This window comes from Pinus tabuliformis, chromosome 2_2 (genome assembly GCF_031772625.1).
Source record: "Pinus tabuliformis cultivar Carrire ecotype Pingquan chromosome 2_2, CPIR1, whole genome shotgun sequence".
Classification (NCBI taxonomy): domain Eukaryota; kingdom Viridiplantae; phylum Streptophyta; class Pinopsida; order Pinales; family Pinaceae; genus Pinus; species Pinus tabuliformis.
Window position 1 is genome coordinate 198,187,956 of NC_142300.1, and position 72,089 is coordinate 198,260,044.

Consider the following 72,089-nt stretch of genomic DNA (forward strand, 5'->3'; position numbering starts at 1 on the left):
TCAGTCACATTGGCTGATATATCTCTTGACATCTTGATGAAGCGTGGGCCAATAGTAGCTTGCCTGTAGAATTTTGAAGGCAGTCCTCTTGGCTGCAAAATTTCCTCCACAAGGCCCATCATGACAGGTTAGGAGGATGTCAAAGACCTCCTCCTCCCTTACACAATGCCTTAAGATCTGATCGGGGCCAAGTTTCAACAGGTTGCCCTCGATCCAAGTGAACGAGGCACTCTTCCTTACAATTCTACTTTTCTCTTTGGAAGATAGATGCGGAGGGAAATGTGCTGAGACCAGATAGTTTGCTATATCAGCAAACCATGGGGAGAGTACTGAGATAGAAAACAGATGTTCATCTGGCATCTGGTCATCCACTGTTCCATCTTCACCTGCAGGTAAATCCAATCTAGACAAGAAGTCAGCAACAACATTTTCTTTACTTGGTTTGTCAACGATAGTCAAATCAAACTGCTGCAACAGAAAAAACCATCTAATAATACGAGCATTCACATCTAGTTTATTCATTAAATATCTAATTGCAGCATGATCAGTATGTACAAATGTTTGATAGCTAGTGATGTAGTGTCGAAACTTGTTCAGGGCATGGACCACAGCCAGGAACTCTTTCTCAGTTACAGTATAGTTCAGTTCTGCCTTGGATAAGTTTTTGCTGACAAAGTATATGGCATATGGGAGTTTTTGTTCAACCTGTCCTAAGGCTGCCCCTATGGCTTTGTTCGAGGCATCAGTGTCGATGTGGAAAGGTAGGGCCCAGTTTGGACCTCTTAATATCGGGGCGGACACCAACTTATCCTTTAATTCATTCAGAGCCCTTTGACAGTCGTCTGTCCATTTGAACTCAACATCTTTTGCTAAGAGGCCAAATAGTGGTGAGGCTAGCTTATTGAAATCTTTAATAAACCTTCTATAATATCCTACTAAGCCTAGGAAACTCCGAACATCTCTTACTTTCTGAGGAGGTGGAACCTTTTTTATGAGATCAATTTTATTAGGATCCACCTGCAATCCTTGGCGAGAAATGGTATGTCCTAGCACGGTCCCTTCAGTCATCAAGAATTCAAATTTTTCCGAACTAAGGGACAGGTTCATCTTAATGCACTTGGTTAGAACTTTTCCCATATTGGACAATGCTTCTTGGAAGTTTGACCCATAGGGAGTGAAGTCATCCATATAGATTTCCACCAAATCATGGACCAGCTCAGAAAAGATGCTCAATACTGCTCTTTGGAAAGTGGCAGGAGCGTTGCATAGCCCAAAGGGAAGGACTCGTAAGAAAAGGTACCCCAAGGACAAGTGAAGGTGGTCTTATCTTGGTCTTCCGAGCTGATTTGGATCTGGTTATACCCGCTGAACCCATCTAGGAAAGAGAAAAACTTCTTCCCCGCTAGTCCATCCAACACTTTATCTATGAAAGGCAGAGGAAAGTGGTCTTTCTTGGTGGCTTTGTTCAGTTCTCAGGAGTCCACACAGATTCTCCACTTTCCATATTTCTTGGGTACCAACACCAGAGGGGACACCCACTCGCTATCCGAGATGGGGTAGATGAATCCTGCATCCAACAATTTTTGCAGTTCTTCTTCGACAATGTCCTTAAGGGCTGGATTCATTCTCCTCTGAGGTTGCCTGACTGGTTTACAATCTTCTTTGATGTAGATGTGATGGATACAGACCGAAGGGTGGACTCCTTTCATCTCCTTATAGCTCCAAGCGAAAGCATCTAGATGACTGGCCAACAAACTATACAACTCCTTTTCCTGGGAAGGAGATAGGGAGGAGCTGATCTTTAACGTTCTCTTGGGGCCAAACTCCACATTTTTGACCCTGGGAGAGAGTGGATCGGTCACAAAAAGGTCCACTAAGGTGCTGGCTTGAGTATATTCCACCAATTTCTCTAAGGACAATGCACTTGGAGGCGGATTCTGAATCAAGGTCTCAATCAAATCATCCTCAGTTTGAGGACCTCCCATGGTGGTCTCTAAGGTGCAAAAGGGTGCAAAGTACACCTCATCCTCTTCTCCTTCTTCCAACCAAAGTGGTAAGTCATGCTCTAATAGAGGTTGGGCAGGAGGGTATAGGACTAGCTACTTGGACATAGGACCATTTTTGATGGTCATGCTTCCTGCTCGACAGCTTATGTAAGCATCCACATTGGCTAGCCAAGGTCTTCCCAAAATAAGGGGGTATTCGGTAAGCTTTGCCTTTGGCTGAAGAACCAAGAAGTCCGCAGGATACTCCCAAGAGTCAACAGAGACCAAGACATCCTCCACAATCCCTTCGGGAGTCATGGTGGAGTGATCTTCCAACTGCAGGACTGTCGAGGTCTTCCTTAAGGAACCCTGAAGGTTGAGTTTGAGCATGGTATCCCTAGTCATCACATTAATGGCAGCCCCTAAATCAATCAAAGTGTGGGGCATGATGGTGCCATTGATGTGGACATCAACTACAGGACTCCCAGGATCCAAATACTTTGGACAGATTACTTGCCCCAACATAAGATCAGACAGTTGTCCTATGACATTGATGGTTGAGGCATCTCTTTTTCGCCTGCCTGGGTGCCTGAAACACTTTTCCTTAACCAGTTTGTTGTATATCGGTACATCTTTGATGGCTTGGAGAAGTGGTATTCTCACACACTACTGTTTGAGTTCCCCCAGAAGCTCATTCTTTTCTGGGTCGGGTTGTGTGGTTACTGTTAGTCTCTCAGGAAAGGGTGGAGTGGTCTTGGGTTCACTTTCTTGTTTATCTTCCTCGTCCTCTAGGGGAGGAGGTTGGCGATCTGGAAGAGTCTTCCCGGATCACAGGTTGATCTCCTAGATCTCCACAGCATAGGTAGGACAGGTTGTTTCCCCGGTATATACCTTTTGGGCCTGTCGGTTGTGGGGGTTCGGGTTCGGTTGAGTAGGCATTTGGGGTTGTCTCGGAGGCGCAAGAGGTAATGGTTGTGGTTGCACTGGTGGTGGAGGCAAAATGGTGGGATGAGTGTTGTACTGGGGCCTCCACCCTGGTTGAGGTGCATTCCACTGAGGCTATGGCTGGACATGTGAGTGAAATGAATGAGTAGTGGGCTGAGTATGGTATTGAGGTGGGTAAGGCCATGGAGGAGGCACAGACCAGGGAGGATGAGTAGGAGGCCCCCAAGAAGGCATAGGAGCAGATTGGTTGGGGCTATAATAGGCTTGGGATGTCCCTTGCATCCCCTGTTGGTAAGGTCTAGGTCCATGCGGCCTTCTTTGGTTGAGGAAGTAGAGAGGTTCAGTGGGTGCCTCAGTTCCTTGGTACATGGCCTTAAACCCAGGTAAGGTTGGGCATTGGTTCGTGGGGTGGTCCTCCTCACAAACGAAGCATACCTCCACCGAGTGTAAGGGACACTCGTTCTTAGGGTGCTTCCTTGTACACCTAGGATAGAAGATGGCCAAAGCCCTCTCAGCTTCCTCTTTCTTTTACTGGATTTGGAATGTATCAAGTTGCATGGAAATGGTCTGTCTCACCTCACTTTTGAGGTCCTCCAGCTGATTAACAAACCCATGCTTGGAGAAAGTAGCACTAGCTGAAAGGGGGTTTCCCCTACCTCTTTTCCGGGCTGCCCTAGAGTGGTTTCTAAACACAGTCTTTATATCCTCGTAAGGTAGTTGGTAGATGTCTCCTCCAGCTAGCATGTGAAGGGTATCTAGGAGGTCTTCAGGGACTCCTCGGAGCAAGACCAACTTGAGAGATTCAGGGTCAAGTGTGCACCTGGCCCGTTTATAGCTAAGTTGAAATATTTCCTCATAATCTTCTAAAGACTCCTCATTTCCCATGGTCATCCGAAAGATCTCTCCCTTGGCTTCCTTGGACATACAGTAGTCCTGGTATTTGGTATTGAAAGCTTGCTGCATCTGAGCCCAAGTGGTGATACTGTTTCCAGGTAATCCCATGAACCAGCGTAATGCTGCATCCTTGAGAGTAGAGGGAAAGAGTTTCAGTTTTTGCTCATCTTCTGTATAGTCATAGGTTCGACAAAGGACAACAAACTCAAACAAGAAGGTATCAGGGTCTTCAGTAGTCAATCCATGGAAGTGAGGTAAAGCGGAGGGGCTTATGTTTTTCATTTTCATGTCTCCATTGGTCTCTCGGATGGGAAAGGCACCTTCTATTCTCTCATCTTCTCTTCCATCTTTAGCCATGGCTTCAGGTGGGATGGTTTCTAACTCTTCTTCTAGTATAGGATCTTCGTATGTCTCAGGAGGCTCGCCTGTGGGTTCTTCTGGATCACTGTCACCAAAGAAGAGAGAAGAGTGACTCAGTGAAGTGATGGGGGTGTTGAGTAAGAATTTTCTAGTTTTATCTCTATTCGTAAGAGGCATGAAATGGAAAGGCTTTTGATTGCTTTTTGCTTTTTCTCCTTGTACCTGCAAAACTAAAATAGATTGAAACGCAACTAGCTATCTTGCTGAAATGAAGATGCGGAATTGAAATGAAAGCATGAAAGGACTAAGCTACGTTGCTCAAATGAAATTGCAGGAATGAAATGATAGTCTACGCTTGCAGAATTGAAATTGCTAGTCTACGCTTGCAGAATTGAAATTGCTAGTCTACGCTCGCAGAATTGAAATTGTTAATCTATCAAAGCAGGAAATATCTATTTTACTTTTGCGGAAATGAAATTGCAGAATGGAAATGAAATAAACTATTTTGCAGAAGGCGAGTGTAGAAAAATAGAAGAAAAGCAACAATCACCAATACTCTGACACTTCCCCGGAAACGATGCCAAAAAGATGGTGGGCTCCAGTATTGCAACAATAATGCTGCAACTCCTGGGACTCCCTTCTTTACTCTTATCAACCCGGTAGTTCGTAACAAACATGGAAGCGACGGTGTTGTATGCACAAGTACTAGCTCTTGCCGTAGCTATCACTTGGTCAGCTGGCACAAGTCCGCTAGGGGCTCAAGCCAACTTCTATGAGCTCTTAGAAGAAGCTTTGTACCTGATGGATGGAAGCTAACTCAAAGGAAGCTGATCTACTTGCAGAAAGAAACTGAAAGCCAAAGAGTAACATAAACCTTAACAAACCCTAATTCTACCAGCTAGTCCTACTGATGCAAAGGAGAGGATGCAAACTATTGAAAATGATGCCATTACTTCTACAAAGGTGAAATGCACATGCCTATGCTATCCCTATCTAAAGAACACATCTTTTTTGTATTTTTTATTACGTTATCAAAATTATCATACATGTACTTTTAACTGGCTTCTTACTGTGCAGGGGTGGATCAAGGAGGAGAAATGCTTGGAAAAGGTTGGGAAGGTTCAGAGAGGGTCTAAGGAGTCCCTAACACCCTTCCAGATAGTTTCACCAAGTTTGGCTATCCAGAAACCTCACTTGTGAGCTTCTACAGGAAGTCTGCAGGGGTTCTACAGGATGTTTCAGGGATTTCTACAGGATGTTCAGAAATTTCTACAGGATGTTCAGAAATTTCTACAGGATGTTCTGACATTTGATTTTGGAAGATGGGTGAGTGAAAGAGGATGCATGAATGGATAGGGAGGTAGGTTAGGGGTCTGAGATGACCCAGTGACTGATGGATGAAGTGATGAGAGGGTGTGGAGAGCTAACTTGTCTTAAGGAAGGCTAAGGCAATGGAAGAGCAAGAAGGTAGGGTTACATGGACAAACGAGTAGTTGTGAGATGAAGAAGCTAACTAGGAGATGGAGCAGCTGGCCTGGATGAAGCTTAGGTGGATGAGAGAAAGATGGATATGCCCTGCATGGTGTTCACTTAACTGAATCAACCAAACCCTGCATACAATCGAAATCTTAGCTAATCTATCCAAACTCTCAACGAAACAAATGAATAGCAGCTTTATTTCCAAAGAGAACCATGTACAACACTTAATCAAATGAACATCTAAAAAGGTCATAATGCATGACTAACTTCTACAAATGAAAAACATTACACCAATGATTGCATGGTCAAGAAAACTAGTGTTTTTGTTGAGCAGCACTGGTTCCAAAGTTCCAGCCCCTGATTCAATAAGGGAGAGGTGAAACTGAGAGTGCGGGCAACCCTTTTATGGAGCTTTTATCAACCTTTATCTTATCAATCTATTCTACACATCTGAATTAATTCTATTCCTCAACAATAACCTACTTAACCAAAACAACTAAATCTAGCTCAACAAACTTCGTTTCAGATGCATAAAAGGAAAATCACAGTGCTGAAAGGAAAGATAACAATACAAATAAGGAGGCCCTAGGCTCTCAGGTTGGGCCCAACCCCGAGAGCTATGGCTCCTATAAAAAACTAAGAGCTAATATCAAATCTGACTACTTCCCATTATCAAAAAAATAATCATAAGTCAAGAGTTATGCCAATAATGGCTACAAAAGAACAAAACAGAGCTAGCAGCCCGTAGTGCAGAATATGCAAGAATTTTTCAAAAGTAATTTTCGAAGGCTAAAGACTTAACATTTATACACTACGAGGCCCTAGCTGGCCTCCTAAATCTATGGGACTTGGCTGCCCAAACTGTGGGTGAACAGCTCCTCCCAAGAAATTTGCTTGGCCGCCTTCTAGATCTGGTTTTGGTGGCCTTTGGAGCTCGGAGTTGGGGGTGAAGATACCGAGGGAGGCTATTTAATGCCATAAACAACCCCCCTATGAATCCTCAACCCAAGCTTGGCTGTCTCCTACCCCATGTCTGCTCGGTTTTGCTTCAACATGTGTCAAAAAATCCTGAAATGAGCACGTGTTAGCCACCTAGGTAGTGACTACCCTTATTCGTACAAATGACATAAACATACTAAAAAATAATGCATAAGTTATGAAAAATGAAGGATTGAATAAGGGTAGTTAGGCCAAATGAGCCCAAAATGTTACCAAATTTGGGGCTCATCACCAGGTGTGCAGGATTAGATGAACCTCGAATGGTCCAGAAGCTAGGCAAGCATGTGTTGCGCATTTGACGGGAAATGGGATTGATTGCCCAGATTGGGGACTATGAGATGGATCAGATTGTTCTGGACTTGGGATCGGATGCAAATGTCCTACCTAAAAAGACATGGGAGCGCATGGTTAGGCTTGCACTACAATGGTCTCCTATCCAATTACGGATGGTGAATCAACATAATATCTTGTCAATGGGAGGACTGCAAGGAGTTACAATAGATATTGACAGTATAAGTACACAAACCGATTTTGAGGTCATAGAAATTGTGGATGACAGTAACCCATAGCATGCATTGTTAGGAATAGACTGGGCAACAGATATGAATGGAGTCATCAACCTAAAGAAGAAAAAAATGATCTTCTAGAAAAAATCTCTGCGCATAGTAGTTTCTCTGGACCCAACTAAATGGGCACGTTATACCAAACCAATGCATGATGAGGGCAGTGATGATGAATGGCGTAGTCTAACAAGGCGGAGGAATTGTCCAGTTTCCGTCGTCGCCCGAAAAAACCTCCGGCTCCGGTCGCCGGCAATTCCTCCGCCACCCTCTACGAACTCCGCCTAGCTCCACCACCTTCCGCATTAACTATGTCTAATAGGAGCCCCGACTTCCATCACTGTCTTGCCGCTGGGAGTTAATTCACCTTTCAATTCCAATTCAGTTTTTCCACAAGCTGCTCCTGACCAATTTGACCCAGCACTCTGCAGCTCCCTCCCCTGTAGTTCACCAAGTCACCAGAATAGGCGGAAAACTCATGGAACGGGTTCGACTTGCACCTGCAACTCACCAGAACAATGAGAAACTCACTCCAACACTATGCAGCTCACCACCTACACCACCCAGGTGACAAACAGGTAGGTTCAACACGTCGAACCCACTCCCTAGTTATATGTATTAATAGATATATACATAAATTCTATGTGCTCCCAAACATCGTGTAGCCTACAAACCCACTTGTCCTCGAGGTCAGAGGATGTCCAATTGTCTCATTTATGAAATCTGTGAGCTGCACCCACCAATAATCTACAAAGGATACCTAAAGCAAGTAACTGCGTTTGTATCTGTGTTGAAATACTTTTTTCTTCTGCTGTGGCTTGTATACAAAAATGAATAAAATGTTTTCTTTATCATAGAATAGCATAGCGCTATTTGATGCCATTCAAATAAATCTCAGAGAATGTGTTGGAATTATAGATAGCACTGAATGCCTGGAACCTTCTGGGGAAATCAACTGGTTGTTGATTAGGCCCATAGTTGGTTGCCTGTGAAGCAATCACATAGTAATTAGGATGTAATTAGTTCAGTCTGTTTATAGGAATTTGGAACATAAAGCTGAAAGTTCAATGATGGTCTGAATTTTTTCAAATGATGGAATAGCACCCTACCTCAGAGCTTAACAAAGTGTTTCGTGGCAATCATAAAAACACAATTTAATGGTGGGTGTAACCATACGAGCTGGGGCATGAATATTTCTTTAATTCTAGTGAATATTTGAAAGTTCTACAACACACACTTGGTTCCTTTAATGGGTTTTATTAACCTGCTAAGAATGTTTTGGAGTTTTAGTTAACAGACAGAAATATGAGGGTTAAAATAAAAATAGAGTTACATATAAAACCATCGGATTAATCCAATAACCAGGTGAATTAATTCAACAAATCAGCAAGTTAAATGAATGAAAAGCTATAATAAAGTGAATTTATTAAATGAATGGAAGAGGAGTTTATTTTTATAAGCATTCTTCAATTAACAAAGGATATTTAATACTACGAGAATTAACACGCAGCAAGTGTTATGTAAAAAAAACCATGGATAAAACTAATGGGAGTAGTTTTACAAAGCTTAACAAAGTGTTTCATGGCAATCATAAAAACGCAATTTAATGGTGGGTGTAACCATATGAGCTGGGGCATGAATATTTCTTTAATTCTGGTGAATATTTGAAAGTTCTACAACACACACTGTTGAATACCCTGTTTACTCAAGAGAGATTTTGGCATTACAGAAAATGAATTTGTAGGCCCAATGAATGGAAAGCTCTAAACAAAAAAGATATCTGTGACAATTATAGAAAACAGGATTTAATGGTGGGTCACTAGCTGTAACCATACAAGGTGGGAGCATAAATATTTTTCACCTCCTGTTGCATGTATCAAAATTCTACACAAGAAACCATTGAGTACCATATTCATTTTCTCTGGATTACAGAAATAAATTTGTAGTCCCAATAAGTAAGGAAGGTTGAACTTTTAAGATTCAAATAATGGAACTCAGATTCTCTTCCTGAGTGAGTTTTACCAGTGTCATATTCTCTCATCCATGCCTGTACATAGACCAAAGTTGGGCTTGAATAGTTTTCCAAAGTTGGGCTTGAATAGCAATTTAGTTTTAGCCAATTTCCAGGCTTGTCTTAACAGTATATAGCCCTACCAAACTGGTAAGGAAGGGAAGCCAATGGTTACACTACTAGAGCTAAGAGGCATCACTGATATAAGAGTAGGAAGGAAGCCACTAGTGTATGTAGGTTTTCACAGTTAAACATCATGTTAAATTTTAAATTAGCTTCACATATTTGGAAGCAAGGAAACCATATCACTAGAGCAAAAGAATATTGTGATAAATTTGTATGGGAAATTGGGGATTATGAGAAGGAAATGGATTTTCTAGATCTTAAGATGAGTGGTCTCTTCTGAAAATCATATGATTCTGCAGGAAATGGATTCCTGGTATCAAATTAAATATTTTCTAGATCCATGATAATCTCTTCCGAAAGTCATATGGTTCTATACAGAGGATGAGAGCAGGGATTGTTATGTTCGATTTGTAGGATTTGGAACAGTGTTTAAAATCTTGTAAACATCTGGTTAAGCTTTAATAAAAAGGAGAATGTAATGAACAGTTCTCATTATTATTATATCTGTCTTTAGTATTTAACTTGAATTAGATGAAGGCATTAGGTAGAGTTATAACTATTTAGCTACTTGAGGGTATGTACCAAAATTTGAAATCTCCTCAACTCTTAAGGGTGTGTACCAAAATTTGAAATCTACTGAACTCTTAAGGGTATGTACCAAAATTTGAAATCTCCTGAACTCTTAAAGGTATGTACCAAAATTTGAAATCTTTGAAATCTTCTGAACTCTCATGGGTATGTACCAAAATTTGAAATCTCCTGAACTCTTAAGGGTATGTACCAAAATTTGAAATCTCCTGAACTCTTAAGGGTATGTACCAAAATTTTAAATCTCCTCAATTGTAACATCTAAAGCCTCTTTCTGGAGCTTTCAACCAACCACCAAAGCTTCCTGGAGAACACATCAGATATCATATTTAAATTATACATGGAGAATTTAAGTGACGCTTTTCAACCAATCACCAAAGCCTCCAACAACATATTACCAGACCATAAACTATATGGAAAAATTAAATCATGCTTTTCAACCAACCATCAAAGCTTCCAACAGCATATACCAGACCATATGACCATATTTAAACTATATGGAGAATTTAAATTATGAATAAACAGATTAGTAACTAGACTTACATTTAGATTATGCATAAACAGAGTCATAATTCATAACATGTATACATATGTTCCATTTCATATTTATTAAGTTTATTAAGGGTTTTTTTGAATTTTTTTCATTGGAACTGATGAGGTGATTCTTTGGTTTTTTTGTGCATTTGAACTAATTAGGAGATTTTGTGGGTTTTTTTTTAAATGATTTTTTTGGAACCTAGAAATATATGATGGTTGGTTTTTTAATTTGAACTCCATATATGATGGTTGGTGAGATTTTCCTATCAAGTAAGTTGCATTCTCCAATATAAAAATAAATTTGGCATTTTTTTTTTTTTTGGGATATTATATAAATTCAACTACTTAAATTTTCATTTTTCTTTGAATATTCCAATTTCTAATCAAATTTTAAACAAATGACCTTATTAAATAGCTACCATTACCTTATTGAAATTCTAAATAATTTATTCTAATTGTAAATAATTTATTCTAAATCTTTGAGGTCAACATAGATATAATTTATACGTCTCTTTTTGTTCATCTTTATTTTGACATTAAAATAAAAATATGAAATGAAAAATCAGTGTTGATATCAGCCCCATTCATATGTTTTCAGTGTTGACAATGGATATTCACTTTCATCACTAGTAATGATCAGGGCATGCCAACATTCAGAATGGGAGTAGTCTAACAAGGCGAAGGAATTTCCCGGTTTCCTTCGCCGCCCAGAAAAACGTTCGACTCTGGCTGTTAATAAAGAAGCAAAATTTGTTAATAAATTTGACCAAATATGCTCTAGAACATTGAATGTTTATACTTTGAATCTATGACTCGATATCATTGTATCATCCCCAAAAATATACCACTATGCCTGCATGGTTGACCCTCTTGGCCGTTCTAAGCGCTTGGACAAGGTGGAGGAATTGCCTGGTTTTCGTCGCTGCCCGAAAAACATCCAGCTCTGATCGTTAATAAATAGGCAAAATTTGTTAATCAGTTTGACCAAATATGGTCTAGAACATTGAATGTTTATACTTTGAATCTATGACTTGAGATCATTGTATCATCCCCAAAAATATACCACTATGCCTGCATGGTTGACCTTCTTGGCCGTTCTAGGTGCTTGGGTGAGGCCGAGAAAGGAGGCCAAGAAGCTTTTGTATTGTGGGGACCTTCAGGTAGGGTATGTCACCTATGCTAGTCTCTTGCAGGGATGTGTTAACACAAAAGCCTTGGCAGAGGGTAACTGGATCCATACCCATATGATAAAAAGTGGGTTAGAGCCAAATGTATTTGTAGAAAACAATCTCATCAACATGTATGCTAAATGTGGAAGTGTCAATGATGTGCGCCAAGTGTTTAACAAAATGTATGAGTGGAATGCTATTACAGGATATGTTAAACAGGGTGCAATTGAGTTTGCTTGCCAAATGTTTGACGAAATGCCTGAGAAGGTCTTGGTTTCTTGGAATTCAATCATTGCAGGATATGCAAACACTGGGGATGGGGAGAAGGCACTTGGTTATTTTGTCCGAATGTTGAGGGCAAGGATGAGGCCATACCGAATCACTTTCACTAGTGCTCTTGGTGTTTGTGTTGGTATTGAAGATTTCATTGCCTTTTCTTTGTTCTAACACATCTCTTTTGCCACGGGTAGTGGCATGTGAGCGTAATGATTGCCTGCTATAAATTTCACATATTTATGGCAGCACCGAGAATCTTGGAGGACAGAGTACTAGTAGAGTTGTGATGTAAACATACATTGTAGAAAGCCCTTTCATTCAAGTCTAGTCCTGCTTAGCAAATGGTCACCCTAAAAAAACATGGCCAACATTCATTGGATTGCATCTGTTCATGTTGTCAAAGGAATCTTTTCTTTTAGGAATGCCATGTTCAAAGTGAATGAGGAAAGAAGCAACATCTTAAAGGAAATGCTTGCATCCCAAATTTTTTTCATCCTTTTGTGCTATTTAATTTTGTCATTATTGAGTGATTGATATTTTAGACCTCAAAAAAAGCATAAAAGAGGTTTTATATTTATATATATGTTGGATAACTTGCTAAGATTGAAATTTCAGTTTTTATGTCCTTGCATATTGTTTGACCAGATCAGTTCAAAATGTGCAAGCGAAGCAAATGGCAATATGTCATGGATCTTGAGGTGCAAGACCTCAAAGACAAAATAGCGTTCTCTAGTAAAGACTTGGTTTGGGCGGAAATAAATAGAAAAAACAATAGAATTGATCGAGTTGTTGTAATCCCATTACGACGAGTTGCTGACTTTATCAAAGGAGAGGAAGAAAATCCTATTGCTCCATGTAAATTCATACAAAAAACAAAAAAAGAACCAGAAGAAAGAGCTACTGCTGCATTACAATATGATATGTGAGTATTTAAAATATGTATTGTTTAGATCTTTTGAAACCATGGTTATCCTTCTTTGTATGTACTAACAATTTAAATTTTTTGAGTAGTTATCATTGTTCATTTAGCCCAGAGGACAAAAGACGAAATCTTTCAGCTAAACGAAGGACCTCATTTGTGCAGAAGAGGGGTTGCAATGCCACTTTATTGTGAAATTTATGCATGAATTTCCTGATAGAGAAATATTAACTTTCAATATGTATGAACATGAAGATAGGGAAGGTTGGGCTTGTCATGGTCAATGTGACACTTCAGGTGCGACCAGGGCCTTGCATAGGCCAAAGCTGTCAAGGGACGTTGTTGCATATGTAGAGAGTTATTTCTTTTTGGGAGTGCCTATTAATGTAGTGTATAGAACCCACATTAAAAGACATGTTGACATCGATGTGGTAGCTCGAGATAGGGATTTCTTCTTATGTAGGAAAGATATTGTAAACATCTATAATAGGTTGGAGAAGGGAAATTATCAACTTCACAAAAAGGATGAAATGAGTGTAAACCTTTGGTATCAAAATCATTGGGAAGATTTTTTCTTTTACCAAAAGCCCAATGGTGTGGAGGTCCCTTTTATAATAGGGATTCAAACAAAGTGGATGTTGGAGACAATTGTCAAGTTATCGCACAATAGCTTAATAGCCATGGATTCAACATTTAACACAAATAAATATGGGGTAAGTCATATGCCAATGATTTATTGAATATATTTATTTAAGCTGTATACATTCAGAATAATTAATAAATTGTATTTGAATTTATGTAATGTTGAAAATGACAGTATCAGTTGCATACACTCGTGGCATTTGATGAAAAACAAAGCGGGGTGTCTGTTGCATGGGTCATGGCATCACGAAACACATAAGATGATATTGCAATATGGTTGGAGCAGCTCATGTGAAAGTGTTTCCAAGCCCGTCCTGATTGGAAAGTCAATGCTTTCATGGTTGATGATGCACTGACTAAAATCAGTGCCTTGAGGTAACTTTAACATTGTCGTGATATAACCAAACTTGCATTTTTTCTAAAAATACCACACTAAAATGCATTGGATATGGCAGGAGGATCACTGGTTGTGATGTGATCTTATGTGTTTGGCATGTACGGAGGGCTTGGTTGAAAAATGTCAATCGGTTGGCCACTAGTTCCATAAAATCCAAGGAGATGTTCAGTGAATTAGGTTTCATCATGAAACACACTCTCAATTATGAAGTGGAAGATGCAATCAATCAATTTTTTATCAAGTTTGCAGATGAAGAGAAGTTGTTAGACTATTTCAACAAGAATTGGGTCATTGGAGATAAGATTCGCAAGTAAACAATTTTTTTCGTATTATATGCATTTTTTTCTTTTATAAAGGTGATATAGTGAGACTGGCATCGTTCTATTTGCAATTAGGTATGTGGGTGAAAGGTTTTTAGGAGTTTCCTCATGCAACTCAGGAGACAAATAATGTTGTTCAGCCATACCATTGTTACCTAAAAACAAAATTTCTATCTGATAGAAGGAAAAAATGTGTTCGGAGGATGGATTGGTTATTACATATGCTACTAAAAACAGTTGAACCTTGTTATCGGTTCAAGGAAATCTTAAAAGAAGAATGATTTCTAAACAACTACAAGAGAGAAAAGCAGCTAGAATCATCAGTGGAACGAGCAAGAAAAATTATGGATACTGATTGTTGTCCTCATGAGAGCATAACCCATGCTTATTGGGTGAGAAGTCAGACAGATCAAGGTAAAAAATACCTTGTCACCTGGTATCGTAAGGATTTTATAACGTGTGAATGTCCATGGTCTATCCATGGAAACATTTGCAAGCATGCCATAAAGGTTAATTGGTTGTATTTCCACTTGGATAATTCAAATCCATTGCTTCATCAGCATGCAGAAGATAACATATGCAATGACCCACCTGAGATCAATATGGAGCCTCAAAACCATGATGCAGATGTTGATGCTACTCTTATGGCCACAACTGTTGTTGATGCAGATGCCAAGGCACTTCATTTGGCAAGGGAAGAGTTGTTTAGCTATACGCGTCTCATTTTAGATAACCCTCCTACTACTTTGACGAAGACAATCCAGTTGACTGGTATGCTTAAAAAAATGTTGGATGAAGCCAATAATTTGCACGTTACTGATTTTGACTTCATAACTGGATTGGGTTCTCTTGATCCATCTTTGAAAAGGAAAAAGAGTTTCCTTAGCCCCACAAAGAAAAGAAGAAGCGGTAGAAAAAACAATGGTTTGGAAATTGATTTAAATGTTGATCCATCAGAATATGAACCATTTGAGTTTCAATACCTCAATAAGAGAGGATGTCATCAATCAAATAATGTAGTGTCTATGGTTCTGGGTTAGTTTCATGTGTTCAATAGATTCATGGTTTTATATTTAAGAATTTAATCATCACCATTCTTTAACATGTGGTATGTTTATTTTTATAGAAATGCAACAATCCACAACCATGGCGATAACCCAAGACCAAAGGGAGATGCAAGACCATCCAACCTTACCTGCCATGCTAGGTACATTTGACACTCTTTCATTGTGTGTGCACATATACCTTGATGCTCTAGAAAATTTCTTTGCAATAACGTTTGACACTTTTCTAGGTAACTATAGAATAAGTGGAGAAGCATCATCTTCTACCTTGACTGATCATCTATGGAAGGACTTCAACTCTAGTGGGAATCAATGAGGTATGCACAAAGAATAGATAAGCTAGGTTTTCATGGCGTCGTCAGGTGGCCCTTTTTCATATGATAAGTATATTTATGTTTTCCTATTGTTATGTTGTTATGAAAATACCTTTTTCATAATATGTTCATGCTCACGCTGTTATTTTTTCCCTATCCATCATGCTGGCTATCAAATAGAATCTCCTAACTTATTTATGTTCATGCCACAAGTTTGATTTTTATACTTAAACATGTAGTTACTATGTTCTCATACCTATGTTCATGGTTCAATTTTTATTATATTTATATATATTTATATTTTACATCTTTATAAATTTATGGTTAGATGGTGAAAGGCCAATGAGGTTTGAACCTTATCGTTGCGTTTTTTGTTGTTGGATTTTTTATTCCTTGCCTCTAGTTAGAGATCTTGTTGGATTTTCATGACTTCATCAAGCTGATTTTGCCTTCATGGAATAGTATATGATAGCGTAGTAGATTGTTATGTTATTTTGAACATGCCCTCTTCATGATTTGTTGATATTCACTGAACGATGTTCTATCCTTTTATGCTTGTGATAAAGTGTTAACTATCCTAGTGCCCAAATCAACGTCGATTGTTATCTTTTAGTTGTGTGTTCGATGAAAGTGTTTATTTTGATCTTGTGTGCTCATGTATATGTGCGTGTTGATGTTCCTGGTCACATATAGTTTATGGTCTGCTAGGATAATGATGGTGTTGATTAATTTTCAAAATTTTAGCCTGGATGCTCTCTTTTTTTAGGTTGTTCTACAGTTCTGCTTCCAACTAGGATTGTCCATGCATTGAACCTCAACGTGGAAGACATAAATTCTCAACCAAGCACACAATGTGGTATTTTTCCAAGCATGCAATTCTCATCCAAGCACACAATGTGGTCTTTTAACAAGCACACAATGTTTATCTATACAAATATTTTTTGTTGTAAAACACATCATGGAAGTGATGGTCATGGTTGAAGGCTTGTATTTTATCTAGTCCATGGTTTTCTGACTTCCAGCTGTACAGCAAGTGATAAAGCTATGATAGATTAATTTACCTTTTGTATAAGCATCATTAAATGAAATGATGCTCTGGAAGCACAAGGGAAGTATTATTCAATACTGTGGCAGCTTCCACGGTCTTGAGGAAATAGTTCTAGCATTTTGTAATAAATTGAATATAATGAAATCCATTGCAGTGAATTTTTTGCTAGCGATCTGTTATATTTCTAAACTTTTTATGTTTAGCTCCACTCCATTTGGTAATCAATAAAATACAAGTTTAGGATTTCTTTGATGGAACCTCAGAAAAAGGCACTATTGTGAGTAATTTGCATCTGTCTAGAAATCAAATTGTTGAGACGATTGCAGGATTGGGATTTTGTAGATTCTTCTGCTCTCTGTTGTAGGTCTCGCTATGTCATCTTGTCCTCTGCATCATTCCTCATAATGTCTAAAACCACTCACTCCGCATTCATACTGAAGCCTGTGCAGGAAGTTCTTGTTTGAGCTACATTTATCAACATCAATTACCCCGACTTGAGCTCCACGGTTCTCTTGTGCCTCTTCAAAATCACCATGATACAAACTAGAATCCAGTGCTTCTAACCACCTAATAAATTCTTCACCAATATTTCTCCCATCTTATGCTCATTCTGCCACTCCTTCCTCAACTGCATTTGCAGGGCTTCAGTAACGGATTTGCACACTATTGATTGTATACTCTAGAGTGCAAGAGCCAAGGTTTAGTTGGTAATAGATTTAATTCATTTTGGATGGGAATATTCAATAGATTCACCTCACTCAAGAATTTAGAAAAAAACTAGAATTTCACATAAAATTTTGACAAGAAAAGTCTTTTCTTTTAAGAGAGCTATGTTCTAAAATTGTGAGAAATATCGTGAGCCACTGAATGACTTAGTAATTATGCACTCTGGTAACCTATGCCAGTGCCAGATAACTAATAGCAGAAAAACACATGAAGAGTAAAAATCTGGAGAAAGTAAGCATGCTATTTAATTGAACAGTCACTGAACAAGAGACTTTCATTGTCTGTAAAGTTATGAACACGAACTCTCACATATTTGGAGCTATAGTTTATAGTCTGTCACAGTAGCTAATCATTTTCTGTTAGATCTAAAACTTTTACTTCGCAACTTGCAACAACATCAAACAAGAGGACATGGTATGACCTAGTAATATTTTACTGATACATCTCAAATAGCACTAGGCATTAACATTAACTGCTCCTTATTCATGAGAAGAAAAAGTGAAGCCTGTGTATTAAAAACTCCATGTTGAAATAACAATTCTATAACTTGGACTGCTACAGAACTGGATGTTCTGCCAACTGAGTTTGACTTGACCTCTGTGACGAAAAAACTTGCAAATACTTGAAAGGTAATTTGCATATAGTTTTTTCACAAAAGGTTTCCCTCATGGATGTGGTACAAGGTTATATTTGTGATTTATTGTTCTATAATTTGTTTATCGAAAGTTAACAAGATTCATTGTTGAGAAACTTTAATGGAGAAAAATAGGCAAATGAATCTGTGCAATTTCCTTAGTATCATACACCAAGAATAAGTTAGCCTCAATAATGTTTGACCTCAACAATGAGACACCATCAAGAAATATCAATATGCTTCAAGTGCAGTTGCACTAGAGTCTAGAAGAATTTACTATTAGGTGACCTTAATTGTTAGACACAATATATCAACTCAGTTTCTACTTTAACATATTTTGGAAAAGGAATACTCAAGCCTATGGCTAGAAAACCAGTGCCAGGTCTCATTTGAGCTTTGAAAATGCAATGCATAAAACTTTAGCAATGAAACACCATTGAGAAATGTGATTAAAATGCAGTAGAAGAAAAACTAAACACAAGAATCATTTACTGTTTACCCTGATTAAACAGATATCCTATAAAAAGTCAGTTCTTACATCGACTTTTGTAAGAGTCGAAGATATAAAGAAGCCCACGGGTTACAAAGGGCCAGGTCTGCTATGGATTTGCAAACGTGGCAAACTATATCATGCAAAGCTTAACCATTTGATTTTCTCATCTTGGAGATGGGTTCATCAAACTCGCTTCTAATAAGTTGAAGTTCTTCCTGTAGTATTAATAAAATCATAATTACATTATTTCTAGTGTGCATATACCTCCACGTTAAGAACCACTCCAACAAAATAACAATCCAAGATGCAACAAATAAGAGCATGAAAAATGAACTATTTCTATTGACTTAGACTTCACTGGGAAATGTCATAGTAAATATGTTGTTCTCAACATTCGGGGACATATGACATGCATGAAGTCCCTATAGAGTCTATACACATCTGAGATTCATGAATAGAGAATTGCCTCCTTGGAAAGCAAAATGAAGGTTGCAACAAGGATGAAAATAATACATAAACGAATGCGTTAACACCTTTTCCATGTGAATCAATTTTCCCAAGCATATCTTCTTGGCCAGTCTCAAGGGTCAACTTTCAATGACACAACTCGAGACTGTCGATTATGCTTTGCAACCTTAACAAAAACTGTTGAGAGGTAGGAGGGTGCCCACCAAGGCCTACGAACTTCTTGCTCACCTTTCAAGCATGCCACTGGAGTGAAACAATCAACACATGCCCCAAAACATAGGTCAATCAGAATCATCAAATCAAGCCAAGCTTAAAATACGGACATATAAAAAAAATTTACATTCATAGATGCACTTTGTAGTTGGCAATAATAACAAAGGAAAGTAACTAGTAATGGAGGACCAACAGTCCTGAGTGTGCAATTTTAACATGTAAGCATAATATCAGATGGCACTAACCTTTAATATGTCGAAGTTCATTGCACAAAGTTATAAAATCCCCCCATTTAACGTGACACCGCCTCATCAACCGCAAAATCTGCTCAGTGGTAAATGTTGATAAGCTATCCATATATTCTCCATTAACACCATTCTCTTTGAAAATCTGCCTGTAACTGCCAAGACCAATTTCATCCAACCTGTCACATGGAATGAGTCGTTCTTGTGGACAAGATTGACCTCCCTAGAATCTAATGATATCTAGTGACAAGCAAGCCAATCAAAAACTATCTTTCTCTAAATATGCAATTTATAAACAAAGGCAACAAGTGTTTTAGGCCTACCTTGGGTCCAATGCAAGTTTGTGGAAGCCTCGCTCCTTTGATCCAAATGAGCTCCCTTGTAGTGAATCTGCAAACACAAACAAGCGCACAAATTAAATAGCACCTGAAAAGCCAATATCATAAAGCATACTTATCATGATGATCAAGGAATTCATGAAACAAATGACATAAGACAATTTGTTGAGAAAAATGAATCTGATTGTATTAATTCAAATCAAAGAAGAACTTAAAAACCTATGCCTTGATGCTGTACAAGCTCCTCCCAGGGTCCAGCAAGAGGTCTCCTCTACTTTGACAAGTTTCAGTCTCTTCCCAATGAAGCCAAAAAGGTATGTGATCTTTCCTCTCAAGCTTAACTAGGAAGTCTCAATTCCACCAGCATTTACCCTCAAAAATGTTCAAAATCTAACCTCATTATCAAACTCTGAATCCCAAATGAAATAGATTCAGATAATAACTCAATCACTGCACTATACTCTACAATGTTGTTTGTTGTTTGACCGAGGCTTACCCCATGCATAGATACCAACTCGTCACAGGGCGAATAGATAACCCAAGCTGCAGAAGAAATGTTCTGTGTATTACGACAAGCACCATCAGCAAAATCAATGTATGTTTGGAGAGGAATCGTGGAATTCTTGAAATAGGGCCTTATATATTTGAATTTGATCTTTCGTACACGAGGCACCTATATGAATGTTTTCAACAATTACAGGCTTAACCGAAATATCAATATGAATAGTTCAAGAAATGTTTCCCAAATTTAACTTTGAATCAGGATTTTTCATTGGATTCTGAGGTTCCTTGACATATTCAGTCGTAAAAATTGATGAAAAGTCATTTTCAAATGATCACTCTCGGGTAAAAATGAAGATCTATGATGAAGATCTTCCCATGGTAAATCATCGACACATAGGATTTCACGAATTTTCTCATCTGTGTGAACAAGTTCGGAAAACGTATTTGAATCCGAGTTTGATATTGAAAGTGATTCTTCATGGACCACATTCGTTAAGTCAATTTTGGTTGAATATGGGTCGGAAAATGACTGCATGGCCTGATACGCAATTTCATATGGACTCAAAGGCATAACATCACCAAATGAGTCTATCTCAGATTCGGAAGGTACAATCCAAGGATCATCATAAACAATGGTGTTTGATGAAATCATATGAATGGTTGTAGTAGAAGATGATGCGTTGATAGGAGGAAAATGAAAAGTTCCCAGTAAACCAGAATCTTTAACTAGTCCTACTCCAACATCCTTATATGGGATAGTTGTTTGCCGACATGTTGAATACTTTCAGAAGAGGCTGGGTCGGATGAAAAGTAAGTCAGCTGGTCTATAGTTATGATCTTTTCATTATGAGGGAATTTTATAAGCCGAAATATCGATGAAACGGCAGTTTTCATAGCGTAAGACCAACTACGACCCAAGAGAAGGTTGTAATCTAGAGGGGCATCAACCACCTCCACGTCTAGATTAACAGTTTTGCCTTCAACCCCTATAGGTAAATCCAGTAGAATGCCAAAAGGATGAAACCCACGGCCATCAAAGGCCTTTAGAATCGTCGGGGATTGATTTAGCGAAGGAGAACCAAGCGATCTCCAACATTGTATCGACATAATACACGTTGAGGCTCCCTCATCAATCACAGTCCTCTAACAAGGTATCTTTTTTACTAACACTGGGATCTGGAAAGCCATTTGATGAGGTAAGCGCGGTGTATTATTTTCTAGATCGAAAATTATAAGGTTTGAGTCCTGAACGCCAACAGCTCCTGTAGCTGACAATAGTAATTTACGCTGTGTTGGACATGATTGCAGCACTTCTAAAGCCGAAATTGCTGAAGGTGAAACAACCAAATCTTCAACAATGTTATAGTTTTGAGCCGCTCTCGCATGTGGATTGAAAGCTGACTTTCGAAGTATACCCTTGGTGGGCGGTTTGATTACTAAGTCTGGATTAGGTTTCGCGATCTGTAGTGGATTGGAATCGAGAGCTGAGGTTGATGGGTTAGAATGAGAAGATTCTGCTTCTTTACCATCAGCAGGACTTTTACTTCCATAATCATGCGATTGAGTCACAATCCTAACATGGGACATCATCAGTATGGGTTCTTCGTTGGCATTTGAGGAAGAACCTGTCATCTTACTGTCTTGACTTGGAAAAGGATCCTTCAAAACAGCAGGCGTTTGGGAACCTTGGACAATTTTCGCAACCTCTGCTCGATGAGAGCAGTCTCTTGTAAAATGCTCTTCATCACAAATGAGACAAGGATAACGAGGTTTGTGTTTCTCATCATTTGATTCCGCTTTTTCTGGTTTCTCTTTCGAATTTTTATCTGTTTTATTTTTCTTCTTCCCTTTCTTCTTATCACCGGATTTTGATTTGGCTGTAGATTACTCTACAACATGAATATCAACGGAAAATTCCACAGAAGAATCTCCTGTCGGGAATCTGGCAAGGTTATGATAGGAGAAGAATTCTTGGAAGACTTCTTCTTACTTTTGGTATTAATCGTACCAATCATACCATCAACGGCATGAGACCTTGAAGGAGTTGCAGCGATTTGATTTTGCTTAGGAAGATCGGGGATTTTCTCATGTAACGTACCTGACTACATATAAACTAAGTCGAGGTACTGTGCTTGAGAAATTACTTGCTCCTTAGTAATGACCCAACCTTAGCTACATCTTTAGTGATCTTTGGCAAAAAAGATTTTACAAACCATTTGGCTAAGATCTAATCCGGAATAAAAACTTTCACTAAACACCATCGACGTCTCCATTCATGAATGTGGTCTGAAATGTAAGTGGACGTTGACTACTTTAATGAAGTTAGTAATTTTGTGCCATTGTCATATCTGACAGGCAACTGAAAATGAGTTAAAAATGAAGTAGCTAGCTGACTAAAATTATAAAAAGTGGCTCGTGGTAACTCAATGTACCATTTGCCCGCAAGACCAATGAGAGTGCACTAAAAAAGCCTTAAACGGATTGAATCATCTGAAATGGAATTAGATGCACACCAAAGGTGATAAGTCATCACATGGTTCGACGGGTCCTCTCTTGATTTGCCTTCAAACTTAGGAATATCACTAGGCAACTTATTCAGCATTGGCGGCCAAAACGGAAGATAGTTAATGGGATCGTTTGTAAGCTGTGACAAATCAAGCAAGTCCAAAGTTGTGATAAACGGTAACTGACGATTAGGGTCCCTAAAACTCTAGGTCATGAGACCAGCCCCAGGAGGAGGATATCCAGGCTAACTAGGAATTGGAATTGCATTTGGGATATTATATCCTCCCGGAAAACTAGGATTAACTGGACCGTATTGGGGTTGTTGAGGTTGTTGATATGTATACCCAGGGTACGGTTGATATTGATAGACTGGCTACTGCATAGCAAGACCGAATTGGTACTGTCCCTGGTATGGTTGATAAGTAAATTGAGGTTGAATTGTGACAACCGTACTTGAACCAGGTTGTACTACAGGAATTTGAACCAAATTTTGAATTGTGGATCCAGACCGAGGTAAAGATGTCTGAGGAGTTGATACAGGAATAGTAGAAACTGGAGTTGTCGATACTCCAGAAGTAGGTGGGGTAGATTAAACAGATGTTGCAGCAGTTGCAGTAGCCGTTTGAGGCAGAGGACGAGGCGTACTAGGCCCAGGCTAAGAAACTACAGAAGGTACAGAAGTTTGAATAGTAGACTAGACAGGTTGTTGGGGCAAACCAGAAACTAAGAGTTGTCCAGTTTGAGATGACAACTGTACATTCGGTTGCAAGACCTATTGAGTTTGAGATGGATCCCACACTAAGTTCATTCCGGGGTATGGACCCATAACAGGTTGAGAATATTGAGGACCATAACCAGGTTGAGGCTAAGGTTGATAATTCAGAGGTACATTTCCAGCTCCTTGAACATATGATTGACCGGAAGGTGGTTGGAAACCTTGGTTCGAGTACTGACCTTGAGGTTGATAACCCTGAGGCACGTACTGATACTGGTGTTGACCTTGAGGTACATATTGATACTGGGGTTGACCCTGAGGTACATATTGAGTCTGGGGTTGACCTTGAGGAACGTATTTTCCCGTAGGTATGTACTGTCCTTGAGGTTGCCCCCCAGGCACAAATTGGGTACCTTGAGGTTGCCCCCCACACGATAATTGAGGACTTTGAGGTTGCCCCCCAGGTGATAACTGGACACCTTGAGGTTGAGGATTAGGATTAGTACCTGACATCATGAGAATATCTTCTACACTCAATGGCTTAGTTCCATTATTTCCAGTTAATAACCCTTATTCAATGGATTGAGGAGATGCTCCCGAAAAAGTACCAGTAAGTGACTGATACCCAGAGGAAACAGAAGGACCGTCGTACAAAAAGGTTTCTGGAGATTGAGAAAACATGGATGAATGTCTTGACATATTTAACAGAGGATAGTAACCCCTAGGTGTTGGGTGATAAGGAATACGAGGTGGTGAAACACTTAGTCCCGAGTTTTCCAAAAAATTGGTCAATGAAAGATACCAAGCACTGCTCCTAGGTGGACTGTAAAATATTGATTCACGCTCCCTAAGTTCTATAACAAGTTGATTTTTAGGGATAGGGATACCTTCCTCTTCTGGAGTAGCAAGTTCTTCAATAGCTATAAGTCTAGAAGGAAGATTTTGGGTAATTATTCTTTCTACCCTGGGTGAACCAGGACCAGTAGAAGTAGGAGAGGTAAATCCCGATGTTGGAGTAGCAACAAATTCAGTTTAAGGTTTGGATATTTCAGGTTCCTCACCTAAATCACTAGTAGATGAAAATCTACCAGTAATTTTGGAAACAGACACAGATTGTGGATTATAATCTGCTACTAGAGCTTGAAAATCAGGATGTACCACCAAAGAAGACTCTCCTTCTTCAGGTGACCCAACTCTACTGTCTCTAGGAGTTACGAGGGCTCTTAATCCTTCAGGCTGGCTCGGTGAAAACTCAGGAGGTTGGCCCCGAAGTCTACAAGACTTCCTCGGTAATTCAGCCACGATTAAATATTTTAACTACTTCACATGAAAACAAAGTAAAATCTCAATGAAAACCACCTAAAGACTCTAAAGAACCAAAAAAATTTGAATCACACGCCTAAAGAATCTATGAGATCAATCCACACACAAATAGTAACTTTCTGTACAGAAAACACTAGTTGGTGATGAAATCCAACGTCGCAGAGTTCAATACAGAAATGGCGGTTGGAACAGTTACCCTGGCAACCTGCTTAATGAATAGACTGGCACAAGTTCCTCCACTAAACCCTCTCGAATGAAGAGAACCCCCCAGAAAATCCAAGTGAGTTTAGCCGACGTCTGCTCCAGGTACAGTGGGATCTTCCCTCCACCGTCATCTTAGGAAGAATCCTATAGAATATGGTCACTATGGTTACCAACGGAAACAAATATACCTAGGGGAACAGTCTATGATCCGATACGCACGCAAGGGCAGAGTAACAAGCTCAATCCCCTTGAAGGCTCCTTGACATAATCCAAGGTTTACCAACAAGTGACCCCGGGCTCCTCGACAATGGTTAATCCGAGGTTTACCGTTTTTAATACGTGAATATCTGGTGTCATTCCCAATGAGGAAGGATTGATTCCCACACTGGTTCGGACACGATCTCGTGCTTCTCCTTTAAGAGAAGCTTTCCCATAGCATAGATGCAACAATTGGATTTTTCTCCTACCGCAAGATACAACTACTTGTTTGTTTTACTGTCTTGGAGAGTTAATTACTCCCTACTCCAAGACACTAGCCTAAGCTATGTTGGTGTAATAGAGCCCTAGAAATAAAAAGATTACTAGATAGATTTTACTTTAAGCGTTATTTTTATTGGTTTTTGTTTAAGTCAAGAGGTGCGGAGATGAAACTTGTGGTGTGAGGACTCGACTCGAAATAACTAAAAAATTCACTTAAGATGATAAGCAATCTTTTCCCTTCAATGATTTTCTAGCTAGGAAAGAGTTTGAGAATGCAAATGCTTGTAAACACAAATATTTCTTAACAAACAAATCAAAAGAAGAGCTTTTTGTCCTTTCCAATGCACTCAAAACGAGACAACTAGTTATTTTCACAAAAATTTCCCTTTTTCTTTCAAACACTCAAATACTACAAAAACAAACTTTTTCCAAAAGAGATTTTTTTATTTTTATAAAACACTCAAAACTATCGAAAATTCTAATCTTGAGATCTATAAACTATAAAAAAACTATTTGAAGTAAAAGCTTACAAGATGTCTTTTCAAGGATGTTTTACTTAGCTATAAGCAAACTAAGGACTAATTTGTCCAGAATCACAAATCAGTCAAAAAACAACCAATTTTTGTTTTCTTTTCTAAAAATGAAATCCAAACTTTTAACACAAGTCTTTTCGAAGTTTCGCAAAGAGAAAACAAAAGGTGGATTCCTCAACAAAGGAAAATTTTGCAAATGGTCAGACTCATAAGAAGGCTAGTAAAAACCAAGGTGATCTGAGGCTTCTACAGCTTCTGAGCTCTGAGCTACTACAAGACCAAAATGAAAACCAAGCCCGACAACCAAAGCTTCTAGGAATTTCACCTAAAACCCTAACACCAATGGAATTAACCTAAGAAAAGTTCTTGACAAGTCACATGCAGGTCTGGGCAGGGGATAATAACATCTAAACAAAAACTAAGCTAGCTGAAAGAGAAAATCTCAAGTTTTCCAAAATTTTGACAGGGTCCATAGGCCCGCAATTCACACAGGTGCGGTACCGCTTTGTGTGAAAAGCAAAAGTGCGGATAGGTCCGCACTGTGTTGCAAGCCGAGGGTGCGGTCCTCTCCCAAAGTTATGAAAAACAAAAAATAATCCAAGATCTACTAAATCTACCCAATTCCACACACAATAAGCCAAAAACAGAAACAAAAACACAGTTTCTCAGGTCAAAGTAAAGCAAATCAAGAAATCAAGTCCCCAGTGGAGTCGCCATTTTGTCACACGGAATGAGTTGTTCTTGCGGACAAGATCGACCTCCCTAGAATCTAATGATATCTAGTGACAAGCAAGCCAATCAAAAACTATCTTTCTCTAAATATCTAATTTATAAACAAAGGCAACAAGTGTTTTAGGCCTACCTTGGGTCCAATGCAAGTTTGTGGAAGCCTCGCTCTGATCCAAATGAGCTCCCTTGTAGCGAATCTACAAACACAAAAAAGCACACAAATTAAATATCACCTGAAAATCCAATATCATAAAGCATACTTATCATGATGATCAAGGAATTCATGAAACAAATGACATAAGACAATTTGTTGAGAAAAATGAATCTGATTGTATTAATTCAAATCAAAGAAGAACTTTACAACCTATGCCTTGATGCTGTACAAGCTCCTCCCAAGGTCCAGCAAAAAGTCTCCTCTACTTTGACAAGTTTCACTCTCTTCCCAATGAAGCCAAAAAGGTATGTGATCTTTCCTCTCAAGCTTAACTAGGAAGTCTCAATTCCACCAGCATTTACCCTCAAAAATGTTCAACTTCTAACCTCCCTAGCAACCATCCCAATGCCTTAATTTATAGTGCAATGGAGGGAAGTTACTAGGGCCTCCTTCAAAGGGATAAAGCCCTCCTTCGAAGGGATAGCTCCTCTCATCAAGGGATTAGCTCCTTCTCTTTTGGGATGCATGAACCACCTAAGAGCGAACAGTCCACGTCAAAATTCCTTCTAGAATCATCTAGAATTAACCCAAAGTGAGTTTTTTAGAATAAACTTGTGCCTTTTTTACTTTCACAGGGGTCCGCACCCACTCCTTTAGAGACAGAGCGGGTAGGTCCGCAGGTAATGTGAACAGGGGGTGCGGGACCGCAGGCAACAGTGAGAGAAAGTGCATAACCAGAGCTTTGTTGATTTTTAATATCTTTCTCTCATTTTCAAAGCTTGACATGAAGAGCTGAGGTCTGAGACTTGCTTAGGAGGACAGTATAAGTGATGATAGACCCATATTGATTGCAAATAGTCACGGTGATGATATTTTTGTGTAACACAGCCATACCCCAACATCCTGAATAAGACTCCCACATGTCAAATTTGGCTAAAGTAGAAATTTTCCTAGGCTTCAGAAGTAGCCATAGATAGACTTGTACCATGCTTAGGAGATTGAAAATGAAGCATCTCATAAATATCTGCTATAACAATCAAAGACACTTCAAACTACAAAAATCAAACAAGCCTAACAAAAACCATATCTATCTTGCAAAATTTCCCTTATCATAGCTCATCTATTGATGTAAAGTCATCTATAAAAGGAAGTTTACAAGATCTAAGAATGCCTTGCCATTCTATGCTATTTATAATTGAAAACATGCAATTGTTGTGATATTTAGAAACAACCTGCTCTTCCAATGATCATTATACTTGGGAGCATTTTTATTTTCTTTTCTTACCATACAAAGCTACTAATGCATGCTCACAGTTACGTATCTCTCACTCATGAGATCCATTGCAACTCCACCTGTATTCAATGTTTAGTATATCCCACTCATAAGGTGAGTCATCAAGGATTGTACCTCTCTAAAAAAATGTGAGATCTCTAGCTACAAATGGCTCTTAGGCATTAAGATGGGTCTTTTTGTGAAGTGTGCTCTAGTTTGGAAGAGATTATTTGGGCCAAAAACAGCCTCCATACTGCCTTGGATTTGACCTGAGACATTATTTTCCTAGGTTAATATGATATTCAGCCATAAACTATTTCCTACTAAGATATACTTCTGTCATTCAAAGTTTGTGTTCAGTTCTGATTGAATCTCTGGTATTCTGCTACTGTTGGATTTGGCCTGAGTTGACACCTGTTTGACATACTTTTTTCCTGGGTTATATGATGTTCAGTTGCAAACTATTTCCCACTAACATTTACTTTGTTATTCAAAGTCTGTGTTCAGTTCTCATTGAAATCTCTGGTATTTCCCTGTTGTTACTAATGTTCATGTCTTTGCTATTAGTACTCTTAAAAACTGTTGAATTTTGCTGCAGTTAGTTGCCTTGTGAATTTCCTAATTTAGGGTTGCTTTAGTATCCAGATTCTCAGAACTATTTCCATATTTCAAATTTCAGTTCTCTTATCAGGTTTCCGTGCTGGCTAATAACAGTGGCAATAGAGCCCCGATTGATAGCCGATTCATACCATATTTTTCAGTTACAGTTCAAATTATAAAATTAGGTCCATAAGAGCAACCCAGTATAATTTAATGTTATTTCTATGTTTGGGGCCTTTTATCTGAAGAGAACAATTAGAGAAACATTGTTTATATTCAAATGCATACTCATTCATATGCATTGAACTACAGAACACAAATCTTACGTTCAATTTCATTGCATCTTTTCAATGCCCATGGAAGTCACAAATGGAGTCTTGATATTACAAGACTCATCAACTTCCAAGTCCAAGTGGACTCTTGAATTTGACATTGCTCTGAAGATATCGAGTGGAGCCAGAGCCTCCATGTCTTGGACTTGCAAGTCAAACAAGTCAGAGTGAATCAGCCCATTAGACTTGATTGTCTATCTATGTACACATAGAAAAAAGATACCAGAAAGCACTCAATTTGCTTATATTTTTGACCTAAATTCATAGTCGACTAAGAAGACCTATCAGTTGTCTAAAATCCATGGCATTTTGTAACACGTAGTATCATTTATTTGGTAATCAATAAAATACAAGTTTAGGAGTTCTTTGATGGAACCTCAGAAAAAGGCACTATTATGAGTAATTTTCATCTGTTTGGAAATCAAATTGTTGAGATGATTACAGGATTGGGAGCTAGAACAACTATGAAGAATTCATGACATTAAGGTTTCTACTCAAATGTGCTTTGAACAACAATGTTTCTTAGTTGCAGGTGTTTAGGGATTCTAGATTGTTAATCAGTTGGATGAATGGCAGAGGATAGCTACACAAGATTTCTTTAGGACTTTGGGTGATCATTTAAAACAAGTTGCAAATTCATTTCAGCCTGTTACTGACACTGATGCCTTTAGAGACCAAAATATGACAGCAGTCGCATCATCAAAGAGGGACTACAAGTAGTTGCAGGGAAAATTATAATCAAAGAGAACATGATATAGTGTTATATGCTACAAATATGTTTGTCTCTATTTTTGGAGATCTACCCACCACACAACACTCTCATTGTGAGAAACTTAGTGAGAGAGGGTTAACTTAGGCATATCAAAATACTCACCACAACTAACATGACAATACTTACGAAATCAACATGTAGTTTCTCTCCAAGAAAGACCATGAATACTTGAAAGCTTCATAAGACTGTCAATGCAGTAGAAGGGATATTTGATATTTCTAGTACAGCCACGGATGTAACCCTGAAAGAAGGCCATTTTAAGGGAAAAAAAATAAAACCACATGCTCAACTTTAAATACAAATATTAAAAAAACTATAAATAATGCAAAAATTGAAACATAGAGGCATATTCACATATGTCTCTACAACACATATTGCCACAACGTTGCAATTAATATTGAAAATAATAGAGAGTAACATGTTTCAAATATTAAAATATTAAAGGAACACAAATATTAATAAAAAGTTTTTTTCAATTAAAATTTCTCTTTGCCACCCAGCTGGTGAAGGACTTTGGAAGACTACTTGCTTATCGCATTTTAATCAAGGGAGAAAAAAGGTTTCCTCCACATGAAACCCATCAACTGTTACATATTAGAATTTGTAAATATTCTGAAGAATCAAACATACAACTATTATCGATGAAATAACATACAGATACCCTTCAAAATCATATTGGAATATCAGACCTAAGATTAGAATCATCAAATATACTCATCCGAAATGGCTGAAACTTTAAGCAACTGAACTGGAAAGAGGAAGAGGACCGGGCTAAAAAGTTATTCCGTCAGCAATTATACTAGAAAATCACCTGGGATTCCATAGGCACTGGAAACATAATTAATGAAGTTATGGATGCATTAATTGAGTTTTCCTCTTCCTCGGAGTGGAATTTCCAGACTGCAGCCATGAGACTGCTACTACTACATTTGGGCTGTCTAGACCTAACGATCTTTTGTACCTACAATAAATTGGACTTAATGGTGATCTTGTGTACCTATAACAAATTGAACTGATGCATCAGAACATGGCTTCTGACATAAAAGTAATTAAGATCGCTCCACTACAGTCGTTGGATATTGCAATAGTTTTGCATTTGCATGATCGTTGCTTGCATTTTATAGGGCAGTATGGAGTTGTGTGGCTTGCACTGGTTAGATTGTTCATGTTTATTATTGTCATATCTATCATATTTCTTAAAGGTAAGCTTTTCGCTATAAACTGAATTTTGAGGGAGGTTAGAATGATCTCTAAGCATTTGAAATAAGATGGTTTACTAGTTTGTAATATTTAATGATTGCAATACAATCTTGCATGTGTAATAAGCTAGTAAGATAGTGTTTGCTATGTAATCATTGCATGAACTGAAATAGTAATTAACTTTCTATGGCTTGGACTATCATTGAAACGGTTTTATCATTAATCATGCTTGTGGTGTTAATATTATATCGCTTAGATAATGATGGAAGAATTTGTGTTACCCATAATGCTTATGGTTTGTGTTCACCATTAGTTTCACTTTCTCACAAATAGTTTGAGAATGAACAGCAAAATTAGTGTTGCCCTTGATTCTTCTTGCTTTGCTCTCTCTTAATTGTTTTCATTGCTTATTATGAGAAGAATGGTTGAAATATAAATAGAAGCTATATATGATGCAATTTCTTAATCCTGTAATGAAACTTTTGGTATATTGTAAAACATAAGATCTGATAACTATCACATCATATCAAAATTGTTAACAAGATGGACAACATTAGACAAATTGATTTTTAGGTTTCTAATGATCGCAGAAAGGATTTGATTACTTTCAACAATACCTGAATTTTTTATTTTGAATGGAAAATCTAATTTGACAATAACAAAGTCAGAATTATATTTTTGAAGTTCTTTAATAAGCTTTTTGCCATCTTGGTTAAACATTTATGATCTTCGAAACTAAATGGCTTGGACATTTTTCGGAAAGGACCAGTTGTATCATTGAATGTAATTGCGTGCACTCTTTGGTGTTTGTGATGTGAGAGCTTATTTTATCACACAAACAGAGTGATGCTTATGAAGATGCCTCTAAGATCATTATCGAAATTTTGAAAATTTAAGTTCTTTAGGCTCAGACATAATTTATAGCAATGTCAAAACACCAGAACTACCCTATATTTATCCACATTTTATAAAATAATGCAAAGGATCTAAATGAATTTCTATTCTTGACAGAAATGTAGAATTTTGTTTCTTGTACTGTTTCTTGTCGCTAATTGCAAGTAATTCTCTTAGCTCTCTTACAAGAATAGCGAAAACACCAACTGCATATTTTCTAGTTTTTATCTAAGAATCCCTTTGTAGAGGAAAAACTAGTGCAAGATTTGGAGGAAGTGGAGTGGTCACATGGGAGATTTAGCATAGTATACCATCATGATGGATGTGATTTCTTGGAGAAATATTGATATTTCATTACTTATGACACACTCAGCATGAGCAAGATTTCCTTTGATTTAAAAAGACTAGGTTTTGACTATCATGATAAATCCACAAGCACAAGATCTGAAATACAGAGAAGTCAAGCCAAAATAGAGTTGTGATATGGGAAAACTATTGGGATGAAATTCAAGGTGGAGATGGGAAGAGTGACTAGGTGATTGAGAAATACTAGTGTTATTAAGAAAAAATTCCTTATAAACATAGTAAAGAAACCTTTCATCACTGATCAACAACCAACGAACAAATCACATAGCATATCAATATCTTTCCAGAATTAAAGATCTAAGAAGGTGTTTGGAAGGATTCGACAACACCATAATGTATTAATGATAATCACAAAACCATGAACCAGTTACTTTTCTCAAAATACATTTGTCCATGTACATGGAATAAATAACATTTGTCCATAAATTTGTCTCCCATACAAAAAACCGTAATCATTGCATGTTGGGGAAAAATAAAACATTAACAGGTTCTTCTTTAGTGAAAGAACCATGCTATGATAGACCCCAGAAAAATGATAACAACAACCCATTTGCGCAATGGGGATCTATATTGATGGTGATCAATGATTTCTGTTGCAGTGGATGGTGATGCTATGTCATATTTGACATCTACATATGTGCTTAAAAATGATCTCGACATTATATCAATGGACATCTTTTCAATATGTACAAAGCGATTGATGGTAAGATGTTGAAATTGAAAACTCCAATTTATTGCTTCCTTATGAAGAGGTTGTAAATTGTCCTTCCGAACCCGATAGATGCCTTTCATCTGATTACATATCAACTCTGAGTTGGTGAAGACTTCAATATCATTGACATCATGTTGTTTTGCCTCTTTTAGCCCTTCAATAAGGGCAATGTAATATGCCTCATTGTTTGTCGTCATTCCAGAGACTTCTCTCTTTCCATGAAATGCATGATTTGTTGCCATATTGTAAAGGATGAATTTAATAACTGCTCGACCTGGATTTGGAAAGCAAGACACTTCAATGCATAAACGCCACTTTTGCACCATTTTTTACACTTCAAAAACCTGAAAAATAAAATAACAATAAATTCATGTTAAACAAGTAGACAATTATCTATTTCCTAATACTCAACATGTTTTTCAATCATATATAATTCAAAAAAGCAGATAATTTGTGTTCATTTACACTGCAACACTTTCAATACTGGCAACTATTCTGCAAAAAACACATCTAGCAATCACCACTTTATTGGAATTGCTTGCAAACTCTAAAAATATTTATCCTTACCGACTGTCCATACACCAAAAACCACATAACCCTAGACTAACAGAGCATTGTCTAAGCAAAGCATGATTCATGTATATGCCTTATGTGTGACAAAAATCCATCTGTCATATAACATCACAAGAAACTTATTCAACCACTCTACATGAACGGTTCCTTCACACTACACTTGTTAAGGGTTGAACTTCATCAACAACATTTGGAACAACTTTTCTATTACAATTGGGGGATAGGGAATCCTCATAATATTGTCCATATTAACATCTAAAGAATCATGCATTTTCTTTATAAATTCAAAATTTCCTACTCTTCCTTCTCAGGCATGCCAGGAGGGGGAATTTACTTATGCTTCTTTAGGCATTGAGAAAAATTGACAAAGCATCATACAAAACGTGATTTCATTATGTTGTTTCTTCTTTTCTGTAGACTTCAATTAAATTGTTACTCTAAAGTGATGCATGTACTCTAATGCATTCACATCACCAGTTTTAGAAAATAATAGGCATTTTTAAGTGTATTTGAAGAGGACAGTGAATTCATGGTGAATTTGATTATGGTGTCTTCTTCCACAATCAAGGATAAGGAAATTCATTTAGTCAAGCTGCATTCAATTTTCTAGACAAATCTTTAATTCCCTCATTCGTTGTTTTCATGGAATCACCCTATTCTTTTATTGCAAGATTTGACTTTTAAAAATGTTGATTAATGGTATTATATTTTCCATATGTGACTATCAGGTAATGTTGAAAAATATACAATCTTTTGCCACATTCAAGGGGAGGAAGAGTCATTTTGTCAAGCTACACTGACTTGTCTAGACAATTGTTTAATTCCCTCATTTATTATTTTCATGGAACCACCCTGTTCTTTTATTGCAAACTGACTTTTACAAATGCTTCTTAATGGTTTTCTATTTTCCCTAGAATTACGTGACTATCAAGTGATGTTAAAAAATATACAAACAGAAGGAAAACTTCACCATGTTTATGTGAATTTAAAGCATAGGACATATTTAAATGTGAAAATTATTTTTGTTTGTTTGTGGGGTTTAATCTTTATCAGGTTCTAGGTTTAAATTTCTTGGTGAAGGGTTGAGGATTGAAACTCTCCTATGGAACATCCAAACTCGATCAAACATTAGATACTTTTAATGGCACCAGAAATTGACCTTGGATGTTGCATTTGCTCCTGCAATAAAATCCAAGCTTCCTTGGGCAGCAATGTTGGGTAATCATGACCAGGAATCTACCATGACTCATGAAGAGTTGATGTTGTATTTATTTGTCATGGATTACTCCATTTCCAAGGTCAACCCTCTTTCTGATAATCCAAGTGACAGACAGAGATTTACATTTGATGGCTTTGGAAATTATAATACAGAAGTTAAAGGTGCTTTGGGTTTAGAGCTAGAGAACAAGAGTGTTTTCAATCTTTATTTTCTGGATAGCGGTGATAAGTTCACTGTTCCTGGAATTTCTAGCTATGGGTGGATCAAAGAAAACTAGTAGGCTTGGCTCCGAGATGTTTCTGTACTATTACAGCTGGGTTTTCTAAAAGGGTATACTGTATTTTATATGCTTTTTGAGCACATATTTCTGCCACTCCAGCCTGATTTATCAAATCTAAAATTTTGTCTTGAAGAGGAACATGCCACCTATATAGTGTTGCATTATTCTTGTCTGGAGGCTTGTTGATTTTAGAACATATTTTGGACATCAGACGGCTAAAAAGATTCATTGTAGGCATATATTTTGTTTTATTTTGATGTTGGCAGGATACATATAAAAGTGGATGGGCTCCACAAACTGATCCAGCTCTAGCTCTTGGCTTTTTCCATATTCCTTTGTATGAGGAATGGTACCTTGGAGGTTCAGAAATTGTGGTTGAAATGTAGGAAGGAGTGGGTTGTGCTTCCATAAACTCAGGTTTCTTGAGCACTTTTGTAAGTACTGGGGACATCAAGGCAGCCTTCACAAGTCACGACCATGTCAATGATTTTTGTGGGAAATATCAGGGAATTTGGTTGCGTTATGGGGGTGGATTTTGCTACCATGCTTATGGAAAAGCAGGATGGTCAAGACGAGCCAAAGTGATTATGGCTACTCTTGAAAAAGGTGAAAAAACATGGTAAGGTGTTACAAGTATAAAAACTTGGAAACGCTTAGATGATACAACATTTACTAAAATTGATGAACAAACACTACAGAGAAAATAGTTGAAAGTAGGTCTGCTAAAGTTCAGTTCAAGCTCTGTAGTGGTGTGTCACTAGTCCAGTAATATTTTAAGAAGTCACAAAAGTTCAGAATTTGGGCAGTCACAAAAGTTCAGAATCCAGAATGGCGGTCACAAAAGTTCAAAATCCAAAATGACTTATTTTTCATGTTTAGGTAGGCAGCTTTGTTCTTAGTTCTTTTTAAGCAATCCACGTGATATGTTCTTAAGAGGACTATACCAACTATGGGCCTAATCAACAACATATTTTGATTTTTAGAACATATGAAAAGTGAGAATTACCAAGAAAATCTCACAGGAAAAATCTCACTTTTTAGAACATATTTTGGACAAAATCTCACCAACCATCATATATGGAGTTCAAATTAAAAAACCAACCATCATATATTGCCAGGTTCCAAAAAAATCATTTAAAAAAAAACCCACAAAATCTCCTAATTAGTTCAAATGCACAGAAAAACCAAAGAATCACCTCATCAATTCCAATGAAAAAATTCCAAAAAAACCCTTAATAAACTTAATAAAGATGAAATGGAACATATGTATACATGTTATGAATTATGACTCTGTTTATGCATAATTTAAATGTAAGTCTAGTTACTAATCTGTTTATTCATAATTTAAATTCTCCATATAGTTTAAATATGGTCATATGGTCTGTTATATGCTATTGGAAGCTTTGATGGTTGGTTGAAAAGCATGATTTAATTTTTCCATATAGTTTATGGTCTGGTAATATGTTGTTGGAGGCTTTGGTGATTGGTTGAAAAGCATCACTTAAATTCTCCATGTATAATTTAAATATGATATATGATGTGTGCTCCAGGAAGCTTTGGTGGTTGGTTGAAAGCTCCAGAAAGAGGCTTTATATGTTACAGTTGAGGAGATTTCAAATTTTGGTACATACCCTTAAGAGTTCAGGAGATTTCAAATTTTGGTACATACCCTTGAGAGTTCAGTAGATTTCAAAGATTTCAAATTTGGTACATACCCTTAAGAGTTCAGGAGATTTCAAATTTTGGTGCATACCCTTAAGAGTTCAGTAGATTTCAAATTTTGGTACATACCCTTAAGAGTTGAGGAGATTTCAAATTTTGGTACATACCCTTAAGTAGCTAAATAGTTATAACTCTGTCTAATGCCTTCATCTAATTCAAGTTAAATCCTAAAGAGATATATAATAATAATGAGAACTTTTCATTACATTCTCCTTTTTATTAAAGCTTAACCAGATGTTCACAAGATTTTAAACACTGTTCCAAATTCTACAAATCAAACATAACAATCCCTGCTCTCATCCTCTATATAGAACCATATGACTTTCGGAAGAGATTATCATGGATCTAGAAAATCTTTAATTTGATACCAGAATCCATTTCCTGTAGAATCATATGATTTTCAGAAGAGACCACTCATCTTAAGATCTAGAAAATCCATTTCCTTCTCATAATCCCAAATTTCCCATATAAATTTATCACAATATGCTTCTGCTCTAGTGATATGGCTTCCTTGCTTCCAAATATGTGAAGCTAATTTAAAATTTAAGATGATGTTTAACTGTGAAAACCTACATACACTAGTGGCTTCATTCCTACTCTTATATCATTGATGCCTCTTAGCTCTAGTAGTGCAACCATTGGCTTCCCTTCCTTACCAGTTTGGTAGGGCTATAAACTGTTAAGACAAGCCTGAAAATTGGCTAAAACTAAATTGCTATTCAAGCCCAACTTTGGACAACTATTCAAGCCCAACTTTGGTCTAAGTACAGGCATGGATTAGAGAATATAACACTGGTAAAACTCACTCAGGAATAGAATCTAAGTTCCCTTATTTGAATCTTAAAAGTTCAACCCTCCCCACTTATTGAGCCTACAAACTCATTTTTGTAATCCAGAGAAAATGAACATGGTACTCAATTGTTTCTTGTGTAGAATTCTGATACATGCAACGGGAGGTGAAAAATATTTATGGTCCCACCTTGTATGCTTACATCCAGTGACCCACCATTAAATCATGTTTGCTATAATTTTCATAGATATCTTGTTTGTGTAGAGCTCTCCATCTTGTTTGTGTAGAGATTTCCATTCAATGGGCCTACAAATTCATTTTTTGTAATGCCAAAGTCTGTCTTGAGTGAACAGGGTATTCAACGGTGTGTGTTGTAGAACTTTCAAATATTCACCAGAATTAAAGAAATATTCATGCCCCAACTCGTATGGTTACACCCACCATTAAATTGCGTTTTTATGATTGCCATGAAACACTTTGTTAAGCTTTGTAAAATTACTCCCATTAGTTTTATCCATGGTTTTTTTTTACATAACTCTTACTGCATGTTAATTCTTGTAGTATTAAATATCCTTTGTTAATACTGAGGAATGCTTATAAAAATAAACTCCTCTTCCATTCATCTAATCAATTCACTTATATTATAGCTTTTCATTCATTTAACTTGTTGATTTGTTGAATTAATTCGCCTGGTTATTGGATTAATCCGATGGTTTTATATATAACTCTATTTTTATTTTAACCCTCATATTTCTCTCCGTTAATTAAAAAATCCAAAACATTCTTAACAGGTTAATAAAACCCATTAAAGGAACCAAGTGTGTGTTGTAGAACTTTCAAATATTCACCAGAATTAAAGAAATATTCATGCCCCAACTCGTATGGTTACACCCACCATTAAATTGCGTTTTTATGATTACCACGAAACACTTTGTTAAGCTCTGTAAACCCATGAAACTCTGAGGTAGGGCGCTATTCCGTCATTTGAAAAAATTTAGATCATCATTGAACTTTCAGCCTTATGCTCCAAATTCTTATAAACAGACTGAACTAATTACATCCTAATTACTATGTGATTGCTTCACAAGCAGCCAACTATGGGCCTAATCAACAACTATTTGATTTCCCCAGAAGATTCCAAGCATTCAAGGCTATCTATAATTCCAACGCATTCTCTGAGATTTATTTGAATGGCATCAAATAGTGCTATGCTATTCTATGATAAAGAAAACATTTTATTCATTTTTGTATACAAGCCGCAGCAGAAGAAGAAAGTATTTCAACACAGATGCAAACACAGTTACTTGCTTTAGGTATCCTTTGTAGATTATTAGTGGGTGAAGCTCACACATTTCATACATGAGACAATTGGACATCCTCTGACCTCGAGGACAAGTGGGTTCATAGGCTACACGGTGTTTGGGAGCACAGAGAATTTGTGTATATATCTATTAATACATATAACCAGGGAGTGAGTTCGACATGTTGAACCTGCCTATTTGTCGCCTGGGTGGTGCAGGTGGTGAGCTGTAGAGTGTCGGAGTGAGATTTTCATTGTTCTGGTGAGCTGCAGGCGCGAGTCGAGCCCGTTCCTTGATTTTTCTGCCTGTTCTGGTGACCTGGTGAACTGCAGGGGAGGGAGTTGCGGAGTGCTTTGTCAAGTTGGTCAGGAGCAGCCCGCAGAAAAACCGAATTGGAATTGAAAGGTGAATTAACTCCTAGCGGCAAGACAATGATGGAAATTGGGGCTCCTGTCAGACGTTGTTAATGCAGAAGGTGGTAGAGCTAGGCGGAGCTCGTGGAGGGTAGTGGAGTTGGGCGGAGCTCACAGAGGGTGGCAGAGGAATTGCCAGCAGCTAGAGCCGGAGGTTTTTCTGGGTGGCGATGGAAACTGGACAATTCCTCTGCCTTGTTAGACTACTCCCAATGAATTGGATTGTATCTACTAGATCACAGTGCGGGATCAGGACCGAGTGAATCTGACAGCGGACGGAAGAATCTCATGGGACCGTGATAGTTCATGCACCTCAGACTCAGATGAAGAGATTGAGCAATGGCAAAACCAATTGTGTGAGATAACAACACTAAACTATAACAGGATGGTTAGGAAGCGACCCGTTGATGATGATGCCACGAAGGAGGAGGAGCCAGTCGACCCATGGAAAATGACAAATCTGATACAAAAGCCACAGGATGGACCCGCGAAGACACCGTGCACGACAATTGTTCATGAATGGAATACATGCCCAAAGCTTCGATGCGGATGTTAGAGGCAGGTGCGTGTATGGGTTAGAGGGCAATCCAGTTCGCCAGTGGTCCACGATAAAGTCAGGAGGGGAACAGGGGGAAGCACGCTCAATGTCTATTTGAAAAAGTGACCCACTAGGAAGTTGCGGATACCACAGGTGCGATGGGTATATAATAGAAGAAAGGCATAGATGAGAGTGTCAATAATTAAACAAAAGGGAGCCCAAAACAAGCGGGGTAGGAGCAGGCCTCAAGAAATTAAAGCACTATGGGCACATCTACAAAAGAAAAAAGTGCTAGTCAGGGAGGGAATCAGGAGATGAAAAGTAGTGATGCCCACAGAGGCCACGCGGGTCTACACCTAAGGGAATTAGGCCCGGTTGGGTATCCCGCATAACAGGAATGAGCCATGACCCTGCTATCATGGCTGCACCCGCACCTACAAAGGGGTACACCCCACACAATGACACACGAAGAACTAATGGCTACAAAGGCACTCGGAAGGTGCTCGCAGCCTGGTCTAGCAGGCAAAAATCACACCAGGGGTGTGACCACCTAACTAGTTGTAGACAGCACAGTCTCAGTGCCCCAAGCAGTTGAAAGGAGGAGTGGGATTATAAATAAGTCTGCAGGAGGCTGGCGTGGAAAAAAGGTTCGATACAGAGTTATCCGGTCCACAAGCTCGTGGCTGCTGCCGATAGACGGTGCTACCATGTGGAAAGGACAAGAGGTGACCATTAACACCATTGTTCCTAATAAGAGAGTTGAGTTACATCAGGGAGGAGTGGGTAGCGGGCCATTAAGACAAAAGTTCCAAGCTAGATATGAAAAGATCTGCTGCCTAGACATTGTTAATAAATTGGAAAGGGAGGGAAGAGATCCATTCAAAATTACATGTTCCTCTAACAACCTGTGGACGGCACCAGGATCTCTAAGATTTGAATGAGTAACGACCAACAAGCACTCGGTGACCAGGTATTCCATGAGTACCATGGCGAGAACTCGAGCACAGTTCGTGAAAGAACTATACTCCACCCAGGAGGAGCTAGATGAAGCCACTACAATCCCCGAACTCCCGAAATCCCCAAGCACTCTGTGGCCTCAGAAAGATAAGCAGACAATGGGGCTAGTCACGATATCACCGAGATTCAATAAGTTATCAGGAGCTAAAAAGGGCAAAGCAATCACCACCAAACCTGAGGAGGACGACAAAGATTTGCAAGCTTTGATTGATCATATTGACGCATAAGATGAGGATGAAGAGGATGCTTTCCAAATTCCTGCACAACCTCCATACCTCTCCCTATGGACCGGGATGGCCAAGATACCAAAGGATTTGGACGCTGCAAAGAATACACTCCAGATCCTGCTTCTTCCGGATGAAATAAGGTTCGATGGGTTGTCGCTGGGCCGAGTTCCGAGCATCAAGTTTGAAGATTGGGACCTTGCAAATAGTGATAAATTCCTCGAATTGTCCGAAGACAAATTACTGCCGTGGAAGTAGTTACTAGGTGTGTAGAGGGTGAGATTACTTAATCTAAGGTGGATACCTCACTATCACCACGCGGCGATCTTTGTTATCGACAGTTACTATGTCTGGTACATGATGAGTATCTCTAGTTGGAGGAGCTGATTCCTATCACAGCTGATTTGGTACATCGGATTACCCACTTGCCTGTACAAGGGAATGACCCCACAAACATAGCTAGAACAAGTAGCGATGTGGGTCTCGGTGAAACAATGAAAGCTAAATATAAGATGGAAAAGCGGAAGCGGGGATATGCAATAGCAAGCATCGAAGATTGAGGGGTTCGAATCACCACCCAGTTACTAGCCAGTAAACTAATGAGGAAATTCCGTGCAGATGAGGTACCAGCTCCTATCATTGCGCTTGCAGAACAGTGCGCGAATGGGGTTCAGTTCAACTGCACACAGTTCTTATGTGACGAATTTTTGACAAATTGTCAAGAAACATAGGACAAAGGTAAGACATTTTATTATGCATGGTTGCTACTGCCAATCCTTCTGGTTACAGGAGAACTATCGCAGGGTAGCCAGTTTCCCAACATTGAAGATAGACTACCGGAAGCAGTGCAGTATACTTCGCTCTGAGCTACAAAGGACGCAACAAGGGTTTCTGACATCAAGGTTTTTTGTACCTTCATAGAGGGGAGTATCCAAACACGGATCACTCGCAAGCCATGGATGTCTCCAACAATCTACAACGATTTCCAAAGCACGACCGAGTTCAAAGCGGACATGCATCACTTATATATCCGAGCACGAAAGGATCCAAAGTGAGCATGGGTCACGCTTTTGTTCATTGCCACAGATGATGCAATTTACAAGGTACTGGAAGCATGGCCTCTAGAGTGGCACACCCCAAACAAGGCTGTACTAGAAAAAATGGCAATGCAATAGCGAAAAAAGGAACTCCAGCAGCGACTTAATCAATTGGCAGAAAAGACCCGTCAGGGACAGCAGGCAGCTGCGCAGAAGGAGGCAACCACAGAAGTGATAGCTGAAGGCATCTTGGAACAGGACATGCCACAAGAACAGAAGATATAGGAATGCTCGAACCATATTACAAAATCACCCCAGGCCAAGCGACCGCGCAGCAACGAATCACGCACGCACGTAAAAAGGAAAAGACAACGAAAGCATTGGAAAAAGAGTTTATTGACAGTAGCAAACTGGCGAGTAATATCCCTACTGAAGCATGGACAAACCTAATCATAAAGTAGACAACTGTGTTGGGGGAGCTTCGAGTAGAGCTGCAGGAATTATAGGTACAACCCCTGGGTGGGGTAACCCTACAATTAACAGATGACACCGCCATGGCTAACCAGATGGTGCGCACCAAGACAATGAACACATTAGCACTGTCAGTAGGCACTGTCTTAGCAGAAATAAAGGGGGACGTGCGACGTTCGGGGTTGAATCTAGCCGCTCTCCCTAGAGAAACCCTGTACCAACTGTAGGATGGGGTAACCACTGAGCTTCGAGCCAAGGAAGGTCACGCCCTGCAAACATTGATGGAGCACAATGAAAATCTGGAGCAAGTTAGTCTCCAGCGAGATAAATTGATCACACGCAACCAGGAAGTGGAACAAGTCATGATGGAAGCTTGCAGAAGGGTATTAGAGTTAGATGTCCCAACTGAACTTCCAACAACTGACAAGGTTCATCGCATGGCCACAGGATTCCGGGTGGCCCAAGAGGAGGCCGCGAAGACTCAATGGGAGTTAAATCTCCAAATTTCAAAGCTAAGGCTAAAGGCACAACCAACCACGAGAAATTTGGGAGCAGCGCCACGGTGAAATTCAAGCAAGACTGGAAATGATAAAGCGCGTTGTCCAAGATTTCTCAATGTTATAGACATTTTTGTGCCTTACAGCTCTAAGCATGAAATGTCCATAATCCAAGGGATCCAAAGTCCCTAAAAGTTTTGTTCCTACCCCTAGGGGAACAAGGTCAACCAATTACAGCTTCTCCCAGAAGTTCTCCACCAGAAACTACTCAGAAACAGTCAAATCGGGATCATTTCAGCTGCTCCACTAGCTACCTGCGTTGCATAGCACCCCATTACACTAGCTAGGTGCATTGCAACGCACCTAAATGAAATACCAGGGTGCGCTGAGAGAGAAATTCCAAATTGCAGTGTCATTCCGCGAGGTGGACAGACAATGGAAGCTTCCAGAATCTTCCTCAATGACACTTGCCTCACTAAGTTCGACCAAGGATGAGTAAGAGGCTCTCAGCCTCCAAGTGGAAGCAAGAACTAACAGAGAGAAGCCACAAGTCAAAACATAAGCTGACTCATCCTCTCTTCTTACATCTATATATGGATCCCTCATCCCAGAGATCCAGAGGCTGGAATTTTGTACTTTGCAGAGAATTGTTGTTGGTTTTGAGATTGAGATTAGTGCATTGGGTGATTTATGCTTTGTTGGAGGTGAAGAAGGGATTCCTTTGCTGGGAGGTAGATGCTGGATCGGGACTCACTTGGTTGTATCTCCTCCTGAATCTTCTTGTTATATCAATAAAACTATTTGAGTTTCTCCTACATGCTTGTGTATCAATGATGTTTTTTGTTATATTTGCATGTTTAGCTTAAATCTAATCCTAAGATATTTATGAATGTAAATCTATGTATTTGTGTAGTTTTCCTCTTCTGTGATCTTGCAGGAACTTGGTGAAGCTGGCAAGTAAGGGAGCAGGTAGCTGGAAGCTGTCAAAGAGGAGAGCGATTGGATCAACAAGCTAGCGCAAGACACAGGTTAGTTCATCCTTCCTCTTCGTTTACATTTCATAAAGAAGAATACGAAAGTAGTTTTCCTTGTTTGTTGCTAAGGCACTGTCACACCTTAGAGTGGGATAGGGGCGTTCTGAGTAGATACTTTTCCCAACAACACTCAAGACTGTTAGATCAATCCCTCCTTATGCTCACCTCCTTCCAAGAAGACCCAACCATACAACAAGTCCAAACCGAAGTGCGGGAGTTGCAGCAGGCTTATGATACCGCACGAGGGGTTGCACAGACGGTCGCTATCACGCAAAGGTTGGCTAAAATGAAGAAGGCCCAGGCTCTCAAGGCACAAGTTGACACTACGCGACAAAAGGAGGCAGTGCTTAAAGAATGCATCCAACCTTGGTTGGATGAATCATTCGTCGTCTCCACAGCCATCGAAGGAAAGTTAGAACACATGCAGGTAGTAGGTGATCCCGGACAGGCAGCTGCAAGTGACACAGATGCATCAACGGCTCGCATAGAACAAGTATAGAGGATAGTGGCAAAGTTTATTGCAAGCACAAGCGACACGCAGAAATTGTTGACCGACCTCTGCACAAAGATAACCGCACTAGCCGAGTGACTCGGGACGAGTCACGATGATTGTGTTGGGGGACTGTTAGGTAGCAGAGGCCCCGCATAACGGTTATGGGGCTTAAAGCCCAAAATTTTGGATAAAGGTATGGTAAAGGCTTAGCGAGATGTGTAGAGCGCGAATGGTAATGAGCCAAGTCAAAGGGTTGTCCGCCCAAATATAATGTAAAATAATTCGGCCTGCCCATGGTTTGCAAACCATGGAAATGTATAAATAGAGCAAGGCTCTAGAGTTAGGAGTCAGTTTTTTGGTATGTACTTTTGGATCTGGATGTAATGGGTTTTTGAAGAAAGAAGTCTTGAAGTCTCTGTAAGTCTGAGTCGAGGGTGTTGGTGGGTAGATAGAGGCTCTGCAGCTGTGTGCATAGAGGCGAGGTAGAGTCCACAGTTGTGTGTACGAACCCCTGCAGCTGAGTGCACGGGGCAGATCTGGTTGTAATAGCGAAAGAATTGAATAAAGATAAGTTGGTTCTGAAATACTGTGTTAAATCTGAATTATTGCGGATCTAGTTAATTTATGGTTGATATATCTGTTTGATCTATGCACTTATGCTTATATATTGAAGTTTATGCAAATCTATATCTCTCTGGGTATGCGAACTGGTTATCTCTAGTAAATATTTTCTTAAAGACAATAAACCATAGATCTGATCTATAACAGCTCACTAATAATAAGTATTAAGGAATTGCCTTGTTCCGGATCTACACAAAAGCGGAGTGGCGCTAGGCCACAGAACGGCGCGTGAACCTTCCAGACCACATCAAGACATCCCAAGGGTGCTGAAACCTGGTTCGAGCACCCTCCCCTGCTACCTCGGATGAGACCTCAGTCCGCGCTCCACAGGCTGTTGCCGAAAGGTTCGGTAGCTGCGGGATTTGTTTAGCTAAATAACTCTTCCAAACCTAGGTCAGGCCCATATAAGCCAACACTTTTAAGAAATGAAGCATGGAAAACATCATGGAATTTCACTATCAAAGGTAGTGCAAGTCTGTAGGTCACTGGTCCAATCCTCTCAAGGATCTCGAAAAGCCCACAATATCGAGGCACTAACTTCGCACATGACCTGATCCTCAATGAGCTATTCTTGGGCTTGATGTGCAAGTACACATGTTCCCCAACCTAAAACTCCTTAAACAACCTATGTTGATCTACATAAGTTTTCTTCTTGGTCTACGCTACGTTTAGATTCTTCTTGATAACTTGCATTTCCTATTCCATCTTTGCCAACATGTCAGGCCTATTATACCCTATTCATTGGATCACTCCAACTGATGGGAGTGTTACAACTCCACCCATATAATGTCTCAAAAACAGACTCATCCTTAGTGATTCATGATACCCATTGTTGTAAGAAAACTCTACTAGTGGAAGATACTCTTCCAACTTTTGTTGTCGATGCATGATGTGCATTCCCAACATGTCCTAGGAAATCCTGTTGACCCTCTCTATCTATCCATCTATCTGCGAATGATAAGTTGTGCTGAAGGAAAACTTTGTACCCAAACCTGCAAATAACTATTTCCAAAACCTAGAAGTGAACTTGGCATCCCTATCTAACACAATATTCTTCAGAATACCATGCAACCCCACTACATCTCTGATGAAGAACTATGTTATATCATTAGCTAAATAAGTAGACTTCACTAGAATTAAGTGTGCTACCTTTGTCAACTTTTCCACCACAACCATAATGGAATCATGTTGTCTAGATTTCCTCGGAAAACCTGTAACGAAATCCATGGAAATGAATTCCCATTTCCACTCTGGAATTGGAATCACCTATAGTAGACCACCTAGATGTTTACACTTTTCTTTTACCTATTGAAAATCCAAACATCTAGCAGCAAACTCTGCCACTCCCCTCTTCAAATTCGGCCAATAATAGAACTTCTTCACTGATCTCAATGTCTTCTGATATCCTAAGTGACCTGAATATGACTTAGAATGAAATTCCCTCAATATAAACTTCTTGAGCTCAATGTTGTCTAGCACATAGATCTTGTCCCTAAATCTGACCAAACCATTCACTGTGAGACAATAGTCCACATCCTGATCACTTGTATCCTGCTGTAACTTGTGCCTAAAATCCCTATACCTGTCATCCTACTGACCTTCCTATAAGATCTGATCATGTAGATATGTCCCATAAGAAATCATAACTATGATGTCATTTACATGTATCAGCCTGCGAAGAGCACCTGCGACCATGTTTTCATTTCCCTTAATGTACCTGATCTTGAAATCAAACTCACTTATCGTGGCCAACCATTTAGCTTGTGTAGCATTCAGATTAATTTGGTCAAAAAAGTATCTTAATCCACTGTGATCACTCATCAGTACAAACCTCTTGCCAAGAAGATAGTGCCTCCATATCTTCAAATGGATGATCGTTGCCAACTCAAGATCATGTGTAACATAATTATGCTTGTGCTCATTCAGTTTCATTGATTCATAGCACACTAATTGTCCTTCATGCATAAGAAATACACCAAGTCCTCTTTTTCAAGCATCTATACTCACCACAAACTCTTTATCTGGATTTACAATCTTTAGAGCTGGAGCATTTTTCAACAACTACTTCAACTGCTAAAAACTGGCTGCACATTCTTATGTCCATTCAAACTTATTACCTTTTCTTTACAATGACGCGATGGGATAATAAATCTATGAGAAATTCTTGATGAACCTCCTGTAATAACCTACTAATCCCATAAATTACCTTAGCTCATCCACATTTCTAGGAGCTTCCCATTCCATGATAACTCTTATCTTTTTCGGATCCACTGCTACTCCTTCCATGGAAACAACATGTACCAAGTAATGTACATTTGTCTAAAAGAAACTACATTTTCTAAGCTTGGAATATAATCTAATAACCAAGCTTGTAAAAGTAGTTGGAGCATTATTCAAACCAAATGAAACTAAAACAAACTCATAATGCCCATAACTAGTCCAAAAAGTAGTCTTCTAAATATCCTCTTCTTTGATGTGTACCTGATGATATCCTGATCTCATATCAATCTTTGAGAATACCGTTGATCCCTTCAACTAATCAGACAAGTCATCAATCCTCTATAATGGATACGTATTTTAGATGGTTACCTTGTTCAATTGCCTATAATCAATGCATATCTTGATAGTTCCATCATTCTTATTCATAAACAATATTGGTGCAACCCAAGGCAATACGCTTGGCCTAATGTATCCCTTATCAAGAATTTCCTTTAGCTGCAAATTTAGCTCTACTAACGTTGGTGTGCTCATCTTGTATGGTGCCTTCGATGCTGGTGCTGCCTATGGTACCAACTCAACGGAAAATTCCACTTCTCTATGAGGCAACAACTTTGAAATATTTGCAGGAAATACATCCTGAAATTGCTATAAAATTGGGTACCTACTCAATATGTCTCATCCTCAAGATCCTTACCTTTATCACTATAAATATGCACTTCAAATAACACACACCCTTTTCTGTGATTGTGCTTTTCTTGCAAATATATAGCCATTTTTAATGAAGTAGATTTCTTCTTACCTTGCAATATTCTCTATTCTTCATTGTCATCCAAGCATTCAATTGCTTCGTCATGACAATCTATTTTGGTCCTGTGAAGATACAACCGGTCCATATCCAACAACGTACTGTATGATCCCAGCAAAAGCACATTCAAATGCGTTGAAGTAGGCATACCATTCAACTCAAATGCACAAGCTCTTACCCAATGATGCACTCTTTTTTTCGTACCTGTAGCTAACTATACTAACCAAGATTTTGCATGCACTTTTTTATGCAAACCACACTTATCCACTAGGCCAGGATTAACATAAATATAATTAGATCTAGGGTCAATCAAAATAGAAACAACTTGATCACAAAGCTTACTATCCATCTCAATAATAGATTCTTGGTGATCCACCTTCCCACTATCCAATGTTGCATAGATATGAAGAATTCTCTTCCCAACAACCCCAACAATCTGTGCTTCCTGTGCACTTTAGATCTGAGGTCTATCACCCTAATTCTGTGGACAATCTCTCTTGATATGATCCTTACCACATGTACAACACTGCAACCATCCCTTAACATCACCTTTATTCTGCTTCCCTCCAGGCCGAGGTCTATTAAACTTCTTGTAAGGCATAACATTCTCTTTCTCACCTGCATCTTGGGATCTTGTGCGCTTCAACTACCATTTACCTTAAGTCTTGTCTTTCCCTTTCCAACCTCGCTGAGATGTTGTCTTGTGCTTTGATTTCTCATAACAATGCTTCAACTTACCAATGACTTTTTCAAGTGACAGAGGCTCATCATACTCAATCCAATATTTAAATGCCAATGGTAATCCACTGACAAATATTTCTTTCTGAAAATTATCTTGAATTCATGCCAGCTCAACTCTTAGTCCTGATGTCTCTAACCCGTTTCACATATTCCCACCAGATGTATGATTTCCCTTTGAGGCTGAACATAACTATTTTGGCCTTCCTATTCTCTGTGTAATCATGCAACTCAAAGAACTTCTTCATCCCAAGTACCCATGCCTCTACATCTTCCAGTTTCTGCAAATACCCATTAAAGGTAGGTGGCTTTTCTTTCTTGAATTCATCTGGAAAATATCCCCTATCATTCCTCCTATAAGGATGATAACGACATGAGCATGATATATGTCAAAACCAAAACTAGAATATAACGTGTGCCCATCACCTCTCCTATCCGGTGTGTCCAAGAACCTTTCATCTCTGATTGTGTCATCCCTATCCGACTTGTGCCCACAATGAGACCTACTTTCATATGCCCCATTAGTCCTATCCTTCTACCCATGTCTAATCCTAAGCGGTCCTTATCTCTTGAAATCTAACAAACTCTGAAGGCTAACTACATTGACCTCTGTTATTTTCTCTTGTGCCTGAATGATTTTATCATTATCTGCTTTGCAACGTCTTATTTATACCTTCAAACTTCTCAAAGTGTTTTCTATATTAGGATAGTTCCCATCACCATTCTTCTCATCTGATCTATAAGGAGAGTCTCGTGAACTATATTCTACCATCTTGCTAATCATCTTTGATATTCTTCTTGCAAGTATACCATGTTACCTAAACCAAAATATAACCATAATCAACATACCTCAATATAGTTTAGGGGAGGATATCTCGTCTACAAGATCAACCAAATCAGCACAATACATGTATAAACATAATCATTAAACATCATCTCAATCATTATCCAGTTACCATGCATGAATTTACCATAACCATGAAAATGCATGCATACCGACATATAGACACTTGCATCCATAAAAAATGCATAACCGACATGCACTCATGACAACCACATCCAACAACAATCACCATCATCTTCCACATGGTGACACAACTACAATGATGAACACCACCATGCATACATAACAATCACATAAGCCACAAGCATAAAGAACACATATGAAACCGACATGTATGCTTGACAAACACATTCCACCCATCCATTCCAAGGGGTGAACCATGCTCTGGTACCACTCTATAACACCTTCCTCCCACATTTACCCAAGCTAACTAGTCCACCGAGGTAAACATGAGTTACTATGATATGATTCAAATCCCCAAGTATAATTAAGGAAGTGGAATCGATAAAACAAAACCAAACGGACCTTCCTTAGGATCTATAGAACCTTCAAGAGCCAACCAACCCTTCCAGGTGTCCAACTCCTCAGAGAACTTGATGTTTTCTTGAAATAGACCCCCAGTAGCTCCCATGACGAACATTCCATGCAAATGAGACCCTCTAGTCACTTCCCTAGCAAGGCCTCCATGCAACTGTGGCCTTTTTCAAGAAGTTATGTGCCAACAACCCCAAATTCTGAGCCACTCTTCAAGGCTAATATTTAGGCCTCTGCCTATAACTTCATGAAACTTTTATAAATGATAAATAATAATATGACAAGGCCTCTAATGAAAAAGTTGAACCAGGACCTAACCTGATAAGGCCTAGCCATGACAAACATTTCGTCAAACACACCATGAACATGTAATCTACAAGTCATATAAACACATATGAACTTAGGGACCTCATACTTATCTGAGATTCCCCAAGAAGGTCTGATGCCTCTAACAATAGATGTATTATCATCTATTAAGTCATATATTCATTAACAATTCATTTATGAAACAAAACAAGATGAGATCCATAACTCAAGTCTGTTATAAACCATGCTTATAACCAACATATAGCCAACAGAATAATAATGATAAAACAACCATTATAACCACATAATAAGAAACACATTTACACATAATGCACAAGAGGAAAAGAGATATTATTAACATATGCAAAATGCAACCAAGTAAGGGACTTCCACGTACCAACTGACCATAGATTGGTTGAACCAAATATTTTTTTAAGCTAATCACCCCCATTTCATATTCCAAGCATGAATGTGTGATTTACAACAAAACAACCAGGTATTCCTTAGGATTTACCGCAATCTACCAAGGGATTCCTAGGCCCAAGCCATCAACACTACCAGGTTTTACCGCTATCTCACCATATACTAGTCCAGGGATCATTAGGGCTATACAATCATGGATGCCTCCAGATCTCTCCACCTAAACCACGAGGAATTTTTCTGTCTCCACATCTAGGCTTTACTGTATATCCCATCATTAACTAGTCAAGGATTCCTATGCCCAATGAGGCTCCACCCTATAGGATCTACCGTATATCCTGTCATTCAGTGGTCGAGGATTCCTAGGCCCAACAAGAGTATACACAATCAAGGTTGACTGAAATCCCATAGTCACCGGTCCAGGGATTCCTAGGCCTTGTGTTTCTCCCCTGAGACCATCCCACTCAGTTTTGAAACCTTCCGACCATCCTGCTCAACAAAGTAAGAAAAACTCTCATCACACCATGGCTATCTAGAAATGGCAAGGCGAGGTTGAAAACCAATGTCACATGTGGAAAAACCCATGCTAATGACAACAAGAGAACCAAAATCAAACATGCATGCACCATGCATGCCAAAGCTAGCAAGGAAATCATACATGCAACTCGATAACTGCAAGTAATCTGGTTGTAGCTGCTTGATCCCACTCTTCCTTGCTTGATCTTTGATTTCCTTTGCTTTCTTGTCCTTCCTTTTCTTTTCTTCCTCCAATGCTAGAGTGCTCCAAGAATACTTTAATTGTTCAAGAGTATGAGAGAGAGAATATAGAGAGAGCTCCAAAACTGAACTAACAAAAGGTTGTGAACTAATCTTTAAAAGCTTTTTTATCAATGAGGCATCTATTTTCTTCATTTTCTTCCTCACATGGAACCTGTGACCTTTCACCTTCCTTTTCTCCTAATTTCCTTTATTTTCATAAATAAAATGCCCATTAATGCCTCTTTCCTTTTCAAAACCTTTGCCATTGCCTTTGCCAATTTCCGTTAGCCATAATAAACCAAATGAACACCGAATAGGATGTTTTCCCAACATTGACTTGGAATAAGTGTCCCATGACCTTGGTCTTATTTTTCATTTATTAAATTTATTACATGAATTTTTAACCCAAGGATGCTACATAATTCTTACTAAGATGTATATACTCCACCCACTCTATATTTACTAAGGTGTACATAATCAACTCCCACTACATTTTAACATGTATACATAGTAATGTGTAAGTTCTTTATAATAGATACCCTTGACTTGAGGGTTGTTATGACAAGGTTGTACAAGAATGTTATTACCAAGATTAAGACCACTAAGGGATGGTTGGAAGAACTTAAATGTAGTATTGGACTCAAGCAAGGGTTTACCTTATCCCCTATCCTTTTTGGCATATACGTTGATAAGCTCAAAGAATTTTTGGAAGATGCAAGTTGTTTTTGCTGTGCAGTCATTGCATGGTCATAAATCTTCTCCTTTATGCAAACAATATTGTTCTTTCGGAAAGGAGCCATTGCGAACTTGTAAAGAAATGATAATATTGAAAAAATAAAGTAATGATAATTAAATTCAAAAGGATCACCTATGATACTTTGATTGATGACAAGAAGTTCTTGGAAGAAGTTCGTTCATAAAAAATGTGGGAATTGACATCCATCATAAGCTCAATTGTAATTATGCTTTGAGAAAATGATAAATGGAGGTTGAAAAGCTTACTGCCGACTTGAAAACAATTGTAAGTTGGATATTTTTAAATTCCAGATAAAAGGAAGCTCATTTTTAGGACTCTTGTTGCTCTTATTATTTTATTATTTTATATGGTGATCAGTAAATGCTTCTCTCACTCATATTTTAGCATAGAAATAGAAAGTTAAAGAATTATGATTATTCTCTTACATTCTTAAAAAGAAATAGAATCATATATATATATATAGATATATATAGTTTTTGACAGCCACATACTTAACATATTAAATATTTCTATTTTATATTATTTATAACATATTAATATATAATTAATATATATTTTATTCTTTAATAACATATTTTTATATAGGTTTATTAATAAATAGCAACAATTACATTAATATGTTCATATACTTCAATCAACTTTGAATTAAGTATTTAATATAATATAAATCTAATAACATTTCAAACAATGATTAAGATCTCAGTTTTGAATTCACATAAAATTTTATTATTAAAATATATTTAATATAATATAACACATTTCAAACCATGATTAAGATCTCAATTTTAAATTCACATGAAATCTTGCACAACATACCCATGTGTTGTGTTGCCTTGCTTGAGATTCAACAAGATTATCATTCAAAGAGCTTTTCATCAGAGTTTTCCATTTTAAAGTTTACTGTAAACGATAAGCACAAACAGATTGCATGACACGGTTCGGAAAACTTTAAACGAATCACTACACACTACACTAAATTAAACTTTAAACGAATCACTACATACTACACTAAACTAAACTAAACTAATAGTAGAACCAATTTAAAATGCCCAGGTACTAAACTTTAAATTCTGAGAAACTATAGCAAGTAAAAAAAAATAGAAAATGGGAAACTCCACTGTTAGCTTCGAAAAAGCCCTGTAATATATACTGCATATCTCTTGCCCCCACTGGGTGTACACATACATACTATTACACAAATGTATTTCATTATTTATTAATAGAAGCACTGGAATCATTTCACTATTAATTAATGGCACCACAACTGGATACATATCCATCTATTTAGCTTTTTCATATAATGGCTGTTTAATAATGATTTGTGGGCAAATAAGGAGATATTAAACATTGACTACACAATGACATAGAAAATAAATTTATTTTAAAGCTAAGTTTCCATGCCTTGGTGAAAGGGATCAAAGTGCTCCACTTACTACTATCGTTGCATGGACTAGCATCTCACCCTGCCAAGATGTAGATGTATATTACTTTATTTTATTTAGTGAGATATAAATATGTGATCAAATGTCTTTAAACACAAAAAGTTATGTGAATCTCATGACATCATTTTTACACGTTTGTCAAACCATTGCATCAAACATTGATGTAACGAGACTATATATGGGATGGCTGTTCATGAGAATAAGACTATGCATTGGGAGCACTATGTTGAAATAATATCAAGAATCAAATTTATTATCATAAGCAGACCCTTCTCATATTTTATTCGTCAAGACCCAACTTTCATATTTTATTTGAACTTTCTATTACCTTTGCTTTTCAAAGTCCTTTTAGATTAATGAATAGAGATGATCCCATATTGGGAAATTGACTCCCATTGAGATCTGATCTGATCCCATATTGGGAAATTGACTCCCATTGAGATCTGATCTGATCAATCGATGCGCTGCAATATGCGCAGTGTCTGTGTACCCATTATGAATTCTGAAACACCAACCAACCAACCGGAACTTACATATTCCCCACTGCAAATTCTCAACGCTATCAGTCCCATCGATATGTTAACATAGAAAAAGTGAATGATAACGACCGATTCAGCACAATTCCAATTGTTATTCATTTTATGCCCTAATAGTTGGCCAAACTTTTAAGAACACCTCTGCAAGAAAATAATATTTTAGTAGCGGAAAATGTTATGTAATGTTTAGGCGGGAGGTTTAGTATCCACAGGTTATGGGGACTAATTCTGGACAAGACCATATAGGCTTAATGCTCTAAATACAATTTTTTTCAATTGGAAAAAGACAATATATTTTTTTATTAGATTTTTTTTGTTTTTGGAAAAAATATAATACAAGTTGGAGTTTGAATTTTATTTTAGTTTTATTATTAAAAGGTTTTTTTTTTTTTTAAGACTAAAAATATTAGGAAGTATATCTCCTACACATATTCAAATATATTATTTTTCTTATAATTTAAAAAATCTAAATGGACAATTACAGCAACTAAAACCCAAAAACTCTTTAAAAATGGTTTTCAGTTATAGATGTTGCAAATAAAATGAAATAACAAGTTATGAAAATTTTGTTATGCATCCATATACCCAACTACATCATATATTATATGATGCTCACTATAAATTGTGTTTCCATACATATTTCACATTATGGTTAAACATATAAATTCTACATTACCAAGTATATTATGTTTGGAATGAAATTTGTGCAAACATTCTTTCAAAATATAAACTTGGATTCTCAATTCCTAATTATTCATTAACCAAACGAAAATAAAATAAAACAATTTTGCCCAGAGGCCCTCTACACCGCAATACATGAGGGAGATGTTGTCATGTAACATTACATTAATTTTTTTTTTAATTATGTTACTTTAAAAATCAATGTCAGCCATTTTTAAACACTTGAATTTTCACTTTTATTTTACATCAAACTTTATATAATGAGATAAAGTAATTAAAAAAAAAAATACTTTTTTTTTTGTAAGCTTAGGTAGGTCTTCCTTTTCTATTTATATAAAAGCAAACTGAATCCACATACTGCCAATAGGTGGCCTCAACTTGCCCAATGGGAAACCAAGTCTGTTGGCCACCTATGCATATTATAAGCCATCCAAAATTGGAAAGTTATTAGTCTTTCTACCCAAGCAATATATACAGAACTATTTAAAAACTAGTCTTTAATCTTAGGTCTCATAAGCATGCATATAAAAGAAAACTAACTGCTAAAAAAACAGTAACCTGAGATCCATGAGCTCAGTCTATTCCTTGGGCTCTTCCTGTTCTGACTCGATGTTCGCTGGGTCTTCAGCTGAATCTCCATTCGTTGGTGTCATTTCAACGATGCATGGAATGTGTCTCTATATTCGGTCTAATCTTATGTCCTTCTTGCATAGCTGGAACTGTATGGTTTGCAGGTCTCGTTTATAATCTGGCATGTCTCTGATTATCAAAGTCATCCCCATGGACACTTGTTCCATCGCTTTTGCAACCAGCCTCTTCATGAGCCAGTGCAAATGTAAGGTCTATTTGAATTGAGAAAGTCTTCCTCTAGTATTTCCAGGATTGAGAATGAGGTCTCTCCATTCCTCCATTTCTTCCTCCGAGTCCTCTTCCCTAATCCTTTCCTCAATTTCCTCAATAATTTTCCTTATCCCTTCATCTGTTCCTTTCTTATAAGCTTTAGCTACTTCCTTCATGATCTCATCCATGGGTCTTCTTCCCATCCTTTTTCCTGAGGTTCCCATATCCTGAGATCGAGGTCCATTATTTCCCCATCCTCTGCGACCTCGTCCTTTGGCTGCCTGTGCCATGTCTCCGGTCTCTGCTACCTGTTCACAATGGACACAGTTCAGAGTCAGGATAAAACAACCATTACCCGTCCAAATTCCAATTGTTTCATAGGGTTTCTGTCTACCTGCGCTATCTCCCCTATGTCTACACTCCTCTACTCCCAAGTACTCCAATGAGCCAGGGATGGTCCTCACCTTCTCCCTGCTCCCTCTATCCTGCTTCTCTTTCGGATCCCTGGTTACTGTCTCTCCTCCTTTTTCATGTCCTCCCTCCTTGGGTTCCCTCGGGCTGACCCCCTCTGTAAGCAGCCCCGGGATAGTGAACACGGGGAGCTTCCCATTAAAATTCTCCTCTCCCTTCCTACTTTGCTGGCTGACACAACTCCCTCTCTTCGCAGCATTACCCCCTTTGAAGGTCACTCCATTCTTTCTTAGCTTCCTGCCCGGTTTCCCCTCACAAGCTCGCTCCTCTCTACTACCCAAGCTTACCTTACCTACCCAGAATTTCTACTTGAAGAAATTTTCCGGACTCTCAGACCTCCCTGCCACCCTGATACAATCCTTTCTAGCCTTTCTATCCTTAGCCCTGAGCACAATGCACCCCTCCCTATTATCTTTTATGCCCTCCATCCTTTCCAGCCTCAAAGAAAAGCTACCATACCACTCTCTCTCGCTACTACCGCTCTGTTTGCATAGCATAACCTCTACGCAAGGTCTCTCCTTCCTTCCGTGACCCAAGTTCCTTTCCCCTCCCATCATACTGAATTTTCCTTTCCAAATTACAGAGAAAAGACAGTAAACATACCAGAGGTTACTCTTCCTGCTTGCTAGATGCGTGTCTGGCTTTCCTGTCACTCTCCTTCGCCTTCTCCCTTGTAATATATCCATCCTTCTTTCCTTACCCCCGCTTTCATACTCTGTCACACCTACCTGCCATCCCATCCTCCTTACGCCACCGTCCTTACCACCTCTCCTCTTCCCAACATTCCTCATGCCACTTCACCCATCTGACATCCCTCTTGGTGTGTAGTACCTCTCCACGTTCTGCGATATAATCATGCGAGCTGCGGTAAGCAGTCCTCGTGCCTCTTGGCTTTTGAAATCACCATTACTTTTGTTTACCCACTCTGTCACCCCGATCGGGGGATTGTTATGAACATTATCATTTCGTTTATTCATAATCATCATCTTGGGCTAATATTTCTCTTAGCGGATCCATTCTTGTATCCCTTGGTTGAATAGGCCAAGTTCTTTCCATGTGTCCTGTTTGTTGATTACATCCCCAGTTGGCTAGGAAATCAGTCGCTTTATTCCCTTCTCGTTTAACGTGCTTGATTATCATATAATCAAACATTTTCCTTATTTCTCCTAGCTCTTAGATGAGGCTTGTTATTCTCGAGCTATGGCTAATCTTATCCCATGCCTTTCCATTGTAAAGTTTCCTCATCATGTTGATTACCATTAGTGAGTCCCCTTCAACTTCTAGTTGTTTGTACCCGAGCCTTATAGCTATTCTCATCCCTTGTCGTACTGCCATGAGTTCTGCTTCATTGTTGCTCATCATGCCTCCATGTGTCGAGTACAACAATCGTACCTGTCATGGCTGTCTCTAAAGATGCCCCCTATTCCGACAATACCCAAGTTCCCCTTGGAGGCTCCATCAAAGTTCAGTTTAATGAACCCCTCTGCTGGTCTGCTAAAATTATGGGGCGATACCCCGCTCGTTCGTGTTGCTTTCCATGTATTCGCTCCCACCATTTCTTTGGCTAGGTTGAGATTTTTTACGATTCTTGCTTCCTGAGGTAGGATCTCCCAGTCTTCTTGGCACCATTCTTTTGCTAAGATGGTTTCTTTGATGTGTTTTATTACTCCTCTCCATACCTGCTCCGACATTGATTCCTTACTTTTGAAAATCCTTCGGTTTGTTCCTTCCATATCATCCAAAGATTAAAACCTATGGATAGCCCCCATGCTCTATTTAGAACTGGGCTGGTAAAGTGGCCTCGTCCCCATTGTTCAACAATATCTTTTATGCTTTATTGATTCCTATCTGTCCTTCTGAAGACCTCATAGATAGCTTCCCATTGTCGATGTGCGAACTGGCATGAGTTCATTAAGTGTTCTATATTTTCATTGTCCTTCTTGCATAGACCACATAGGGATAGTCCCTGCATCCCTCTTTTTTGTAGTTGGTCCCATGTCAAAATTCGGCCTTTACATGTTAACCATAGGAAGTGAACAACTTTCGGCCACCATTTGTTGAGCCAGATTTGTTTCCATAGATGATGGTGTCCTTCCTGTTCCTGTTTAGTTTTTAGATCGTATGCCTCTTTGACCGAGAAAGTTCCTTTCGTAGAATGTCCCCATCTCAATATATCAGGTCTTGATCTGATTGGTATCTTTCTTGTTCCCATTTCTTTCACATAGAGCTCTCTCTGTTCTTCTTCTTTATTTTGACCCCACTCTTCTGGGTTTTTCCAGACTCTCCAATTCTCCTCATTGTTGTCATCCTTCCAGAATTCATCTACTCGATTTAGTCCTACATCTTTTGAAAAATGAAGAATATTTATGAGTTCATGCTTTCCATTTAATTTTTCTCGTTGTTTCCAAGCCTCATCCCAGAAATTTGTTGTTTTTCCATTTCGTATTTCGCAGAAGGCATGGTTTGTGATTATGTCCCTATTCTCGCTAGCCAAGTTCTAAATGGTAGAGCCTCTCGGTGTTTCTGTATGTCTTAATATATCCTCTGCTCTTCCTGGCATGTTATATTTCTTCGTCCATATTCACTTCTAGAGGTCCCCTCCTCCTGCCATCCATCTCCACCACAGCTTGGCCCCCATAATTTGGTTGGTGAGGTATGGATCCCTTAGTCCTAGGCCCCCTTCTGCCTTTTTTCTGGTCATCCCCTGCCATGAAATAAAAGCCCATTTTTTCTGCTATTGAGGCCCTCCCCATATGAATTTCTTAAATATTTCCACCATTTTGGAGCAAGCACCTTTCGGGGCTGCCATCCCCGATAGTTTGTAAATTGGTATTGATTGTAGGACTACTTTTACCAAACAACTCTTCCTGCCAGGTTTAGAGATCTGAATGACCAGTTGGCTATCCTTCCTTGGATCTTCTGTATAGTCTGCTGCCAATTTACCATTTTTAAAGAGTTGATTGCCAAAGGTATACCTAGATACTTGGTGGGTAACTCTCCTTCCCTAAATCCCAACATTCACGCAAGGTAAGATTTTACATTACCAGTTGTGTTGAAGAAGTAAGCACAGGATTTCTCTTTGTTAATTTGGGTGCTCGAGGCTTCCATGAAGAGATCCAGGATGTCTTTCATCCTTTTAACTTCCCTAAGAGAGACATTACAAAATAGCATAATATCATCCACGAACTACTGGTGGGTTATTGGGAGCTCATTCCCCCATACCCTTATCCCTTTAATTCTATCCTCTTGTACTTCCTTTTTGATATACCTTCCTAGCCCATTTGCAACAATAACGAAGAGGAAGGGAGATAGGGGGTCTCCCTGCCAGAGCCCTCTAGTGGCGTTGAAAGTGGATGATGGGGTTCCATTTAGGAGGATTGAGAAGACTGGGGTAGATATCATCGCTAGAATCCATTCTATCCATCTGCAACAGAACCCAAATGCTTCCAGAACTTTCCTTAGGTACACCCAATTTAATCTATCGTAAGCTTTGGATAGATCTAATTTAATCATCACTCCAGCCATCTTCTTTGATTTTAGCGAATGCACCACTTCTTGGGATGCTATCAGACCATATAGAATCTCTCTACCTTCTACAAAACATGTTTGTTCTGGGGATATAATGCTTGGGAGAATCGGTTTCAATCTCTTAACTATCAGAGTAGAGATAATTTTGTAAATAACATTACAAAGAGCAATAGGTCTAAATCCTTGCGGCTCATCTGACTTGGAGGTTTTAGGTATGAGAGATAGGAGGGTAGCATTTAAACCTAGACATACCTTTTGGTTCCCTTTGGATTCTTCCACCATTGCTAGGATGTCATTGCCTATGAACTTCCATGCAGCTTGATAGAATTCCGCCGTAAAGCCATTCGGTCCCAGGGCCTTATTTTTCTTCAGTCCTTGCACCACTTCCTCAACCTCCTCTATCGTAACTTCTCTCATTAATGCAATGTTTTGATCTCTGGTGATCATCTTGGGGATCTGGTTGCATATTCTATGCGCTGCCTCTTGCCTTTCCTCTTGAGGTTCCATTAAAAGTTCTTTGAAATGTCTAACCAAGGTTTCCTCCATATCCTCATGCTGAGTTTGTCACACTCCTTTATCATTTTTTAGGGAAAAAATTATGTTTCTCTGCCTGTGCTGTATCATTTCTTTGTGGAAAAATTCGGTGTTCCTTTCTCCCTCCCTTAACCAGTTCACTCTTGACTTCTGTCGCCATAAGATTTCTTCTTGCTTTCTTTGTTCCTCTATTTGGCTGACCAATCTGCCTTCTTCTGCTGCTAATTCTTCACTTCTCCCTTCCCTTATAATTTCTTGTTGAATTACCTTCATCCTTTGATTTAACTGCTGTTGATCCTGTATTATGTTTCCAAATTCCTTTTGGTTCCATTTCTTAATTTTTTGCTTTATTTCCTTTAACTTGAGCTGGAACATTTGCATTCTATTCCTTCCCCTTTGTTCACTCTGCTTCCACCATTCCTCTACCTTGTTTATAAACTTAGGATCTCTGAGCCAGAAAGCTTCAAATCGGAATGGTCGATTTTTAGGGCTAGCTTTGAGGTCAATCTCTAATCTCACCGGCTAGTGGTCCGATCCCATCCCAGGTAATATCATCACTTCCACAAAAATACCTCTACTTACGATCTGCTCAGATATTAGGAATCTATCTAACCTTGAGGCTATTTGATGCCTGCCCCCTCTTCTATTATTCCAGGTGTGAGTCCCATTAGTAGTTGTAATATCAACTAGCCTTTGGTCATTTATGGTATCCTCAAGTAGTTCCATGTCTGCATCCACCCTTCTCACACCTCCTCTTTTTTGATTTAGGGACTTAATCATGTGGAAGTTCCTATGATCCATTGTATGTTTTGGTACAGACCACTCCATTTTATTAAGTTATTGATGAAATTTCTTCTTTCTCCTGGGATATGAGGACCATAGACCCCTGAGAGGAGGATCCATTCTTTGGATCCAATATTTCTAAGTTTTTCAGAAAGTATTCTTGGCATGCATGCCCATTCTTCAAACGAACTTCTTCTAGGTTCCATAGTATGACCAATCCTCCTGCACTTCACATTGCATCTTGTCCTACTACCTCGTACCTTGGCCTAAAGTTTCCCATAATCTCCTTCAATTTTAATTCACTGATCTTGGTTTCTTGCAGTATCATAACACTAGGTTTATCTTTCCTCAATATTTCTTTGAGGTATCTCTGTTTCCCTTTACTATTCAGACCTCTTATGTTCCAGGTCATGATTATCATTTCAACAATTTGGTTGGTTGGTGGAATACCTCTGATAATGGCACCACTCTCCCTAAGTTAACGAGCATTTCTCCCACCATTTGGATGGATTCACTCATGGGTCGTCTGCCCCTTTTTTTCCTCCTTTTCCTGATGCTCCCGTTTCCTGACCCTGCGCCCCCATGATCCAAGATGCTCAAGTTGGCTTATCACTATCATTCCTAGTTTCATTTTATATTGTTGAAACATTTCTTTGTATAGTTGTTTTTGGTCTTTTGGGATGAACCTATCATCCAAGTGTCTCCATTCCTGCAATAATCTCTTCATTACTTGTTCCTCTTCGCTAAAATTTTCTTTCTGTGGATCTATCTCCATCTGGCTTTGCTTCATTTGCATTCTATTTATTTCTCCTTCGTTTTCTTCCGTTGTTTTTATCTGTTCCTGCTTTTTCCCTTTTTCTTTATGTTTTGGCTCAGCTGGTTCTTCATTGCTCTCCATATATACCTCTTCCATTTCCTCTTCCTGTAGCATAGCAAATTCGTTTTGGTTTTCCTATTCCTTCTCTTTCTGAGGACTCTTATGGATACTTGTTGGTTTTTTATTCCTTTTTCTTCTGTGGACCTCCTGAAAGCCCCCTTCCATTTCCTTACCCGATCCTTCCTCCTTTTTTTTTCCCTGAGTGGACTCTGGGATGTTTTGGGGGCAAGATCTGAATAGGTGCCCATATTCATGGCATCTCCTACACCTAAAAGGTATGTGCTCATAATCCAAAGGTTGTTGCCAGATTTCATCATGATATTCTACTTCTATGCAGTCAGGGAGAGGTTCTGTAATGTTCATGTAAACACATATCTGGGCATAAGAAGTGTACCTTCCTTTTCTTGTTGTGTCAGCCACCTTGACGAAGGTCCCAATCGAGTTTCCTATTCCTTCTAGGATTTTTAGATCCCAAAAATCCAATGGAAGGCCAAACAGTTGAACCTAGATTGGCGCCGCCAGCATTTTTTCCTGATTCAGATTATAACACTCTTCCCAGTGACGCATGAATAAGCCAACATTATTGAAGAAATAGGGCCCCTCCTCAAATACCTTCTCTTTGTCTTCTAGGTTAGAAAATACTACTGAAAATAATCTTTTCGCTCCTAGTTTCAGATCTATGTGACCTTTTGGTTACCAATGTCGTTGTATCCATTTAACCAGTTCTTTTTTTGTAGGCTAGGCCCCTATGAATTTATAGATCAACGCGTGATCTTTCATGAATCCCCTATATTCCTCTAGTTTATTGTTGGGAATGACAAACCTAGGTTTTTTTGCTACTCTGGGAAAGCATTTACCTCCGAGACCAGCTTGCCAACGCGCTCCCATGACCGGTGTGTCTTTGCTCCTTTTTCCATGATTTCCGTTAGTCCCATTTCTGCTTGCTTCTCCTGCCGTCACATTCTTATAGGAGGGGATCGCTCCCCCCTTCCAAGCTCATCATGCCTTCGTGAGTCCGCACCTGCCTCAGTCTATCCTGCTCTGCAGTCTGTTTTGGTGTGCTTTTGTCCAGATCTACTGTATCCCGTGTCCACTATTGCTGTTGTAGGCTTGCTAGGGCAAACCTGCATCAAACCCTAGCCCGTGACCCTAAGCTCCTTAAAAAAAAAAAACAAAACAAAACAAAAAAAACAAAACTTTTTAGTATGAGGGATAAATATAATTTCTTCAATGAACCCAGATCCAATGTCTATATTATAGTATGTCTATAATATACTGTTAACATTTCAACTAGGTCAAAATAAAACTAAAATATGGTAGAGATGTGTAACTTAATGTAATGTAAACATTGTAACTTGGTGAAAATAAAAATAAAATAAATAAAATAATATAAAAATAAAAAATAACACTATAAAAATTACATAATAAAAAAATAAAAATTACTCATGGTATTGACCCATGGTTTTAAAAATCCATAATATTGACTCATGGAATATAATCTATCTAAGGGGGATTAAACTAGCCTAGATTCGTGTTAGTTTGATGTTATATTTAGATACATAATTAGTTGTAGAAAATGATGGTGGAATATAATTTATTTAAGGGGGTTTAAACTAGCCTAGATTCATGTTCCTTTGATGTTATATTTAGATACATAATTAGTTGTAGAAAATGAGTCCCTACAGGTGGGGAAATATTAGGAAAAATGTAATTATTACATTTTGTCTAATTTTTTTGCCAACCTCCATCCACTTTTTACTAAGTTATATTGGATAAAATATAATATTACAATATTACATTTTACCCAATATTTCCCCTCAACGGGTCTACTTCTTATTGTAATTTTTCTTTAAATTTTTAATTTAAAAGTAAACAAACTCAACTATAAAATTAGTAGCACTGAGGGGAAATATTGAGTAGAATGTAATATTTAGAGTGGGGTGTGACGTGAAATATTAGTTAAAACTTAATAATATTACATTTTAATTCGTATTTCCCCTATCCCTGGACACTATTTATTAGGTGGGGTGGTCATAAATATTGGGTATCATATAATATTGTAATATTATATTTTGTTGAATTTAGGCTTCTGTGATCCATATGTATTATGAGATAAGTATTTCAGCGTAAATCACATGATAGAGCATTTGTCGAAGCGTTCCAACCAAGGTTGGTTCGAAACGCGTCGACAAATGCTCTATCATGTGATTTAGGTTGGTTCGAGACCCGTTGACAAATGCTCTATCATGTGATTTACGCCGAAATACTTGTCTCATAATATTATATTTTATGTAATATTTCCCCTCACAGATTCACTTTTTGTGCTGAAAGTGGGCACATGTGTAGATGTAATGTAAGAAATGTAATATAAGTAAACAATTGTAGTGTCATCTCAAATGTATTCAATATATTTGTAAGAATTAATATAGATGTGTTCCATCTATCAATTTAATTAATAAGCTGATAAAAACTTACTATTTACAATATGACAAGATTTTTAATCATGGATATTTACCATGGATATTATTAACTTCTAGGTAGGTTTTTTACAATAACATGGGTTAATACCCAGAAGAGAAGAGAAAGATAGAGAGGTAGAGGAGGGAGGAAAACTATAATACCATGGGCTACTACCATGGTTTATCAATACTGTGAGTCATCTAAACTGTTGTTTTATTATGTTATGGATTTAGGCTTTTAATTATTATGTTACAACACCATGGGCCAATACAATGGCTTATCAATATCATATGACCAAAAACAATAACTTGTTTCAAAATCAAAGTATTTTACAAATGCTTTCTTTTAATTTAATTTTATAACATTTTTTAATTAAATCTAAGAGACAAAAGATTATAATTACTTTTGAGGTATATCTAAATCCTCCATCCTCGATTTTAATAAATTAAAAAATGAGAATACTTTTATATATACATATGTGAAATTTATATAATATAAATAATATTATAAAGAACCATGATAGATACATCTTAACCAAGGATCCAAGCGAAGTGAGAAATAAAAGTGATTAACAATGATAGAGGAAAGATAGTGCATGATTCTTTTAAGTTTTTTATTATTGTATTTTCTTTAACATGATTGATCCAAAATATAGGTTTAATATTTTACAACCAATATTGTATTTTTTTAATGTAAATACTTTCTTAAATACAATACAATGGGATCATATTTAAGAAAGAGAGTGAGATGGATGGGGGAATAGAGTGGGGGAGAGACATAGAGGTGGGAGAGAGAGTGAGAGAGGGAAAGGAAGAGAGAGAGGAGGGGGAGAGAGGGAGGGAGATAGTGATAGAGTTGGAGGGTGGAGAGAGAGTGTGTGTATGATGGGGGGAGAGATGGAGGGAGGTGGGAGAAAAGGGTAGAGAGAGGAAGGAAAAAGAGAGAGGACTTGAGAGAGAGGAGAGAGGGGGAGAGAGAGATGGAGTTGGAAGGTTTATAAAGACATAGAGAGAGAAAGGTGGAGAGGGAGTCACAAGGGAGGAGAGAGAGAGAGAGAGAGAGAGAGAGAGAGAGAGAGAAGGAAGGTGAAGTGAGAGAGGGAGAGGAAGAGGGAGAGAGAGAGAGATAGATAGATATGGAGAGAGAGTGTGTATGTTTTGGTGGTGACAAGGAGAGACAAGGGGAGATAAATATATAGATGGGGTGGTGAGAGAGAGAGAGAGAGAGAGAGAGAGAGAGAGAGAGAGAGAAGGGGAAGTGATAGAGAGGGAAATGAAGAGGGAGAGATAGATAGACAGATATGGGGAGAGAGACAATGTGTGTGACATTTGTTTAGGGGGATGAGATAGAGAGACAAATAAGGAGAGATGGAGCGAGGTATAGATATAGATGGCAGGGGGAGAAAGGGAAGAAGAGAAAGATAGAGAAATGGAGGGAGATTCAAATAGAGAGAGACACGAGAGAGAGGGAGGGGAAGAGAGAGAAGGAGAGGGGGAGGGAGACAGATGCAGAACGGAAGGTGGAGAGAGGGGGAAGAAGACAAATACACACAGAGACAAATACAAACATAGAACTTAGATCTAGAAAGTCATGAATATTTTGGATTTTCACTAAAATAGATGTATTGATATCAATGTAGTTGTTTATTTCTAATCCTATTTGATCCCATGCACTATACACATTGATTTCAATGTAGATGTCGATTTATAATCCTATTTAATACCTTACACTAGATGTATTGATTTCAGTCTCGATGTTGATTTCTACTCCTATTTGATTACTTGCGCATGATGCATTGGTTTCAGTATAGATATTGATTTCTAATCCTACTTGATCACTTGCACTAGATGCATTGATTTCAACATAGATGTTTATTTCTACTCATATTTGATTTTTTTCATTAGATGCATTGATTTTAGTCTAAATATTGATTTCTAATCCTATTTGATTGCTTGCACTAGATGCATTGATTTCAATATAGATGTTGATTTCTAATCCTTTTTTTATTGTTTGCACTAGATCCTATTTGATTGTTTGCACTAGATGCATTGATTTTAATGTAGATGTTGATTTCCGATTTGATGCAGCTCGATATATGACATACATTAATTTCAAATTAATTAGATTAATAGTGTGCATTGATTTCAATGTAAGCACATCTCTGCCTCCTCCATCTATATCTCTATCTCTCATTGTCTCTCCTTCTCTATCTCTCTATCTCACCCCTAAACATACACTCTCTCTCCCCATATCTATCTATCTTTGTCTCCCTGCCTCCCTTGCCCCTCCCTCTCTCTCTTCCCCTTCTCTCTCTCTCTAACATTTCTCTCTTCATATCTATATATATTCCTCCCTCCCTGTCTTTGCCTCTCTCTTCTTCCCTCTCCGCCCCCATATATATCTATATCTCCCCTTTTGTCTCCTTCTCACCCCCAAAACATACACACTCTCTTTGTGTAATCACATAAAAATTATTCATGACCTGCATTGACTTATGTGTTACAATAATTCAGCCATAAATACAATACTTGAATTTTCATCCTAAATAAAATGTTTTTTTACTCGAAATGTTTGCTTCTTGAGCCTATAAACTATTTATAATTGGTTACATTCTTATTATTCCCATTTTCCATCATTCAACATTGTTAATTAGTTTGCATTCAAATACGGTAATAGAAAATAACTACCATTGAAAATTATTTGGGTAAGTCACAATGATTGACATTGGAGAAATCTACGATTAATATTGGAGAGCAACAAAGACAAGGTATGTTGTTTACTACAATAGCTAGAGGTAAATATTTGAATGGTCTATGATTGGAGCTACTCTTTTCATATGATAGATATGAGAAAATGAAAAAACTAATAGGTGTAACAATAGGGAACAATAGAAGAAAATCGCAATGAAGACTGTTTGTAATCTCTCTCATCTCAACAAACTGAGAAAACTAAGCAAATTTTAAATTAAATTGACCAAATTAATCTTAGACATATTTAGCATATTTAAAATGATCAAAATAATTAGATGTTTAGCAAATTTTGTATGATCCATCTTAACACCTGGGAGGGATCAAATCTATGAAGGTGCAAACCTTTCTTCAAATTTCACACTCCGAAAATAAATTTACACCTCAAGAAATTTGATCCCTCTCGGAGCTTAATAAATCTAGTGTGAAGATGAATTTAGACTGGTTTATAACAGTTAATAACAACATATGTTATCCTATATAATAGAAAATATTAAATTTTATAATCTTAGTCGAAATCTCAATTAAAAAAAAAATCCAACTTAAAAACAAATTATATATTTATATAAAAACTTTTCCCTTCTGAAATATTTCTATTCAAATTTAATAAACTTAAAAATTATAACAAATATATTCTTACTCTGGTTTACAAACACCCATTCCCTAAATAATCTATTATATAACTGTTATCAACATTCATTATCATTTATTAATATAACCAGAAGGGGTTTTCGAAGAGCAGATGGGCTGCAAAAAATTTATTATTCTGATTAAAAATATGCACAGTTCTTCCTATACTCATCCCTGAACCTAAAATATCGTACGCAGTACCGAACTTCAAATCGACCACCCTAATCGAATCGTGAAATTATGGAACGAACTCTTTACGGTAGTACTATCCAATTTAATACAACACACTTCGTGACGCACTGTAAAAGCAAATCCACCAACATAAAATTGCTCGATGTTGACGTAGCTGGCATATCTGATATGATTTTAGAAATATACTATGTCATTATTGTGTTTAGAGTACACTTTATAGTTAAGTATGGGAGTTATTTGTGATTTTTTTAAATAAAAATAAAATATTCTAAATTCAAGGGTATGGTATTTGATGAGTTAGATACTCATTTTGACAAATTTCACAAAGAACTTAATGTTGCGGGTTTTGCACGCATAGAGAGAATAAACCACGCATAGGTTTATTCATCTTTATCCCCATTTGCCACCAAGAAATTTTATTAATTCTAATAATATATATATATATATATATTCTCTACACTTTGCACTTTTCTTGTGAACGACAAGGATCGGGAGAAAGCTTTGACGTACCTTCTTTTATGTTTTGGGGGGCTAAATAAGCGTTATTTCATCGACTAAAAAAGGGAGTATGTCATTGATTAATTAGTGAGGAAAATATTGTTCCAAAGAAAATTAACCATGAACATTAAAGAAAGTTTCAACGAACTTTACTAGTTGTTACAGAATTCTTCCATTAAAAAGATGGAAATTCAATTCTTATTGTTTCAAGAAAATTAATTATGAACATTAAAGAAAGTTTCAAAGAACTTTACTAGTTGTTACACAATTCTTCTATTAAAAAGATGGAAATTCAATTTTTATGGTTCCAACAAAACTAACCATGAAGATTAAAGAAAGTTTCAACAAACTTGTCTAGTTGTTGCAAAATTCTTCTATTAAAAGATGGAAATTCAATTCTTATTATTCCAAGAAAACCAACTATGAACATTAAAGAAAGTTTCAACGAACTTTACTAGTTGTTACAAAATTCTTCTATTAAAAGATTGAAATTCAATTTTCTACAATGTGGTATGTGAGATTTATAATTGGTAATTCACTATTATTATTATTATTGGTATACAAAATTCTTCTATTAAAAGATGGAAATTCAATTTTCTACAATGTGGTATGTGAGATTTATAATTGGTTATTCACTATTTTTATTATTATTGGTATTTTTCTTATTTTTAATAGGATATAATTTAAGTTAATTTTGCATTTTTCTTGACTACCAAAAAGAATTAGTAGAAAGATTTCACAATTTTTACTTGTTGGTACAAAATTATTCTATAAAAAAAATATAGAAATTCAATTTTTTATAACGTGGTATATGAGATCTATAATTGGTAATTCACTATTTTAACTATTATTGTGTTGTACTTATTATTATTATAATAATGATTTAATTTTAAGGTCAAAGTCAAGTTAGACATATAGACACTTTTGTTTGTGCTACAAATGTAGACAACTCTAGCCCACTCTAGATTTGAACCTATGACCTCTTATGAAGAAAGGCATGCTTTTAACCATTAAAGCCACTCAAGTTGTACCACATGATCTATCCAATGATGATACAATATCTCTTAAGAACCACTTTAATGTGATTACCCACTTTTTTGGAGTCTGTCATTATTGTCTAAATGTGTGATGTCTTTGGCATGTCTAGCACTTAGCTAGGATCCTTAGTTTCCTTCTCTCCCATGGTTGCTAGCCTTAGGTTGCCAATTTGATTCATTTTGGCCCTTTGGGCACCCATTTGGGGTATTTCCTAACTTTTTAGGTCTACCCGAGGGCACAAAACCCCTGGTCAAGTCCATCGTCACTTCAAGAGATCTCAGTTTCAATCCAAAGTAATCCTAACCCGTTTTGGTCTTATATTTTATAGAGTCGTTTTCAGTCAAACCTCACTAGCGCTTCCAGATCTCTTAATGGGAAGTGTATCATGGATTTCCTTAAGGTTATTGCATATGTGAATTTGTGACATGCACAACAAAGAGTGATTTTAGTGCCTAAAACTCATGAGACCATCTTACAAACCCATGGAACTAAGTTAACATGTCCAATGTGATGGTTCAATATGAATTGGACCTTCTAATGGAAAATGTAATGTACGAATGTGACTTTAAGTCATTCTTGTATCTATCTATACCATTCAACCCCCCTTTATGTGCTTTCTAGATGATCTAAAATAAAATAAATAAATTGAATGTTTCTTGAAAAAGTTTGCAAGCTAGTTTATGTCTTCTCGGTAATGGATCAAAATTGCAAAAGCACATAAACATAGAAATTTTAGTTAATTTTTGCAGATTTAACTAGAGAAAAATAGACAACATGTAGCATCACAAAACAACAATTTAATGATAGAGTTCACCCCTCCTGGGCTATGTCTCTGGGTCCATCTTCCAATGTTGGCCCTTTTATTATATGATCAAAATGTAAATTAGATCATCATACAATGCTCAAATCACAAAAATAATGTTGCCATTTTGTTCACAACATCCAAAAACCCCTATGGAGGCTCTTCTTTGGCTCAAAAATACTGAAAAATGGCCAAGATAGGTCTCCCTATTCCTTTCTTTGCCATATGTCCTGTAAAATGACCAAACTAGAAAATAGGAAACGAATTCCTCCTTTAGAAGAACTGTCAGTTGACAAATTGGCGTGGGAACAGTGAAAATTTCGTCCAAATTAGTGCAATTTTTCGAATCATTAATCACATCAATAGGGGTTGTGTTCCAATTCTTTAGCCCCCAGGATCAGTCATATGGGGTTCAACATGGTGGGGGGCACGAGCCAGAGGCCATGTTCTCTCCTCCTTCCACGCTCCTAGTCATATTACATGTCAATATGCCCACGAGTGGGGGCATGAGCAAGGTGCCACGCACCCCGCTATGACAACCCCACCCAAGGTCCCCATAAAAAGGGCACTGTAAATGCACTGGAAATGTTGTACGATGAATTGAAATAAATAATGGGAGTTGACTTAGGGACAGAGATTCTAGAACCAGGGATGAAACCTGGAAGCATAGGACAACCATTAAAGACTGGCATGTGTCGAAATTAAAGAAGAGAGCTCTTGAAATAAAATGAGCAGGGAAAGAGGTATGTAGGCCCATGCTACTTGCGAATTGTTGTAGTTGCTGCAACACCCTCCATAATTTTGGCTTGCACTCAAATTTCGGAGCCTTCCTTGGTCTTTCCCTTAATTGTTGCATACACCTAAGCTCATTTTGCGAGCTTTACCTAAGTTCTTTGAACTCTTTTCGCTTGTTGGATTAATTGTCATATTTTGGCATGTTTGAGTATTATGTCATGTTTACGAAACTTTTCTAGTGGTTTCGAAGGTTGGTCTTTGTGTATATGAGTTGTCCTAGCTATGTAAACACTTTTCGCGCTCATACACAAAGTCTTGAGAACTTTCATACAAGTTTCGTCAAGGTCATCCTAAAGTCTATCTCAAGTGTCGCACTTGTCACTTCTTGTCATGAGACAGTCACACAAAGGGTAATTCTTTGTTTGTTGCTCCAGTGGTCTATGTTGTCATGTTGTTGAAGTATGTTAAGTGTTTGATCATAGTTCAAGTTTATCACGAGTCTATCTTCCTCCCACACTTAGCCATTTTCGAAAAATATTTTCGATCGGAAGCTCAGCTTCACCGGGCCCCGAGTGAGCTACGCGTTGCGCAGTCTCAACCCTCATTCATGTGAACTTGTTATCGGGAACTACATAG

At 38.0% G+C, this 72,089-nt stretch overlaps 1 pseudogene; it reads left to right on the top strand.

Moving 5' to 3' along the window:
• The first annotated feature begins 14,809 nt into the window (after positions 1-14,809).
• Positions 14,810-35,825, top strand: LOC149192059 (putative inactive purple acid phosphatase 28; annotated as a pseudogene).
• The last annotated feature ends 36,264 nt before the right edge of the window (positions 35,826-72,089 follow it).